This window comes from Psammomys obesus, unplaced genomic scaffold (genome assembly GCF_907164565.1).
Source record: "Psammomys obesus unplaced genomic scaffold, mPsaObe1.curated_primary_1811, whole genome shotgun sequence".
Lineage (NCBI taxonomy): Eukaryota > Metazoa > Chordata > Mammalia > Rodentia > Muridae > Psammomys > Psammomys obesus.
In genome coordinates this window covers 1290668-1358913 of record NW_026596134.1, presented here as the reverse complement: position 1 = coordinate 1358913, position 68246 = coordinate 1290668, and the positions used below count along the sequence as shown (strand labels likewise).

Genomic DNA, 68246 nt, shown 5'->3' with positions numbered 1-68246 from the left:
TCACAGGCCTTGCTCAGCTGCTGGGAGTTCGAGCCAGCTGGTGCGGGCACCTGAGTGGCTGGTCCAAGATCCCCGTGAGATTCATGGCCTGGAAAAAAGACATCTTTCCAGGCTAGGCTCTGCCCTCTGGGGCCTTAAGGAATACGTGGTGAGGCCTGTGGCGGTAGAGCAGGGTTTTAGGCTACAGCTCTCTGCATCCTAAGGGTTGGGATGGGGTGGGGCATGCTCAGCGCTGTGCCCACCTCCAGTGAGACAGTGTGTGTCTTACCCTAGCCACATCAGGTTAGCTGGCCCTGACCCTGCTGGTGGGGAGGGGCCTGAACCAGCAGCAGAACCTTCTGGGCTCAAGGGGCAGTAGGAAGAGTGGGACCTGCATAGGCCTGAGGGAGTTATAGGGAGATAGCCCAGGAAGCCCTCACCCACAGCAGGGGTCCTGCGTTCCTGCCTCCTGTCCTTTGGTCTTTTAATAACAATATATGGAGGGTTTGGGCCATCCATGTCCCCCTGTGCCTACTGTCCTCTAGTAGCCTTTATCCTCCTCTTCCAGAGACTCGAGTCCTTTATTTGTGGAAACAGTTCAACAGGCTGCTTTCATTTGCTGGAAGTGCTACTTGTCACCAGAGTGAAGTCTACAGTGTGGCTGGCCCAGCCCCACTGGCTGGAGGACATCAGAAAGAATGGTGTTAGCCCACACCCTGGCCTTGTCTGGGTCCCAGGCACTCCTGACCCAAGGGCCAGCCCTGAACTAATCCCAGGACTCCGAGGATGGACGCAGAGGTCCTTGACCTCTGGTTGCACTCTCAGAGGACATGTCCTGTCCTGTGCCCAGCCTACCCAGTTACCCAGTGAGGTGCAGTCTAACAGTAAGCATTCCACAGAGGTGGAATGCCTCACAGCAGGGTCCTCCCCAGGCTGGTCACCACCTAGATAAGCCCATAGCCAGAGCCCGGCCACTGAAGCTCAACGCTGTCTCCCCACCTACTGGGTCTGGGTTGACAGTCTCATCAATGTCCAGTCTGACCAGCAGGTGGCAGCACAAGATTGCCCTCTTGGAAGAGGCACTGTGGGGGTGGGGAACAGTAGCTCCAGCCCCTGGTTGATGTGGTCCGTTCTAGGCTTTCAAATGTGGGCCAGATCTTGAGACCCAACCAGAAGTCACCATGAAGATGGCTCTTAGCACAGCTTCTTTTTGTATCCAAGACCCTAACTAAGTCCTGGAGCACCTCCCCTTTGCTCTGTCCACTGATAGGTCACAGCAGAGTCCCCCCAACTCCTGGCCCTTCTCCTGGCTGACGTGGCACAGAAGCTGGATGAGTTGCAGCAGAGGGTTGTGTCCTCCCAACCGCCAGGGCCTGGGGGAGGCCCAGCAGATGAGAAGGCTCTGCTGCTGTCTGGACGGGGCTAGAGCGCTGGGCTGAGGGAGGAGGCAGCTGAGGAGGAAGTAGGGGCTGAAAGGATTATTTTGGAGCTGTAGGAGGTGTTGGAGAGAGGCCTGGAGGGGAGAGGAAGCAAGGAGATAGAACTTTGGGTCTTCAAGCTGCCAGGAAAGCATCAGAAAGGAACTGGGAGTGGGTCAAGTTTCTGACTCCTCCCTGGCTGGAGCTAACTACTAGGCTCCGCCCTGCAAGCGCCAATGTCCTTAGATGCTCAGAGCCTTAGGAGGGCCTCCCTCCCTCTCCGCCCTGTATCTTCTACGGCTAATGTTCCAGCTGCTAGGCCAGCTGACAGAGATGGCCAGGCCATACACACTGTCCCTAGGGAAGGAGAGGCACCACTCAAGAGACATAGGGCAGGCCAAACCCTACTTTATTTCAGTGTCAGCAACAGCTCAGCCATCAGAAAAATAAACTCTACCCGGGGTGACAGAAGTCTCTACGGCGAGGCTAAGGGCTCAGCCGCCAGGCGGCGGACATCAGGGGTGCATGGCGGGCGCTGTCCAGGTAATAAGTTAGGAAGCAGCAGGCTGGCGGCGCGAAGGCCAGGCTTCACTTCTGGGCAGGCATGAGGTCGTCGATGGGCTGGCCCTGCTCCAGCCGCTGCTCCATCTCAATGAGCAGCTTCACGCCGTCCACCACCATCTGCACCAGCTCCACCTCCGAGAAGCCCAGGCGGTCTGCGTTGGAGACGTCGAAGACTCCTCCAACAGCGGCGGTGTCCACGCCACCTGGGGACGGGAGGGCGGAAGGTCGGCGGGGCCGGAGAGCCGCAGCCTCTGTCCCTCTCACCTGCGCGGCCTGCCCTCACCTGTGCCTCGCTTCTGAAGCCGCAGCCGCTTGAGCACCTCCGAGAACTTCTCGTGCTTGCCCAGGTGGGGGAGCTTGATGTGCACGCCCGCCCGCAGCCCGGTGCCCAGGTTGGACGGGCACGTGAGGATGTAGCCCAGGTGAGGGTTCCACATGAACTCGTAGTTCTTAGACTTGAAGAGAGTTTCAATCTGAAGGTGGAGGAGGGGCAGCTCAGAGGGGGAGCCTGGCCGGAAGCCCTAAGCGACCTGCTCTGCCCCCACCCCTCCCCTGGCAGCAGGCCAGACCTGGGTGAGGCCAGTGCAGAACCGGGTGAAGACTTCCTTCATGTTGCCCCCCTTCTGCATGGAGATGACCCGCAGGTGGTCCTCCTCGTTGATCCACACCAGGAAAGTCTTATTGTCATTGTGCCTGGAGGAGGGGGATAGTCAAGCCAAAGTCCCTGCCAGAACATGGCCTTAGGCCACATCCAGACCGTCTCCGTAGGTGGGCGACCTCAGGCGATCCCGAGTCGCAGAGGTGCGTGCTCAGTGCGCGAGTGTGGGCTGTCGCCAGGACTCCGACCCTAGCGACGCTGGAGGGAGGCCGGGGCGCGGGGCACCTCACACACACCTCAACCGCCAGGCCCACGCCGTGTGGCAGGCCGCGGCCCCCAGAGGAAGCACGCCTCCGCCCGCACAGTCCGCAGGGCCAGGTCCCTGCCCGGACGGGTGCGGAGGCTTTTGCGTCACCGGCACCTGGCACAGTCCCGGGGGAACAGGGGCGAGGAGGAGGAGGAGGAGGAGGAGGAGAGAAAACAAGAAGCGCCGGCTCCGGAGGAGGGCGGAGAACAGACGCGGAGGGACGGGCCACCACCCGGAGTCCCTGCAGACGGCGGCCTCCCGCAGCGCAGGGGCCCCGGGCGCCCGCGGGACCGCGGTCACCGGCGGGGAGGGGGCGGAGGGAGGCCTCCTACCAGATGCCGCGAGCGTCGGGCCAGTCGCGGGCCATGCCGGAGGCCAGCAGCAGGGGCGACACGGGCTTGTCGAAGAGGAAGTGGTCGTCTATGAGCTGCTGCTGCTCGGCTTCGGTCATGCCCTTGAGCGCGTAGTACTTCCCCGACAGGTCGCCCTCCAGGCTGGCCAGGGCTGCGGGAGGGCGGAGTTCGAGGCCCGGCTGCGAGGGCGCGCTGGCCGCCCCGCTCCCGGCGGGCGTCCCCGGGCGGGGCTGGGCCCCGGCGCCCGGGAGGAGCCCCCTGCGCGCGCAGCCGGCCCTACCTTCCACCGCCAGCTTCTCGACGGCGCGACGCTCCCCGCGGCTGCAGTGCGGGGGGAGACAGAAGCCGCGGATGCTGCGGCCCGTGCGCACCCGCGAGCTCAGCACGTAGTTGGGGTCCAGGTCATCGCCGCCCTGGGGACGCGAGGTGGTGGCGGGAGTGAGCGCCGAGGCCCCGGGGCCCAGCGCGCCCGGCCCGGCCGCCCCTCACCTGCAGGTTGTCCGGGTTGAGGTCCGTCTTGTGCTCATCGGTGGGCTGGTAGCCGCCGTGCCGGGCCTCGATGATGGGGTCGAAGAGCTCCTTGAACACGTCGTAAGACTCTTCGTCGCCCGCCACCGCACCCACGGTGAGGATGTACGGGTGGCCTGGGGGAGGGGAGCGGCGACAGTGACGTCACCGCCAGCCGGGGCGAGCCGCTCGAGGCCCCTGCGGCGGAGCGCGGGAAGGGGACGGGGGACCCCGGCCCTCCGGAGGTGGAGGGACGAGCAGCGGGCTCCTCGCCCCGGGGGGGTCCTGGGGGGGGACGGAGGCCCGAGCCCGCAGGGCTGTGCGTACCCGGATTGTCTACGCCGGTCTGGATGGCGTCGTCCACCGTGAAGCCGCTCGGCGTGCTCTTGGCGCGGAGGTCGGCGTACAGCTCGGGGGTCAGCACCTTGGCCATGTAGTTGTTGTGGCCGCTCAGGTCGGGGTACTCGTCCTCGGCTGGGAAGCGCAGCTTCTGGGTGTTATGGCTGTTGGAGAAGGGCATGGCGGCGGCGGGCTGCGGGGAGGAGCGGGGTCAGGGGAGCTCTGCGCCCCGGCCCCCAGGGACCAGCGGACGGCTCCGACCCCCCCCCCCCCCGCTGCCCTCCCCCCTCCCCGGCGCCTCCAAGGTCAGCCGGGTCTGCAGAGTCCGGCGCGGGAGCATCCCCAGTTCCAGGCGGGTCCGGGGCGCGCCCGCCTCGCCCGACACCCCTGCGTCGCGCCCCCCGTGGCTGCCCTCGGCCCTTGGGTCCGCTCACCGGGATGCCAGATGGAGCAGGGGCGCAGAGTGCCTGGGCAGCTCCGAGCGCAGCGCAGAAGAACGGCGGCCGCTCGCTGCTCCGGCAGCTCTTAAGGGGCGCGTCGCCAGCCGCCTATTGGTGGCTATTTATAGCCCATTCATTCCATTGGCCAGCGCTTTAGGGTGGTGCCGCTGCTTTGTCCGAGGCGACAGCCCCGGACACCCCTAGGCGCCCACCCCAGCGGTCCCCGAGTCTGGGCTCGGCCGCGCAACTTGGCCATCTCCGCGGCGCTCGCTCAGGACCCTGAAGACGGAGCCCAGGGCCTTAGATACCCTAGAGCTGCTCCACGCGCACTGCTCCGGGGCAGGGGACCGAGTCTGGAAAGCCAGCGCTTGAGGCTCCTGCCTTTCCTGCCTCCGTCTTGTCAGCCGGGCCACAGTGGCCAGAGCGTCCAGGTTTCTAACCTTAGGTACGGCAACCATCCAGGCAGTACAAGATGGCACGGAGCCACTGACCTTCCTCAAGGTGCCCGCGGGCATCTCCTGGGTGTTCTTGGTGCAGCACCAGAGGCGCAGTCTGGCTGTGGTCCCGCCCGGAAGCACCCAGGGTGTTCTGACCTTGGGCAGGCTCTGAGGAACGGAGCCAAGACCCTGCGACCCAGACCCTGAAAGATTCGAGACACTGAGCTCTGAGAGGGTGTTTTTGATTCTCCAACCCCCTCCCCAACCCCTGGCCCTCTCCTCAGGGGACCGGTTTCTACCCCCACCCACCCACCCACAAAGACAGTACCCACGGTTGGCAGGCAAACTCTGGGTGTGGAGGAAGCATCGGAACCAACACATCGGAACAGTCGCTCGCTCTCCCCTGCCCCCGACAGGTATGGGGAGACCTGGAGGGGAGGCCTGGAAGACTGACTGTAGCCCGTGCCGGCTGTGCGCTGGAATGTGTGAGGACAGGCTTTCCCACCCTGCCTGCAGCTGCCAGCCGCTTCATCTTTTCTGGAAAGTAATTTGGCAGTATTTATTAAAATACTTCTAACTCCATGACCTAGCAATTTCACTTCTAGGAATCCACCCTATAGAAAGAACTGTGTCCCCTCTCTGCACATAGATCAGGAAGCACGTGGAGGGAAAGACAAGTTCAGAGTGGACCCGATGCTAGGCCTGCAAGCATGCAGGATGGTGGGTGCCGCAGCTGATTAAAAAAAAAAAACAAAACAAAAAAAAAAAACCCACAGAAGTGAGGCCAGGCGAGGCGCTGCACGACTTTAATAAGAATTCAGGAAGCAGAGGCAGGCCAGTCTCTGTGAATTTGAGGACAGATTAGTTTACAAAGTGAGTCCAGGACAGCCAGGGCTCTTTTACAGAGAGAAACCCTGTCTCAAACACATCCACCCACAGCCCTCTCACGGCTGGACTAATAAAGCAATGAGAGACGCCTTCATCTTTGTGCGTTTGACAGAATTCCTCCAGTCGTTTTGTCTTTGAGACATTCCCTCCATAGCCTTGGCTGGCCATGCTGGTCTCAGACTCGGAGGTCTGCCCGCCTCTGCCAACCGAATACTGGGATTAAAGGTGTTCTCCACCATACCCTGAGAGCCTAGTTTTGGAGAAGTAATAGCAGACTGAGGAAGGGAGGAGCAAGAACACAGTCAGCCCCGGAGAAAGGAGCAAGGGGCATAGGGACCCTGCCTCTCTGCTGGGGGTAGGCAGCACTGAGCAAATGACTGCAGGAGGGATGACAGGAATTCCAGGCTTTGAGAGAATATGCAGAAGGCTCTGGAGCAAAGGACTTGGGGCAGAAGACCTGCCTGCCTGCCTGCCTCTGCCTGGGTGAGCAGGAAAAGCCACCGTTGTTCTGTCCTCAAAGCTACTGCAGAGAACCCACCGTTTTCTTGCTCACCTCAGCCAGCTTCAACCTATTCTAAGACAAGAGCTCATAGACCAGGCTCCTCCTGTCTTGGCCTCCCAAGTTCTGGTGTTCTAGGGTTGAGCCACCAAGCCCAGGTCCAGTCACTATTTTGTAGGCCAATAAAACAAGCCCACATAAGAAGGTATGTGCTGGGCATGATGGTGTCCAACTCCTTTAATTCCAGCACTCAGGAAGTAGAGGCAGCTGGTTTTCTGTGTGTTAAGGCCTGCCTAGTCTACATAGTGAGTTCTGGGACAGCTAGGGTGACATAGACCATGTTCTCAGGGGTGGGGGTTGGGGAAGGCAGCAGGAAGATCAGGAATTCAAGCCAGTCTGGGCACCCATGAGTTCTTGTCTCAAATAAAAACTCTATCCGACGGCTAGACAGCAGGTGCGCCATAAGCCTGTAATTCCTGGATTCTGTGCCCCCTGCAGCCCCTCCCCCACCTCAGAAATATCTGTATCCGCCTGCCTACCCAGTCCCTGCCCCTATCAAGGAAGCTGCTTTTGCCTAAGCCCCAAGTGCTCAAGTTTCTGTTTGTAGAAATAGAGAGGAAGCAAACTTGGTGTCCAGTCTGGGGTGGGGGTAGGGGGCTCAGGGCTTCCTCTTTCTCTCCAGCATTTACAGCTTCTCAGCCCCCCTTCCCCTTCCCCTTCCCATCTCCCTTCCAGGGCTCTAGTAGAGGTGAGATACAGAAAGCAGGACTGCAGGGTCACCCACCCCAGTAGTAAACCACACCCAGCACTGGCACAGGCTCTTGTGATCTTTAGCCTCTGTCCCATTCTACTACAGATACATAAAGGAAGACTGGTTGTTGAGGGAAGTGCTGCCTCGGAGGTCCAGATATCCCCCGACGGCCCTCGGGTGACGAGGCTTCATACAGCAGAGTGGCCAGACAGCTGTAGGCCAGGTGACAGCAGGGTGGGGAGATGAAGGGGCCTTCACAGCCTTCAGACCACAGTATCAATGTGAGGCCCCCGCTGGGCCCATTGCTTGGAAGTCCGGTGGCCCTCAGAGCAAGGGAGCAGTGATGGTCTGCTGCTCAAGCCTGTCCCTGACTGTGGATCCTCTTCTTCCTTCAGACTCAGTAGCTGGTTTGGCAGCTTCTGGGCCAAAAGCTGGATGACATCACCCAGCAGATTTATGGTCCCCTCTCCTTAGAAATCACACCAAGTCATACATTAACCACAGGGCTGGAAGAGGCCTCAAGGGAGTTCCAGGTCTTTCACAGAGCAGGGTCCAGCCCAGCAGAGCAAACGAAGACATAGATAGGGCCAGGCTCCAAGTTCTACACAGAGGCCACCCGTAGTCCGGGCCCAGGGTGCACCGCTTCCTCCCTTTGCCCTTGCTCATGGAATGCAATGGGGATTTTGTCAGGAGAGGGGCAGGGGCTACAGGGCACAGGGCAGCAGGAGGCTGTGCCAATCAAAGGGGACCTGCCAGAGGTGCAGGCTCCCCTCAAGACCTCTTCAGCTTCTCCTCTGGGGCTGCCTCTGCTCTTGCTCCTCCCTTCAAGTGTGCTATCGGTTCTTTAAAACTAGGCTTTGGACTTCGGTCCCTCAGGGCATGGTGGAATACACCTTTAATCCCAGTATTCAGTAGGCAGAGGCAGGCAGATGTCTGAGACCAGCATGGTCTACATAGTTCCAGGCCAGCCAAGGCTACGTAGGGAGATTACATTCTGTCTGAAAGACAAAATGTAATCCTACTTGAACCAGGTTGCCCGTATGATGTTAGAAAAAGGGTTCAATGACATGACAGTTGCACAAAGCATCAATTCTTGTTAGGAGAACCCAGTGTATAAACTGCCATGGGAAATCCCCCTACTCCACCAGCTGGGGTCTCAAGGAGACTGGTTCTGCTTAAAGACTGCAGGCCGAGGCTAGGCATGACAGAAGGCTAGGTCTGAGACTGAGGGTGGACTGGAGAAGGACACAGGAAGGACTGGGAAGCCAGCAGTGGGCAGCTGGGATCAAGGGAAAACCCTGGCTGAGCTCATAGGCTGGGTGGAGACAGTCGGGACTGGTCTCCATGCCGCTGAGAAGCTGGGGGAAGAGGAACCTCCCAGGGGAAGCGGAAAGTCTAACTCTCCAGAGGAGCAATTAGGATGTGCATTGGGCTGTGCAGCAATAAGGGAGTGAAGCAGCCTGCTAGAGCAGGGGTTGTGGAGCCGTGGGTATGGCTGGGATGTCTCGGCTAAAAGCGTGACTCCACAGCACGAGAGACCAAGAAAGGCCCTTATTGCCTGTCCTTCCAGGCCATGGGATCACAGCCAGCCAGGGCGGGGACCTGAGGAGGTCTGAAGTCAGGCCCCTGGCTTTCTAAGGCAAGGACACCACAGGGTGGCCTAGCCTGGGCGCAGAGGATTCCCACAGGCCGGCAGGACTCTAGAAAAGGCAGGCTTGTGGGGGCTATTTTACTAGGCTACAGTAGCGTCCTGCCGGAGAGCGCAGCCTGGAATTGGGCGCTGCGACACTCTGCTATAGCTGGTCTCATCCCCTTCAGCTCTGCCAGCTGAGGTCTACAGGAAGGCTCCCCACTCACGCTCCCTGCCCCACACCGCCTCCCCTCTCCACTGCACACGCTCCACTCCCTTCACGAGGAACCCAGGAGGGCTCCGGATCAGCTCGGCAGAGACAAAACACCACCCCAGCTTCCCCTTTCTGCCCGGCCGCTAGCAGCTCCTCCCCCAGGTCACGTGTGAGCCCAGTTCCTAGTCTCTCAAGATGCCAGGGAATGTAGGAAGGGACTCTAGACTCCCTTTCCCTCAGGCAGGGCCTAGCCTAGGGACAATTTTGCAGAAGACTCCAGACTAACCCTGCTTCTTTCACTCGACCTGGCCCTCGCCAAAGCCTTTGCTCTGGACTCCACTTTTGGGGATTCATCCTGGAGCTCAACCAAGGTGGTTTTGGAGTCGTTTGCAATGACAAAATGTCCTGCAGGGAGGCCCTCGGGTTTGACAGCTGTCAAAAGTGCGCTTTGGGGTCAGGTGTATCCCGCGGGCAGAAGCCTCTTGCAGTGGGCAGCCGTAGGAGGCCGCATGCGGTCGAGCCGCTGGCGAACAGGGGACTTTTATTTTGCATAGGGCTCGGATCTCTTAGGCAACGCGCGAGCGTGCACAGAGGACCGCAGCCCGGAGACGCCGGCCAGAAAACGTCCTCTGGGAGCGCCTAAAGGACAGCGCGGCGGCTCCCAGCAACCACCGCGTGGGCCTTAACGTCATCAAAGAGCGCCGGAAGCGTGGCGGTGATAGCCGAGCCACGTGTGGAACCGAGAGCTGGCGTCAGCTGGGTAAGTTTCCGAGCTGGGATGCGGAGCTCGGGCGGGAGCGGCGCTGCCGGCTTGCTCGCAGGTCCTGTGCTGTTGCGCGGGAAGCCAGCCTTCTCTGCCGTCGGGAGGCCTCCTGGGGACCTTGGGCAAAAGGGTTCCGGAGAGTCCGGGCTCGGAGGTGACTTCGCTCCTCTTGCTGGTGAACGCCTCTCAGAGGCCACCGCCTTCACAGCCTGGGAATGGAGAAAAGACTATGTTCTTGGTCCTTTCTGTGTGGGGATTCTTGGGCCTCTACCATTGTGCACTCTCTTGTTTTCCCCAGATCCAGAAGGGTTCTCCATATGTTAGGCCCAGAGTGCAGCTCTGTTCGGTTGCCCGAGCAAAAAGTCAGCTACTCCCAACCATACTGCTTAGAACCCGGACCCCACAGACCTCTGCCCCGACCACAGAACCTCATCCTGCTTCCTGGTCCTCTGACTTCACACCCACACACTTCCTCAGGTCCCTGACCCTTGGCAGACGCTAACATTATGAGTTTCGTGGCATATGAGGAGCTGATCAAGGAAGGCGACACGGTCATCCTGTCGCTGGGCCATGGCTCGATGGTGGCGGTGCGTGTGCAGCGTGGGGCGCAGACCCAGACCCGGCATGGTGTCCTGCGGCACTCAGTGGACCTCATTGGCCGCCCGTTTGGCTCCAAGGTGATCTGCAGCAGAGGCGGCTGGGTGTACGCGCTGCACCCCACTCCTGAGCTCTGGACAGTGAACCTACCCCATCGCACACAGATCCTCTACTCCACAGACATTGCCTTACTCACCATGATGCTGGAGCTGCGGCCGGGTTCTGTGGTCTGTGAGTCAGGTGAGCTCCCCTGGTGTTTTCACAGCCGAGCACCTTCATGAAAGTGGGAGTCAGACACACAGTTAAGACAGTTTGCAGGTGCAGAGGTGCACGCCTGTGATTCCAGCACTTTGGGAGGCAGAGGCAGGTGGATCGCTGTGAGTTCAACCCCAGCCTGGTCTACAAAGCGAGTCCAGGAGAGCCAAGGCTACACAGAGAAACCCTCTCTCGAAAAACGAAAAACAACAACAGAAATCCCAAACAGCCAAACGAAGTTTGCAAGCCTTCTTGCAGATGTGTGTTGAACTACTTGGATTTCTATTTAGCTTTCACTTAACGATTCCCCTTGCCAGGGAGAGAGTGGCTGTGAGGCATGAAGACAGAAGGCAGAAAAAATTACTAGCTGGTATCATTGAATTGACAACTGGTGGGGACTGACCTGGGTTGGAGAAGGAAGAGAGTCTGTGAGGGTCTTGGCAGTCTCTGGTGGGTGAGGGCTGGGCTTGCTGGGTGCTGGCCAAGGTGCTGACTACTCATTTCTAGGCCCGCTGTTCCTTCCTGGAGAAGGGTTGGTTTACCCCAAGAGCTCACTGTAGAGAGAATTCTGCCCCACACTTATTCACAGCCAGACCCCTTACCTAGCTCCATTGAAGATTAGCACTGTTAGTGATTCAAGGCCAGTGGGTGGATAGAAATGCCAGAGAGTGAGCTCTTCCACATACACAGCTTTAGGTAGTATGGCCTCTGGATGTGCAATCTACGCATGTGCCTCTGCCAAGAATGACTCCAGGATTGGATGTGGCTAGATTGTTGCTAGTGTGTTTCTTCCTGGGTTAGGAAGCTGGGGTCCAGGGTCAAAAGAGTTCACATTCTCCCTGCTGCTAGCTTTCTGGGCCTTTGCACCGCTTTCTCCTGCAGGGAGAATTTGGAGGCAGTTTTAAGCGCTCTCCTCATGTCCCCTGCCTTAGACGGCGTCCTCTCAGGCTCTCACCCCATTTCAGTTGACCTACTCCTGTGGCCCCTTCCCCGTCCTCAAAGAGGGCAGGCAGTGAGCCTGGTGACCCTGGGTGCTATTGACTAAGAAGTGCCTAACACAGGGAAGCTTACTTGAGGGCGATTTAGAGGGGTCCCCAAACTCAGGAAGTCAGGGATCTGGGGAGACCTTTGAGTTAAAAATGATGAGGTACTACTAAAAGCAAAAGAAAAGCTGTACCAATGCCCTGAGGCAGGAGCACAGGCTTGGTGAGGAGGTCAGTGTGGCTGGAGGGGGAAATGAGGGCGATGGAGCGGTAGATGAGGTTGGAAGGGCAGTAGGGTTCCCTTTGGAGGGCTATCAGGAGTCTGGAGTTGCTCTTGAATGGGAAGATAAGCCCTGCCACTGTGAAAAGCATGGGTCTGATTGACAGAAAAAAGAACAGAGGCAGGACTAGAGGCCACAGATAGCTGAGGGCGGGACCTGGCAGGTTAGAGGTAGGGTGGGAGACTAAACAGTCTGGCCCCTGCAGTGGGTCTCCTGGGTCTTAGAGTGATCAGGGTTGGATGGTCCAGCTTTGCTCTTAGGGTTTTATTGGGGGGGGAGGTCTTGTAAGAGCACTGCTACAGTAGGGTCAAGAGGACACATTGCTGGGAGTGGTCACCAAGCACGGGTACTTGGAGCTGTTGAAGGGCCAGTTATGGGCATGAATGCAGGCAGAGCTAGCTCAGAGTGTATGACCTCTGGTGAAGAAGGGCAGCCCTGCCTCCAAGGAAAAGTAGTGGTTTTGTTTGTTTGTTTGTTTGTTTGTTTGTTTGTTTCTCTCTCTGTATAGCCCTACCTGTTCTGAAACTCACTCTGTAGACCCGGCTGGCCTTGAATTCATGAATTCAGAGATCTATCTGCCTCTGCCTCTTGAGTGCTGGGATTAAAGGCATGAACTACCACTGCCTGACTGAGTGGAGAGTTTATTTTTTTATTTTATTTTAGGTTTTTCGAGACAGTATGTAGCCTTGGCTGTTCTGGAACGCACTCTTTTTTCTTTTTTTATAATTTATTTTTATATTAATTACAGTTTATTTATTTTGTGTCCCAGCTGTAGCCCCCTCCCTCATTCCCTCCCAACCCCACCCTCCCTCATCTCCTCCTTGCCCCTCTCTAAATCCACTGATAGGGGAGTTCCTCCTCCCCTTCCATCTGACCCTAGTTTATCAAGTCTCATCAGGACTGGCTGCATTGTCCTCTGTGGCCTAGCTAGGCTGCTCCTCCCATGGGGGGTGGGGAGGTCAAAGTGGAACTCACTCTTTAGACCAGGCTGGCCTCAAACTCACAGAGTTCCAACTGCTTCTGCCTCCTGAGTGCTGGGATTCAAGGCATGCGCCACAGCCACCCAGCAATTGGAGGCTTTTTGACTTTTTTATGGGATGGGTGGAGCAGGTTGGCTTTATGTCAGATGAGTTTGAGCAACAGCAGGAGAGTTGGCCCTGTACTGTGGGGATAGACTTAGCCAGTTTGGGGGTGTGGGAAGGATGAACTGAGTGAGTCAAGGATCTCATGGGAGGAGGTAAAAAAATGGGCAGCAAGGCCTATGGATAACCATCGTGTGGAAGAGGCTAGGTCCCAGGATAGGACAGGCTCTGCTTAGACTCACCCTGTGTCAGCCCCCTGAAACCATGCTTCAGATTCATTCTGTGTGTACACTGGGTGGGGCTGCTCCTTCCCCACATGTGCCTGTACTACATAGCTCTTCAACTTCAGCCTCAACACCCCAAACCCAGGCCAAAGGCTGCCAAGAACAGACAGGTAGCTCGTGGTGTGACATCCACCTCAGACCCTGGCCCAGCTGCCGTCTTATGCCTGCTATGAACTCCTTCCTCCTGGAGAGGATGAAGGTTTATGGGTAGGTGTGGTCCTCAGGTGACCCCGCAATCCCATCTTGTTCCTCCTGCCAGGCACGGGCAGTGGCTCTGTCTCACACGCCATCATCCGCAGTATCGCCCCCACTGGCCACCTGCACACGGTGGAGTTCCACCAGCAGCGGGCGGACAAGGCCCGGGAGGAGTTCCAAGAGCATCGGGTGAGCCAGTGGGTGACCGTGCACACCCAGGATGTGTGCCGCAGCGGCTTCGGCGTGGTCCGCGTGGCTGATGCGGTCTTTCTGGATATCCCATCACCCTGGGAAGCTGTGGGCCATGCCTGGGATGCCCTCAAGGTTGAAGGTGCGTCGGTGGTCAGTGGTGGTGCTAAGGGTGCTTGTAGGGGATTAAGCTTCTGGGTCATCTGGAACCCAGGAAGACCCTGGTTCCTGTAGGCCACTGAGTGGCAACGGCCAGATCATGGCTCCTTTTTTGCCCAAAAGTGAGCCCTAGCTGGAGACCAGGGTTAGGGAAGATGAGTCCCATTCTCCAGCCAAGACAGGAACTCACTGGGGCAACTCCATCCAAGTGCAGGCAGGATCTGCATGACGGGACGGGCCAGGATCCAAGCTGGAGGTCATACGCAGTCCCCTACCCCTGCCATTTCCTGCATTCTCCCTACACCCCGTGCTACTGAGCCAGGCAGCTGGACCCTTTTAGGGAAGATGCTGGGTGTGGAGGTGGAGCGATGGGGAGGCCTGGGGAAGGTCGGCTGCCAGCCAGAGTCTGAGTCCCAGTGATTTTGCCTTTTCTGGAGAAGAAGCAAGCTTGGCAACCAGGGCTGCTCTCCTCCCAGCTCTGTACACAGGGTGGAGGAGCCTCTCAGACAGACCTCAGGTTCTGCCCAGACCTCTCTGCCTGCTGCCTGCTGAGATGCTCTAGAGCTGGGAGTGGGCAGAGGTCCACACCTCACAGTTCTCTGACACGGGGTCTTTGGTCAGTCCAGCCTCAGTGAGGCCTGAGCCAGGCAGGTGAGCCTCCTTGCAGAGTAGTCAGAGGCACCTATGCCTGCTTTTTGGTCTTGTCCCATGTCCCCTTCTGGGCTCTTTCCCCAGATCTTCATGCTCTGGGTCCTTAGGTGCCTTTTTCACAGGCCTGGTGTTTTCTAGCACTGCTTATCTCTGGTGGCCTCTGGCAAGAAGTATTTGGTGTGACAGTGGGCCCCCTATGCTGGCATCAGGCCTCCTCCTACCTGCAGATGTCCAGTGTCAGGGAGCCCTCTGGGTACCAGGCGTAGGGACATTTGTACATTCCCACTGCCTGCCCAGACTTGCTCATGATCTCTACCAGGATAGGGATAGGGCATTTTCACAGTCTCTGGGCCAGCTGAGTGAAGGCTGTGGGCTGCCCCAGTGGGAGGCAGCAGGGAGGAGCTCAGACTGCTCTCTTTAGGCTCCTCCCGTTCCCAAGAGCCAACGACAGCCTCTAATTTTCTGTGACAGCAGCGGCCCACACACCGCCCCATGCTGCCCTATTGTTAGAGCTATTCTTGGGCCTGGCTCTGACAGCCCTGACCCCCAGCCCTCCACTGCCTCCTACAAGAATGGTGATGCCTTCTGGCATCCAGGGAGACCTAGGTATCTTGGTCTAGGGCCTGATTGCTGACCTGGGCTCCTGCCCCAGTGTGGGCCAGCAGGTCAGGTATAATTGTACAGCTTCCTGAGGCCCCTGCATAGCTCCCTGGTCTGAAGGCTTACAGTCTGCAGGATTTTACAGTCTGTAGGATATCCTGAGCTAGCCTCAGGTCCTGGGTGGGTTGCAGGTGCTACTGCCCTGCCCTCAGCCCCCATGTTTTGCTCCTACAGGTGGACGCTTCTGCTCCTTTTCTCCGTGCATTGAGCAGGTGCAGCGAACGTGCCAAGCCCTGGCAGCCCGTGGCTTCACAGAGCTCAGCACCCTGGAGGTGCTGCCACAGGTCTACAATGTGCGCACCGTCAGTCTGCCCTTGCCTGACCTGGGGGCCAACGGCTCAGAGGCCAGCTCTGATGCCAGCCCCTTCCGTAGTGGCACACCCATGAAGGAGACTGTGGGCCACACTGGGTACCTGACTTTTGCCACCAAAACCCCAGGCTAGTGAGCCGGGACAGGAGCATCACAGACAAGCAAGGAGCAGAGGCTGCCTTATATGGTCAGCCACTGCCTGTGGGGCTTGTGTTTAGAAATAGATGGCAGGGTGGGGCAGGGGCCTTCTGGGTGGTTGAGGGGGGTGAGCAGGCTGACCCTGTTCAGGAGGAAGACATTCCTGTCTTCTGAGAGGGATGCTCCACCTCTTCACTGCCCAGCTCAAGCTCTGCTCTTTGTTGTCAATGTGAAGTTTCCTCTCTGGGCACTGCCTGAAGCCTGGGCTGACCTACGGGCAATGGACTGCTGCACCCCTGGCCCTGCCCTCATCCCCTCTGTACTTCACTGAGGCTGCTGGAGGGACCAGGCTGGCCCTGGGGTAAAAAGAAGTGACTCAGTAACTCGAGGGCCGCACAGGCAACAGGTGCTCACAGACCTGTGCCTAGAGTCCCTGATGCGCTGTCGTCTGGAATTAGGCACCATCCTGTGGAGGTGGAGTCCTGCAGGACAGGTGCATGCCTCCGGTGACCTGTCAAGCCCATGCTGGAGCTAGGGACAAAGAGGGAGTCAGAGGAGGCGGTGCATGGACTAGGATCCCTCGCTGTTGACCTGCTGCATGTGTCACCCGGGGCCTGGTGTCCATTCCCGGTGTGTGGCTGCTTCAAGGGAATCTCGGTGCTCAGATCACACTGGTGTGAGGCTGCCCTCCAGCTGCTGCTGATGTATGGAACCAGCCATTGAGAGAATTGCCTGTGTCATGTTGACCTCTAAGGGCACCTGATAGAGCAATAAACATTTTTGTCTTATGCTGACTGTTCTCCTGGCCGCCGGAAGAGCTGTCCTTCAGCTGAGGTCCAAGCCCACTGCTCCACACATGGCTTCCTGACCTCTGTCCTTTCCTCTCGTCCCTGAGTAGGTAGTGTGGGGTCTCCAAGCTCTAGGACAGCAGCACAGGACTCGCCACAAAGGCACAAGTGTGTGGCTACTTCCACGCACTGCAGAAAGGCCCTCTTGTTCCTAGAGGTGAAGTAGAGAGTCTATGGCTTAGGACACAGGCCTCCCTCTATAGCTCTTGTCAGTGTTCCCAGTGGCAGCTTCCCAGGTGTGCACCCTGTGCAGTGTCAGTCCTGAGAGGCCTGGGTGCTGTTGGAGCTGTTCAGGGGCCCTAGATGCCTAGCCTTGCTCCGGGGCTAACCCTTCCTCCAGGACTTCAGACGTAACAGCTAGCCCGAAGGACAGAGGAGAGGTTCCTGGGCCATGTTCAATATAAAGTGGGTGCCTTCGGTGCCAGCTCTGAAAAGGTTGTAAGCTGGAGTAACTGGGCACCCTGTTACCTGGCCTGACCAGCCCAAGCTCTCTGTCCTCGGGGAAGGACTCCTGGCCAGCAGGTAAAGGGTTAAGAGATGGCGTTGCCATGGAGCAGAGCCTGCTCAGTTGTAGACACATAGACCATATAGCCAGTAAGGGCCAGGTTATGTCTTTTTCTTTGTGGGTCTCACCTGCTAGGGGTCCTGCAGAAGGGACCGTGGCCAAGGCCAGAAAAGGCCAATCTACCTGCTGTCCCATGGGATAACCAGATTCTGGCTTTTGTAGTCTCTGGGCCTTGGAAGATCTACCCAACCCCAGTTAACCTGTAAGCCCAGCCTAGGCTGGAGCTCTACTTGGCACTGAGCATCCTATTTTTGTTTTTGAATCAGGGTTTCTCTGTATAGCCCTGGCTGGCCTAGAACTTGCTCTATAAAACAGGCTAGCCTTGAACTCAGAGATCTGCCTGTTTCTGCCTCTTGAGTGCTGGTATGAAAGGTTTGCACTGCTGTGTTGGCTAAATCATCCTTTCTTGGTTGCTTTCCCAGACTGACCTACTCTTAGGCAGAAGCATTCCGGTCAGCCATGCTCTGTGCATGCCCTACAGTGATCTGCTGAGGGCTTCCTCGGCACAGAAGCCCCATGGCAAAGGAGAGGCGGGGTCCTCCCCGGGTCCTACAGACGGAGCCTGACTCCCAGAGGGCCATCCCTGCACCCATGCTTGCTGAGCCCAGTTTGCTGATCCTGAGTGCACCTGACTCAGAGGCTTGGGACTCGTCATGGGGCAAGATCTTGGAAACTTCCCATCCAGCCTGGCCCTTGGGTCTCTGGCTGGTAGTTTCTCCTTAGCTCTTTCCCTGGCTCACAACCTCCTGCAATTTGACCAGGATAGCGTAGCTCCTTGGCAGGGAGCCTGATGTGGGTGCCCACCCCCGGGGGCACCCAGAGGTGCAGACCCTGGTTAACTGTGGGAAGGACTGCTGGGCCAGGATAGTCAGCTTCCTGGGGTGGACCTTCTTCCTGGCCACCTGAAGTTGTACTCGGGCCTCAAAATGTGCTGCCCTGTGCTTGAGGGGTTTGCAGCAAGAGCCCTGGGATCTAGTGTTGGTCTCCGGGTGAGGAGTGAGTGCTGCTGGAGTTGTCAGGGACACCTTTGCCGTTTCCGATCGTCTAGGTCTCCTGGAACCTGCTCTTGGTGCTGTGCGCTCTTTCCTCCTGACCATTGAACAGTCGGTCACCTCTTCCTGCCTCAGCCTAGTCTGCATCCTGGGAACAGGCAGCCTGCCGGGGACTCCACCGCCAGGGAGATGCGCTCCCTGGCCCCTCCCCAGTGCAAATGCTGCACAGGTTGGAGAAAGAAGTCCTCCTACACAACTTGTACACCGAAAGCCATAGGGGGACTTTGGTGAACACCCTGTGGACTTATGGCCATCCCAGGGTGGCCATAAGGGTGCTCGTGCCTGCGCAGTTTAGGGAGGACCCTCCTTCAGGCCTGCACTCAGGTCATAGGAAAGTGCCCAAACTCCCAGCTCTGCGCCCCCACTGGCAGGAACTTTAACAGCTGGCCTGGTTTGAACCAGACACACAGCGTGGAAGACATGAGCACCAGAGAACAGCAGGGGCTCAACCTTATTATACGGGTCATGGTTGGGGAGACCTCCCGAGGAAGGGACCTCGGGTTTATAGGCAACCTTCTGGGCAGAGAGCCTGGGTGGGAACCTGCCCTCGAGTGCAGCAGGAGATGTGCTCAGTCTCTAGACGCTCTGCTCGGGCTGTGGTGAGTCACCTCATTGTGGGCATGAGACAGTGACTGCCTCGTGGCTGAGTGTGTCACGTCAGTGGTTGGGACAGTCAGCTTACAGGGGAGCGATTACTGCTCCCAGAAGCCTTCCTTCTGGTGGGGGTGGAGGGGTATTCGGCTCAGTAGGTAAAGGCAGGCTCTTGCCACCAAACTTGACCCAACTTCAGTCTCTGGGACCCACATGGTGGGCAGAGTGAACCAGCCCCTTCTGACTTCCGCTGTTCACCATGGGACAAATGAGCACCCTTTCCCTCCTTGCAAAAAGAATAAGCAATGGAAATGTGTGCGTGTGAGCACATGTGAAGGAAAGAACGGCCTCAAGGCCATCCTTAGGAGCGCCACCCGCCTCTTCCAAGACAGGGTCTCATTGGTTTGGAGCTTAGAAGACATGCTTTTTAGCAGCTGAGCTCAGCTCCCTTCTGTTTTAAAATCTAGGGGCAGAATTTGGGTTCTATCTCTGGTCCATCTGAGAAGCAGCCTTTGTGCTCTAGGCAGCAGAATAGCCTTTGCAGCCAGTCTGAATGGCATTTGCACTTCAGGTACTCAGAGCTTAGGCACTTCAGGGCCACTTGAGTCATCAGGCTGTGGAAGAGATTTGCAATGTTTTCTAGGAAGCCAGGGCGTCTGCCGTAGTTCCTTGTGGACTAGAACTGACTGGAAGCCCTGCCTGAGCCAGGTATAAGCCAACAGCCCCTTCTGATCTCTGGGGTTCCCCAGGTGGGTGTACTCATTAGCTGCTGCTGGGCAAGAAGGACCCCCAAAGGGTTGAGGACAACAGACCTGCTCTCGCAAGGCTGGGGTAGAGCAGAGTGGATGGCAGCCTGAGCTGCTGGCTGCCACTCCTGCTCCCGGGACACATGCCAGCGTCACAAGCTTAGGTGCAGCGGGTCCCAGCCCAGCTGCGCTGCTGCGGGCAGGCCTTTGGTCTCCCTGTGTCCACAGTTACTACCCGAGTTGCTAGCTGAAGCATATCGAATGCCTGGCCCTGGGTAGAGAGGCAGCCTGGGGAATGGGAGAAGGAGCAGCGGGTCACTAGTTTGGGGAGATGGACGAGTAAGCTGTGGGCAAAGCCGGCACAGCCCGGCTAGCCTGTGGGCTTTGCACAGGGGTCATCAGCATTTAGGGCCCTGTCCATGCAGAGCAGCCCGGCCAGCCTGCTTTGAGTCTGTTGCCAGGACGAGGGCGTTTCAAAGTCAGGCTGCCTCCAAGGCGGGATCTTCAGCGGGAGGGAATAACTTGGCTCCCACCAGGCTGAGAATAGCTCAGAATTGGGTCACGCTCACCCAGCACGCCGGTCACAGCCTCCAGCCTTTGACAATAATCAGCTTTTTCCCCGACATCTGTCCCTTCGGGGGGGGGAGCATGGGCACATTTTTAGAAGGATGTGAGAGGATGGGAGAGAAAGCTGTTTTTGATGGACAGCCTCCCTTATATGCAAACACCGGACACCCGCCCCCTTTGCTGGCCGCTTTAAACCTCCTGCCCATCCTGTTCCTCCATTCTCAAGACCCTCAGACTCCTGTTCAAACCAAAGCAACCTTGGTGCCACACACAGTGAGGATAGGGGTTGTCTGGGAGGCCCCGAGCCTGGACCTGCCTCCCCACCCACTGCTCTGTGGGCAGCCTAGCTTTTTGTATCCCGAGGGTCGGGTGGCACATGCTGTTTTTCTCTTCTGTGGATGAATGAATAGTAGCAGTGTGCTGCTTTTCCTTAAGGCCTTTGGGGGTTTCTCAGGTCCCAGTGACCTTCACTGAGGCAGCCCAACATGAAATTCAGAAATTGTTCACCCAGATTTACCCAACCACATTTCCATAAAACTCCATTAAGTTTGCCTTGGCTGCACCATGGCCCTGGCCCTCCACAGCCTCGCTGACCCACACATCCAGATCCTGGCGCCTCCTGACGTGCCCTGTCCCAGCAAATGGCAGGTACCAGGCTAGCTGGGGGTCCCCAGGACCTTGCCCACTGAGTCCCGAGTGGCTGGAGCCCGGTGTTCTGAGCCTCCTTGATCTGGAGTCCCAGGGACAAAGGTGACCTAGACCTAGAGCAGTATCCTTCACCATCTGGACCGATGCCCTGGAGGCAGGTCTATAGCTTTGAGCTGAGCTCAGTGCTTCTCCTGGCTCTGGCAGTACCGAGGTGTGTCCTTTCCACCAGATCCTAGGCCTGGGCCCGCACCTGCTTGGCTGGCACAGCTTGTGCGTGCAGAGGTTCAGCTTCGAGTTCCCTCTCTCCAGGAACGGCGTGGTGGGCCTGGGCTGCGGCAGTGTCCTTGCCTGTAAGTTGTCCAGTCAGTTTGTTTGTTTTGTGCACTGTGTGTGGTTGTCATGTGTGGAGGTCAAATGATTTGTGGGGATTGGTTCTCTCCTGCTGTGTGGATCTTACGGACTGAATCGGGTTGTCAGGCTTGGTCACAAGTGTCTTTACCTGCTGAGCTACTGGTTTGAGAAATCTTGGTTTAGCTCCTAGGAAACTCAGATCCCATTGGTGCCTATCTAGTGGAAGTGTCTCCTTTCCCACTGATTACTCCACCTGTTCTTTCCTGGCCTTGACCTCCAGAGTAGTCTTTTGTTGTTGTTTTTGTTTTCCAAGACAGGGTTTCTCTGTGTAGCCTTGGCTATCTTGGTCTACTCTCTTTGTAGACCAGGCTGGCTTCGAACTCACAGGGAGCCACCTGCCTCTGCGTCCTGAGTGCTTGGGATTGCAGGCCTGCGCCACCTCGACCAGCTCAGATTAGAGTGGGTAAAGCCACAGGTCTTCGGAAGCCGTGTCCATGCTTCCACTCAGACATGCTGCCACAAACTAGTGCATTCAGGCCCATCTTTGGGAGAACGCTGCCCCGGCAGATGTGTCCCTCCCTCGCAAGGGTTTATGTCAGTGCTCATCACAGGCCACGGGGTGGACCCCCTCATACCAGCCTCAATCACACTGCAGGAAGCATCCACTGAGGTGCTCCCATGTCCCACCCCAGAAACCCTTTGACAGGCCCAGGAGCCCTTCCTCCAACACTGTTGGCCACCAGAAGGCTCAAGTTAAACAGCTTCTGCCGGAAAGACCTGGAATCCCTCAAACTGGCTTTCTTCTTCTGTATTTCTGCAAACCGTAAACACTTTAATTTCCTTCTGGGGTCACTACATGAGAGGCTCATTGCTTCCTGTGGATTGACTCGAGTGTCTAAGACATGACAACTCTCAAGGTGCTTATGGTGCTCATGTGAGGATATATGGTGGCCGAGACTACCTGGAAATAACCTCAGTGCAGGGTGAGGTGGGGCGGGTAGGGACACAGCAAGCCAGGCCTTTTCAGTGATGCTGGGTGGGTCTGGGAGCCAGGAGCGGGCCCTATGCTCTTCTCTCAGCTCTGGCACTTCTGTGGTAAAAGTGACCCCAGTGATGGCTGCTCCAGGCTTCACTCTCATCAGGAATCCCTCAAGTTGGTGAGCCCTGGAGTCCTGCATCCCTGGGACCACAGCAAGGCTTGGGATGGCCAGTAGGGTCATGCAGATGTGAGGAGTGGCCCTGTCTCTAGCACAGGTCACTCTGTACATTCACCCTCTTCTCCAAATGTGGCAGTGAGTCAGGATTGCCCCAAAGCAGCAAAGCAGCCCTGCAGGCTAGAGCAGGAAGAGGGGCCCCAGGCACCCTTCTTCCACACTGGCCTCTTCAGCCCAAGCTGGGGGCCTCCTGTCCTTTCTAGAACCTTTGTAACCCAGCTGCCAACCACAGGTCTGGTCTTTCCCTCCTGAAGAAAAAAAAAGCTATGTGTAGGGTATCTCCATGTAGACTAGACTGGCTGGTAACCCATCGTCTCTCCGTCTGCCTCTGAGTAATAGGATTACATGCAATCCTGCCAGAAGCCCACTTTCCTGCATTTCCTGATTTGTGAGCTGTAGAACTCACCCATCCCCTGCTCTTCTCCAAGCACCCTGACCACCTGTGTACCTGTGACACTAACTTGGCACCTCTCAACCCCACTTTAAGGCATCTATGCAGCCACTTCCTGTCAAATGCGTTGTGTTTGCCCAGAGTGTCAGTGGGGTCTCGGGGAAGCAGGAATGTGATGAGATTTCTGAAGGTTGCGTGTGGCTGTTGCAGGAAGGGAGCCGATCCTTGGTGGTCAGCAGCAGCCTGGCTGCCTGCACCGGCAGTCTCTGTCCCGCAGATCACTGGCCACTCTGAGCTACTGTCCCCAAACGTGGTGCATAAGCACCCTCCCCCAATCTGGCTCCTTCAGGAAGTTAGGCCTGCTGAGGCCCTGGCCTTGCTGAGGAATGCAGGCACCCATTGTGGGTGGTAGGGCCAGCTGTGTGGTGGAGATTGTGGGGGCGACAGAAGCCCGTTGCTAAGTTACAGGGCACCAGGCGAAGAGGAAGGGGACATCTGGGGAGGGCGATGGAGGGCCAGTGTCTCTCGGCCCTGCCTCCCTGGCTCTGCTGTGGATTCTTCCCTTTAGGAGACCAGGCAGCTGGCTGTGGGCACGTCAGCGCTGTGGCCCTTCCTGCACGGGCCCCTGGCTCTTGCAGCCTGTGTAGGGGTGGCCAGTCTGCCCTTCGTCTACCCCTCCTCCTGCCTTTGTCTCTAGCCCCTCTGGCCCTGAGTGTGCACGCCTGGCGTCGGCTCCCGCAGAGCCAGCCCTGAAGGATTCAGGGAGTCCAGGATTTGAGTTGTGGGTGGGCCCATGCCCACTCAGGCTTCCCACAGCGGGTCCCAGTTGTGCATGGCTATCCTTAGAATCAAGCAACTGCTGTACCCTGCACCCTGCAAAATGATTATCCCAGCTGGAATTCTTAACTGTTTACTCATAGGGTGGAGAGAGTCTTGAGACCCTTATCTGAGGAACCATCTGCCTGATTGGCCTCAGGAGTGGCTACAGTATATATAGTGGCTACAGGGAAGACTAGGAGGGCTGGCTCGCCCCTGCTGGGTAAAGGCTTTCCAGGTGTAGCCTGTTGGGAGAGGAGCACCCACATCCCTGTAAGTAACCCCCTGTAGGAAACGGCCCCCCTCCTGAGCCCAGTAGGCCCAGACCACGGCTGTTCCTGGCTCCTGCCTGAGACGGAGGTTTGTCTTACCCTGTTCAGGCTTCACCTCCTCCTTCCACTGAGAGACTGCTAAAGAGATCTGGAGTTTGAGTGCTGCCAGCTATCAGTGTGTGTGTGTGTGGGGGGGGGGGGGGGGGGGGGGGGGGGGGTTGGCGAATGTTACTGTGCTGTGCATCACCCCATCCTGCCCCCATCTGGTTGTCATCCCTGCCTATGACAGTTTCTGACAGTCTGGTCACCAGGCCTTTCTCACCACCGCACACATACACCCTCAGAGCCCTCGCCTTCACCCCACACTCTGTCTCTGGAGGTGCCTGAGTCTCAGCTGACCCTCATGTTCTATCTGGGGCTGGGCATGTAGTCGGCGCCCAGTGGACGTTGCTCATGGCCAGCAGTATCTGTCACAGTGGGCTCTGGGAACACCCCTTGCCTGCTGTACTTGAACCCCTCTCTCTGCTCGTCCCCACTGTTGTTGGCCCCCTGAGCTGGCACCTAGCCAGCCCCAGAGAGTTTTGCTTGTGAATGGCGTAGGAGAAGCAGCGATGTGGAACAGGGCAGTTCCTGGGGTCCTGTCTGCCCTGGGGCATTGGGCAAAGAGCTTCTTCTCAGCCTTAGTCTGCCAGGCCCATGTGGACTGGGGTACGGTCAGGAGCTGTGCACTCCCACCACTCAGACACACACACACACACACACACACACACACACACACACACGCACCCAGCACGTGCACCAGCACCTCTGGCCACAGGACAAGCTGGCCCAGATGGCTCATCTTCTAACCTCCTCTGAGATTTGCCTGCTTGTTGGATTACCTAGACAGATAGCTGCACAAGTCCCTTGACCAGGCCTCTGGCCTAGCCTGGTCTCTGGACGGAGCGACAGCAGCAGGTGCTGTTACTTGATCAGGAGCAGCTGACGAGATGGGGTTGCAGAGCCCCCTCCCCTGCTTGGTAAGCTTTCCAGAGAGGAAGCCTGGGCCCCTCCAGTGCTGAGCGGGGGCCTTGCAGGGTCTCTCCTAGGCCAGGAGCTGAGGACAAAGCGGCAGCTGCCAGTGGGGTGGGGTGGGGGCCCGAAGCCTTTGTGCTTGTGGGGCCCTTCCTGGTGACCTCACCATCCATCAGAGAAGGGCCCTTTCTTCCCAAAGGCAGCCCTTGGGAATCCGCCTGGGGACAAAGCCGCTGCCAAGTGGGGGATCAGCGAGTGGCTGGCCCTCCTCATGGCATAAATTAAGGGGGGCTAAAGGAGGGCAGTTGCAGCTGGCACCTGCGAAGGGCACGCAGCCCCCAACTCACAGTGCAAAGGGCTCCTGCACCCCAGCCTTGTTCATCTAGTCACCCCTGTGCATAGATGGCTGTTGGGCACTGGCCTAGACAGATGGGAGGTACAGTGATGATGGGGGGAGGTGGCTCCCAGATTTAGAGACAACTGGGACTTGTGGGTTACAGCTGTCTCCCAGACTTGAGCAGATTGGGGAGATCCTGTCACGGGGAGCCAAAGTAACTCGGGGCCACACAGGCCTCTGGGGGTTGTGGGAAGTCAGAAAAATATTTGCTTTTCTGTGTATAGCATCCAGTGACACCGCTGTCCTTGACAAGGGGCCAAGGGTTTCCTGTCTCCAGGGTGCTCCACAAAGCTTCCTCACAGCCTGCTGGCTCTCAGCCCTGTCCCACTCAGCTGGAGACCTCGCAGGTGGGGGCGGTACAGGGTGGACGGCACAGAGGACTTGGTGGCTCCCAGAAGTCGACCTATCAGCCCCGGCTGAGCCCAGGTCTGCAGTCTGACCACACTGAGTCAGGATGGAGTGGGTAATCGAGGTGTGAAAGGGCCTGTGCAGTGAGTGGTCAGGAAGCCTCCAGCCTGATGATGTCCTGACTGGGAAGGGGGGGAGCAGACACGTGGCTGCCCTACCCACCCAGGGGATGAGGACTGATAAAGAGCTTTTAAAACCATTATGCCTGATGTCACCCAGGGGCAGGGGCAGGAGCAGGGGCAGTTACAGCGTCCCCACATACTCTTCACCCGCGTTCATGGATAAAGAAAGTGAGGCAGTCTCTCACCAAGGCTTCCAGGGCACTGTGCTCCCAAAGGTCAGGGGCACGGCGTCCCCAGGGGCCCCAGAGGTCCCATGACCCCCGTCCAGCAGATCAAGGAGTGGGGGTGGGGTGTAAGTAGGCCAGCACTTTGTTCTGCGTTGCTATGGTGCCATCGCCTGCCTGTGCAAGCTTCCTTCTGGGCCTGTTCCCAGGCCGCCTCTAGCTGGGCTCAGCTACAGCCCTCCCCAGCCTCTAGCCAGCCCCAGCCTGCCCTTGGTCAGGGCTGCCCACAGGCCCCAAGCCCTTCATTATCACCAGCCTTCCTCCTCCCTGCAAACACACATGTGCTCATACCGACGCATGCATGCCCACATGCACCCAAGAACACATACCACATGTAAGTACACAAGCACACCCCACCATGCATGCTTGCAACTACAGTACCATTTGCATCCTGGCATAAACCCATACGTGTGCGCACACGAGTGTGGGCGTATCACACACAGCCACACCCAGGTTGATCAGTGAAGCCAGGGGAGTACCAGATCCCCAGGGTCTTAGGCTCCTTGGGTGGTCCTACAGATCAGGGCTCCAGCCTCCAGGGACTGCTCAGACCAGAGCAGGGCCTTAGGGAGCTTGGCCAGGCTTCGTTTTAACGTTACCCATCCACTGGCTGAGGTCAGAGGCTATGGCTTAGCTGGGGAGGGAGAGAGGGAGGGAAGAAGCCAGGATGCAAGGACAAGAGGCCTAAATAGGACAGAGGATTGAGGCTTGCAGTAGACCAGGTAGAAGTGCGAGTCTCAAGCCTCAGGATCCTGGGGAAACCTAGCAAGCGGGACCAGCCCCCTCTCTTCTAACTCCTCCCTGCCACCACTTCACCTCTCCCACCACAGGCTCCTTTCTTCCCCCAAGCTTCACTGTCTCTCCTAGCCCTGATCCTCAACATGTTATAGAATCTGCAGTGAGGCAGGTTTCCTGCCCCAAGGACACAATGGAACTGCCTCGCTTCAGTAGGACCTGTCAAATCTTGCAGGCCCAGGGACCTGCTGTTTGGGGAGGCGAGGGGTCCTGAAGGCTTCTTACAGGGAGTGGCATTTATTTTGGGTTATAAACATGACTAAAACCTATGAGGGAGTGGCCTCTCTCTCTCTCTCTCTCTCTCTCTCTCTGTGTGCGCGTGTGTGTGGTGGGGAAGCAGCACAGGCCCTACTTCTCAGTTCTATCACCCTGATGACACTGGGACCACATGGGGGCTGTTGGAGAGTGGGGCAGGCAGGGCCAGGGCTGGAGACCATCTCCCTGCAGTCAGGAGTCTTAGAGTGAGTTAAAAGCTGCCAGATTGGCAGGGCTCTGTGCCAGCCTGCAATTGTTCCTGGTGGGCAGTCACCAGAAGGCCAGCTGGAGCACTATCTACCACTGGGCACAGAGCTGCTGCCCAGGTGGTATCATAGCCACCTGTCCACCATCAGCTGGGACAGGTGCACTCGGTGGGGGAGGCCAGGCCTGACAGCTGCACCTGCAGGCGGGCCCTGACCATTTTTGGTGGCCTGCACTCAGGGGGAAAAAAAATATTTTTATTGGCATTGAGTGCCTCCTGGTGGCCACACAGGAAAGAACAGAGGAGGGCTGAGGAATTCTCAAGAGGTAGACTACGCCCTTGGGAATGCCCCAAGGTCAGTGGCTCTAAGCTCTACACAGGTGAACTGGATGTGGCTAGGGCCATCTGAGTCCCCTCTGCACAGTCTGGCGAGGGGAGGCAGCTCTGCTCTGTGAGCACCTAGCACTGGGGCTTTAGAGGAGGCGGGAGCAGGGGCCGTTGACAGCTGCAGTCCCTCCCTGCCAGAGCTAGGCCTCTTTCACCATCACCTTGGGGCACCCTCTCAGTGACTAGGTGAATGCCCACAACAAAAGGCACCTGACCAGCTGGGCCTGGGGGAACAATCCAGGAAGCTGATGCAAGAGGACCACAAAGTCTGTCAGAGCAGCAGAGTGGGTTCAAGGCCAGGCAAGGCATCTTAGCAAGACTCTGTCTCAAAAAAAAAAAAAAAAATAAAAAAAAAATAGAGTGCGGCTGATATGGCTCAGTGTAGCATGCTGTCTGTCGTAGCACAGGCAAAAGCTAGGTGCACACCTTTAATTCCAGCACTCGGGAGGCAGAGACTGGTGGATCTCTGAGTTCAAGATCAACCTGGTCTATAGATCGAGCTCCAGGACAGCCAAGGCTACACAGAGAAACCCTGTCTTGAAAAACCAAGAAAAGAAAGAAAAAAAAAAAGGAAAAGGAAGAAAGAAAAAGAAACATAGATGGAGAAGAAGGCTGTGTGGAGAAGGAGGCTGTGTGGACGGCATCGTCTATGAACTGAGTCTGGAGTGCTGCCCCTGGCTTCAGGAAGCGAATGCCTTTAATCCCAGCACTCCAGTATCAGTGGCAGGCAGATCTCAGTTCAAGGCCAGCCTGGTCTACAAATCGAAGTTCCTTTATTTTTATGTTAAGTGTATGAGTGTTTTGCCTGTTTATATCTCTGGGCATCACATGAGCCAGTGTCCGTGAAGGACAGAAGAGGGTGGTGGATTCCCTAGAACTAGTTAGAGATGGTGGTCATGTGACTGCTGCCGGTCAAATCTGGGTCCTCTGGAAAAGTAGCCAGTGCTCTTAGCTTCCGTGGCTCCCTGGGAGACCGCCAGTCCAAGCTACAGGCCTGCCCCTTGGCGTGCCCACAGTCTGAAGGCCTCTGGGACCAGCTCTCCAGACTTACCACACCGTGTGGCCAGCTCCAGCACGAAAACCTTCGCACAGGCTGTTCCCAGCGCCTCCATGCTCTTTCCTAGGCCCTCACAAAGTCCTGGCATGCTGGTCCCCTCCGCTGGCCATGCTGATTCTGGGATGGCTGCTTTCCTTTTGAGTGCCTTGGTCAGGAGAGAGAGCCAGAAGACAAGGTTCCGTGAGAAGGTGGGGATTGCGGTATCATCAGAGGGAAGAGGACCATGCCTACAGAGCATAGGGGTCACTGAGGAGCCTGCTGCAGACAGCTTCCGACAGCACCAGGACTGGACTTCAGGCTTCGGAAGAACTGGTGCCTTGCTCCCTAGGCTCATGGTCCACGAGGATGCTTGCACCTTGAATACCAGCTCACCTGGCCATTCAGCAAGGCCCAGCTTATGTAACCTTGCTCCATGACTAACTTCCTGCTGCCAGGCAGGCCAAACACTGGGACTGCGGTTCCATCCCTAGTACTACCTCGAAGTCTTTCTTCTTTCTTCTCTAGCCTCACCCTGCCTCCTCTTTTGGTCCTTTCCCCTGGCCCTCCAGGTGGAGACAATTAACAAAGTCTCCTGACCTAAAATGTCCAAATCATCACAGGGCTCAGCCAGAGTCCACCTCTGAGCTAGGCCCTCCTAGTCCTAGCCTTGTCCCAATCCTGAGATGTCCCAGGCTCTGTGCTGTGGGTCTGGCTCTGAGCTTCCTGTGGGCTGTTCCCATTGGGATACCTCCCTCTCGGGGTTTCTATAAAGGGGGTTCCCCTAAAGTGGCCTTCACAGCCTTTCCTGTAAAAGTAGCCCCTTCCCTTTCTCCTGGTGAATTTGTGGCATCAAGGTTGGGAAGTCAGGACCCAGATCTGCCCTCTCAGAGCACCAACACTCACAGCATCACAGGTTTTTAATAAGCTGGGTCCTAGTGACAAAGGAGAAGAACAAACCATCTTATGTCTGCAGGGTCTGAGGTGACTCACTCAGGCAGGGTGCTGCAACTGGGCTGTCTGGAGGCACTTCCTGTGCTCTTCCGCTTACTCAAGTCGGGAGCCATGTCTCCACGATACCTCAGTGGCTGGAGCCAGTGGCCCCTGTGAGCAAGGGCATCACAGCTGCTCTGGGTCAGGCCTGAGCTGGGAAGAGGATGCATGGAGTCCATTGGGAGCAGATGGCTCTCTGTTATGCTTTCAACCTGCCATCTGGGTCTGGGGCACCTTGTTGGATGGATGGTTGCTGGACATCATCCCTCCCCGAGGCCCGGCCAGGAGGATGAGGAGACACAGAAAACCTCAGTTTAACAAACTTTGCTATGAAGACATACTCTCTTTACATAGGGCTATTTCAGTAGGACTATTACTATAGGGGCTGGGGGTGCAGCTCAGTTGGTAGAGTGATCGATCGTCCAGGTCCAGCACAAAGTCCTGGTCCCGTCCTCGGCACTATGTAAACCGGGCATGGTGCCACAGGCCTGTAACCCCAGCACTGGGGAGGTGGAGGCAGAAGAACCCCGTAAGTTTTGGCCCCGTCTTGAAGGAGGCAGGCGTGAGAGGACTAATGCAGAGAGGTTGTGTTCTGGATTCCCACGGGCCTTGGCAAGTGTGCGGCTACACTCAAGAGCTTTTGTGCACATATACACGATTAAACAAGTTAAAATAACAGCGAGCCATGATGCCCGAGGGTATCATGACCTTGGGCAGATAGTCTAATCCCTTCTCTGAGATCTTCTAGGACTCTCAGAAACAAGACCACAAGCCTTTGTCTACAGTAAAATCGTCAACTTCTCTTCCAAGCCTGCTGCCTAGGCTATTACCATAGCCCCTCCTGTGCGCATCAGGAACCACTCTGATCACACTTAGTGAGAAAAGTGGTTCCTTAGCAACCTCTTGAGATGTAACTAAAGAAGACACTAAAGCTGTGCCTTAAGTGAGTCTCTTGAGACGCCCACACCCACACTTGGGTGCATCTTCTCTATTCCCTGTGGTCCCCCCTGTTAATCCCACAGTTAAAAACTTTGTGAAATTCCCTTTTAAGCCAGGTGCAATGGCACACGCCTGTAATCCCAGCACTCAGAGAGGCAGAGGCAGAGGCAGGTGGATCTCTGTGAGTTATAGTCCAGCCTGGTCTACAAATCTAGTCCAGGACAATTTAGGCTACACAACAAAACCCTGCTTCAGAAAACAAAAACAAAACTGAAACAGATGGACACTGCCTTGCTACTTTATAATGTAAATGCCCATTAGTGATGACCCTGTCTCTACAGGAAACAGGTGCATTGGACATGGAGCCTTTTGTAGGTGCCCCACCTAGGTGGTGGTAGAAGCCAAATGGGGGTGGGCTCCACTGTCGTAGCATGGCAAAGAAGGCAGCCATGCTCTGTTCTCTTATTCAGCCACAGTGAGATACAGACTTCTGCAGTCACCGAAGTCCTGCACCCCCTGGGCAGTTCCCAAAGGGCCCCTCAGCAAGTCAGCTGTGGGCATGTCCCTGAGTGAGGGTGCAGGCACTGGGCCCAGCTGCAGCCTGGATAGTTGAGACATAACCCTGACGACCTACAAGGCCTGCAGTCCTGGACACCAGAGGGAGAAAACCATTCCTGAGCATACCAGAATCACCACAAGGCAGCATGGTGGCACATGCCTTGAATTCCAGCACTTGGCAGGGGGATCTGAGGTGCAGGCCAGCCTGGTCTATATAGCAAGTTCCAGGACAACCTGAGCTACATAGAGAGACCCTGTCTCTGAATACCAAAATGAAAATAGAATCACAAGGAGAAAAGAATGGCTGTCTTGCTGGGCTTGGTGGTCCACACCTATAATCCCGGCACTCAGGAGGCAGAGGCAAGCAAATCTTCCTGTGTTCGAGGCCAGCCTGGTCTACAAAGTTCAGGACAGCCAGGGCTACATAGGGAAGCCCTGTCTTGAAAAAACCAAAACAAACAAACATACACACACAAAAAAAGGTGAGGGCTGGAGAGATGACTCGGGTTAAGAGTGCTGGCTGCTCTTCCAGAGGAATTGAACTCAGGTTCAATTCCCAGCAACCACATGGTGACTCATCTATAATGAGATCTAGTGCCCTCTTCTGGCATTCAGGCAGAACACTGCATATGTAATAAATAAGTAAATCTTAAAAAAAAAAAAAAAAAAAAAAAAGCGAGTGTCTTGTGACTGGGGCTGGTGAGTGCAGAGGTTAGGCTGGAGCAGAGGGCTTCGGAGGGGGTAGCCTCAGGGTCACCGTAGGGACTGGTGCTAACCTGGAAGCTGAGTCTCCCGGAAGCCAGCTCACACTCCCATACTGTCACTCCTCCTCCCCACCTCCAGGAAGCTTCTGGATTAGGCTCCTCCTTCCTAGTGGAGACTCCAGCATCTGGAGTGACAGCCGCCTACATACAGTCCTTCTCCACAAGGCAGCCACAGGGGGTGAGGCTCTCTGCAGCTGCGGGTGGAAGCCGGACTCCTGAGGACAAGAGCCTCCCCCAAGGGCTGGGCTGTCTGCTGCAGCCTGTGGGATGGTGGGGACAGGGAGTAGGCTAGGCAAGCCCAGGAGATAGTCTAGCCTTGCACAGTGTTTGGATATGGTTATGTTCACCTCCCCACTCCTAATAATGCACGTGGCAGCCTAGCTCCGACACCTGCACTTACGGCAAGCACACACACCCGTCCTAACACTGTACCCAGCAAGTTCAGAAACCGCCCCCCTCCCCTGACCTCCTCTGGGCTACATACTATCCCATCTCTGAATAATAATATTTTCCTTCTCCTGGTGACAATGAATTTTAGAGCATTTAGAGTGTGTTTCTAAGGTATTGGAGTATTAATAGTACAAGGCCTGATCCAGCCTGAACTGTTTTTTGTGTGTGTGTGTGTGTGTGTGTGTGGGAGTGTAAGGGGTATATGTACAGTAAGGCAAACTGCCATCAGTGAGCAAGATGGCCCTTTAACCCCAGCCCTGGGAGGCAGGCAAATGAATCTCTGTGAGTTTGAAGCCAGCTTGGTCTATATAATATCTAAGGACAAAATATTTTCAATAAACTTTTAGGGAGAACCCTCTATTTGCCATCTTATACCTGACTGAACATATGATTAAAAGCAGATGCATTATGGGAAGGGACATAAGCAATAGGGGGAGAACACCGGGCACCTGTGCTGTGCATGCTGGCAGGAAGGAGGCCCAGAGTGTGGCCAGGTGGAGACAATCCCCAGATTGGCCTTCACTGGTCACAGGGGCTGGTCCACTCCCACTGCTCTGCTAATAAATGACAGCGCTGGCATCCCATTTCTGGATATGGTGAGGGGGTCAGGACTTTGGTCTTGAAGTCACGGTGGCTCTGGGCTGGCCCTCTCCAGCAGACAGCAAAGTTCACCCAGTGTCCTTGTCGGGGAAACCCTGCATGATTGGAAAGCCCCGAGTTCCGTGGGAAATGGCAGACTCCCTTTGTCAGTAAGGCTTCCTCTTCTCTGCCTGGGGAGCCCATATCCCCACACCCTCTACCTGAGGAATGTCACGTAGTCCTTAGGGAAATTACAGGTCCAACTCCCTTTCTCCCAGAGAGAGCCAATTTAGCCAGCACCTGGGATTCCTGAAATGCCTCTCCATGTAAATGAGGCATCTCTGTACCTTAGCCCTCCAGCCAATGATCTTTACCTACCCTGGATTTCCGAACCCCTCCCCAAAGTTCTATATAACCCTCATTCACCCTGAATAAAATTGATCTGCCTCCCAGAAGCTGATCCCGGAAGGTCATTTCCATCACACTCATAGGCCATCTGAATCCCCAGTTCATTTTGTAGTCCCCAGGGACTGGTGGCCAACGCTCCTCAGGAAACAAGGGAGAGCTACATTCCTTGTCAGTTAACAGCTGTGCTTCTCTTCAGGAAGCCTCCCAGACTTCTCAACCACATATGACCCAGAGTGATGGCCTCACCCAGGGTGCAGGCCCTCGTTCGGGAATCACTTTCGTCCCAGTCTGACATGAACAGTAAGTACCTGGCTTGACAACCGAGTCTTCCCAGAGACTTGGTTGTTCTATGTCCTCTCCCGCACCCTGAGTTCAGTAATTCTGCATCCAAGAACTACAGCCATTTCCTGTCCTTTGGATTCAGTCTGAAGGAGGACAGATTTGAAGCAGCCCCTCCCTGATCACCTTGCCACCTTGCACTGGCCCCCGAACCACCGTGAGTTCAGCAGTGACAAGGCACAGACTTACTTCTTCCGGCTGAGTGTTAGGGGTCATCTGTTCCCATATGTGGCATGTCTGAGGGTCTTCTGCACATCGGGCACTGTGCGCCCCACCAGAGCTCCTGACAGGGACACCAGAACCCTGGCTAAGGGATGGCAGAGGTCACTTGCACCCTGGAAATTCTCTTAAGCCACACAAAGGGTTAATCAAATTTCCTCTCTACCTAGTTACTCAGCAAGCATCTTTTGAGTGCCAGCCACATGCCAAGACACTAAGGAACAGCTCATCCCACAGGCACGCAGGCCTCTTTCCTACCAGGCCCTGGGCTACAAGGTACGGAGGCCAGCTTGAAAGGCAGTCGGCCCGGGACAAGCAAGCCACTGCTAGAATGTGAGAGCAGACACTCCAGACCTGGAGATGGGAAGGGGTAGGGTGGAGCAAAGCAGCGGGGTCCAGGCTTCTGTCCATGACTCTCACCTGCACTCACTCAGGACTACCCAGGTCCATGGCTCAGGAGCCCAGAGAACTGCGCTGAGATAAATGCAAAGCGTGAGGGCCGAGACAGCTAGCAACAATCAGGTAGGAAGTGGGTAGCTTCAGGAAATGCCTAAGTATTCAAAGGCTTTTGGCACACACTGAAAGGAGCCAAGTGCTCCAAGGGCTTGAAGGGTGGAGGGCCTGAGGCCCTGCCGCTCTGGAAAGGTCCATGTATCCTAGTTAGACAGGAACTTCACACTAGTGTAATTTCTGCAGGGTGATTCAGAGCTGGAAGACACTAGCCAGCATGAGAACAGCATTCTCTCCTCTGAAAGGGCCTCATGTTGCTGTTGATCTGACAGCTTGGAGCAAGATTGTTCCACGCATGAATCAGCAGGCCCTTCACCCTTCAGCGTGACACCTACTCATCCTCCAGGAGCCAAGTTTAAGAGGCTCACCAGGAGCTCTGGCTTTGACTGAGGCAGAACTGTGGTGTGAGCCTGCTTACTGGAGTGTTGTCTGACCCTCGACCACCTAGCCAGTGTACTCTCGGTGGGAGCTTTCCCATGGAACCATTCTCTCTCAGGGGACCACACACCAGCTACTGCTCCGCCTTTCCAGGTAAACGTACGGAGACCTGCACTTCACTGTCCTGTCTTCCCACTGGTCATTTAACCTCAGGAAGTTCAGATGACTTGGAATGCATGTGAGAACTGCACCGTGCTTAGCCCATAGGCAGGTAATGGTAGTTTAATAAGTGAAGGATCTAACAGCAAGGGAAGGGCAATAGATGGCTTCAAACATTTCGGACTGGGAAGGGCAGAGCCCAGTGCTGCGTCCAGGCCTGGATGGGGCCATGCACAAGCTCACTTGGATATTGGCCCACTCCACGCATATCCCCCGCCCAGCTGCCCTGTGGGTTGCTGGGCTTCTACCTGACCTGCCAGCTCCCAGGATGGCTGACTCTTGATCTTCTTGATTCTTGATCTTCGAGAAGGTGGCCAAGTGCAGGGTAATGGCAGTGTTTAATCTTAGCATAGTCCTAAATCCCCTACTGTGTATGAGACTTTGGAGAGGTGCCACAGCCCACTTTTCCACTGGTGTGTGTGTGTGTGTGTGTGTGTGTGTGTGTGTGTGTGTGTGTTAACGTGTTTTGGGGGGGGCACAGACAGGCCTCTCAGTAGCCCTGTAACTGAGCCTTCGAGGGTGATCTATCTCAGGAAGATCATCTTTCTAGAACAGATTCTGCAACCGATTCTCATATTTACAAGGTCAACTACTGTCAACAAAGGAGAATAGTGTGCCAGGCCCATCCTAAGCACTCTGGGGTCTGGGGAGCAAGCCAAGGCCATTACCTCCATATAGTCAACTCTGCGCCCATCAAGCATGAAGGGCCCCTCCCGAAAGAAGATGGAATGTGAGGGACAAGGCAGAAGGCTGGTAGAGGTTAGCAGAGAACACGAACTCTGGGCTCATGTCCTTTCTCCACACCAAGCTAAGAGCTTTGTTTTATTTCAGAAATAAGAGGTTTGCTAATGTGTCTATGTCAAGAGAATACTGACTTGTTTTAGACACCCTAATAGTCACATGGTTAATAGTGATGAGGTGGGAACCAGCATACTGGAAATACTTCTGAATTATACATCAAAATCATGGGCAAATGTTTCTGCCATTCTTAAGAGAAAAATCGTAAGGCCTCTGTGGCCAGCCCTTATGGCATACATTGGTAATCTTAGTATTCTCAAAACTCAGACAGAAGGATTACTGTAAGTGTGGAGCCAGCCAGGGCTGCATAGTGAAACTATCTCAAAAGAAAACAAACAAAATCAATCTGCATGTACAGAATCAGCTGAGACTAAAAAAAAAAGAAAAAAGAAAAAGCCCATCCCAAACCAAAAAAACCCAGGGGACTTTGCATTAAAGTAGCAAGAAGCCAAGCATGCCTGTGCACACCTGCCATCCCAGTGCTTGTGGGGTAGAGGCAGGAGGGTCAGGAGTTCAAAGACAGCCTCAAATTAAAAACAGAAAAAAAAAAAAAAAAAAAAAAAAAAGGGAAAGAGAGAGACAGAAACTGGTTGAACTTCATTAAAATTAATATACAGGCATTTTTAGCAAAAGAAAGCATTAAACCGAACTGAATACACTTTCGTTCCATTTATTTTAACAGTGACTTTGTCACAGATTTTCATCTAAGAGGGCAAAGAATGAACTAAAGGCAAAGCTATCTGAATTTTGGGCAAGATAGTGAATATTCCCACTTTCTTTTTTATAGAACCAGACATGACATGTTTAAGGCTGGCAAAGGCCACGATTATCTGGAGAGGTTCTCCTTGCAGCAGTTTCTTCACATATGAAGCCACTACAGTGACAGACTGAGTTTAAGATGTCCACAAATCAGCCCACAGCAATACACAGGGCTCCAGAGGGACAGGAAAGTGCAGTCTGAACCTTGTTTTGTTCTTTGTATCAGACAACTGGGTCCAAAGAAATCTAACCCAAGACACAACCTATCCCCACAGCACACGAGGTCATGTGGCTACTTCCAGAACCAAAGGAAATCTTACTGGCCTGGGGGAGAGCTTCCTGTGCTTAGCAAGGCTCCATCTCAGCAATGTGGGGTACCCTGGCAGGTTACAGCAAAACCAATTCAAAGAGACAAAAATCTGCTTCAACAGGACAACAGTGGACACTTTTGTGAGAGGAAAGGCTGACATGTGACTCTCAAAAATGAAGTTAAAGAATTATGTAACTCTTGAAAGGTACAGCTAAAGTGGCTTCATGTACTGTGATTCCCTGGAGTTCAAGTCAGACTTGAGCATTCTAAGGCCATGCCACAGCACAGCTCCGACCAAACTGAGAATTCCAGGGCTGGCAGTGGGGAGGGCTCACTGCCAGAAGCCCTCAGGACCTATTCTAGAGCATTTCCAGCAGGAAGCTATGGTGGGCTTTTGATGAGATGTGCACAGGAGCTTAGGGCTATATGTTTATGATCAGGCATGTAAAGCTAATGCATGTTTTTTGCTGTTTAAAGAGAATTTCCTTTAAAGTTTCCAAAATATTGTGGAAAAAAAACAAAAACCCACAGCTCACGAAAGTTGGAAAGGTCAGGTCTCACAGGATCATGTCATGACCTGGGAACGGGTCTGTTATAATGCAGGGGCCCACACTATCTAGGCACTGCAGAATTTTGGGGAGCTCCTTTTAGCATTAATAGACAACCATCAAACTGGATACTTAAACAAAAATATGACATCAGCAGGCACCCCACGGCCTCACCCCAAGTGGGTAGAGGTGATATTTAGGTGCCAGCAGCAGCTACTGCCATCTGGCCTCTGCAGAGAGCAGTCCCTCCAGATTACAAGTCTCTGGTGTCATGGTGTAAATGTTATGCTTAAAAGGCTTGTCTAGGCTGGGCAGTGGCGGTGCCCGCCTTTAATCCCAGCACTCTGGAGGCAGTCAGATCTCTGAGTTCGAGGCCAGCCTGGTCTACAGAGCAAGTTCCAGGGCTACACAGAGAAACCCTGTCTCGAAAAACCAAAGGGTGAAGGGAACAGAAAAGAGGCTTTTCTATTTCACAGCTCTGACTGACAGGGAACTCCATTCCATTTATGCTACAGGTAGCTCCTGATCAGCTCAGGAGAGACCCACACTGGACACTGCAAATCCATCCTGCAGTTACAGGCAGACAGCAACTGCTCTTTTCTTCATTTAAATGTTCCCTAGCCTTATTAACTAATAAGGAGAATTTTAAGTTGAGATCTCACAAGCAAAAATAGCTTGAAGGTATCGATTAGCTGATGCTTAAACCCTCAGTGCAGTTTCAAATTTTTAGTTGTCAGGCTTCATTAATTTCATGTGTGTTGTACACAAGATTTCCTCCTCTAAAATGAAAAGCACAGGGGAACAGTTTTTTTTTTTTTTCAAGCAAAAATGTTTATGAAAAAAAACATAGCATCCAAACAAAAACCCTACCCCATAAAATTAGGCAGGACCCATAGGCGTTCCAACTTAAAAAGGCCCAGCTTTGTTTAGCATAATAAAACATCTCTGTACTGTTTTTGTGCGTGGACTTTATTCAGCCCTGGAATTTCCTCCTCCTAATTTAGCTGGAGTTAGGTAAGTTTCTAGACTCTCAAATTCTGCATTTAATGCTCAAACAAACCATTTAAATCAGGAATGCTGCCCTTTTCATGTTCCCATTAAAAACACACAAAATAAACACAAACTACACACTGTAAGGATAATGAGCCAGATGGAAAAGTTAATGTGCTATAATGATATTCGTTTTGCAACATCAAAAGCAGCAGAAATACTGAATAAAATTTGATTAAATCATAAATACTGAGATTGAATATGCACATAGAAATTACATTTAGGCTCCACAAAATGAAAGCTCTTTAAGAGTAGATAAAGTGCGAACCAGCAAGATCAGCTCCTGGTCCATCAGTACTCCCACTCATCAGACTTCAGGTCAAGGTAGCTGAGGATGTTCTGGGCCAGCTTCACAGCCTGTTTCCTGGCAGCCTTACACTTCTCTTCCCCCTGTGGGTCAACAGCATCCAGAGCCAGTAGCTGTTTGGTCAGTAGCTCCTCCAGACGGATGTAGTTCTTATCAGTTCGATTTCCACCAAAAGAGAGGACTTCTCCCTGGATCTCGGACAGATTTCCAAGGACACCCCACACAGCCTTATGCGGCGGGTTTTCCTCACAAGGGGACAGCTTCCTCTTCTCAAGGGCTTCCTTCAGGTCCAGATACGTGATGAGGGTCTGGACTTCAATCACTGCTCGTCTCCTGGCTTCCCGGATGCAGGGGTTCTTCTCAACACTTACTTCATCCAGCTGTCCGATCAAGCCCTGCAGCTCTGTCTTGGAGCTCAGGAACAACTCAGGAGGGCTCTGCGCCTGGAGCAGCTCATTTTTTATTTCTCTCATCCTCTTGAGGACCTTTTCTATTTTTATGATGGAATGGTTCTGTCCCAGGTCAAATGCATGCGCATTGTCAGCTCCCTCTTCTAAATCGAGATATTTCAGTAATGTGTTGATGTCCTCTACCACCTCTCTCCGGTAATTCCTGATCTCTGTCCGCCCGCACACGTCTAGGGCATCTAGATCAGCAATCAGCCCCGACAGCACACATGATAAGTGCCTGCAAGTCTCCGTACTGTCCACGCCCATCAGAAGTGCGATCAAGGTGCCCCTGGCCTTGTTCACCTCACACATCACAGAGTTGATCTTGGAGACAGAAGGATGCACATTCTCAGACAGTGGCAGGGAAGGCTGTTTCTTCATGCAGTCTTCCATAATCTCTTGCACTGCACAGATCTTGGTTAGCGCGTAGTACCTTGCTTTCCGCAAGGAGATCTTCCCTCCAGTTTTAACATGTGTGAGCCTCAGAATGATATCCTGGATGGCTTCCTCAAACTCATCAGTCACAGAGTTGTCCCCACTGTAAAAGGGCACAATCTTTTCTCTCACGAGGGCCTGCGCTTCACTAAAGATGTTCTGGATTTCAAGCCTGTGTGGGTGGTTTGCATTCTGCTCCAACTCTTTGAGAAGGCCTTCTGTCTCCTGTGCTGCCCTCTTCCTAGCCTGCTGAATGTCTCCTTTTCCTTCTGTATCTACAGAGTCTATTTCAAAAAGTTGTTTCGTCAGAATCCTCTCCAGTTTCTTATAATTCTTGTCATCTGACAGGCCACTGAAGCCAACCACTTGTGGCTCTATGTTCTTTACTTCCCGCTGGATCTCCTGGAGCCTGCTAATAGAGGGGTGTTGGTTTCCCATCTCCATACTTCTGTGTTCAGATGCACAAGCACTGAAAGATGGCAAGAATGAGAATGTATTACAGGCTCTGCAGGATGTTTACATCAACCCATTCTAAACTTCTTTTTAAAAGGCACTCTTTTTACAAGGGCTGTGGAGCTAGCACTCAGTCAAGTTCAAGTTGGAGCCAGGGAAGAGGCTGGAGATAGGGCTCAGTGTAAGAGCATTGGATGCTCTGTAGAGAATCTGGGCTTGATTCCCAGCGTCCACATCACAGCTCATGGCCACAATAACTCCAGTTCCAGGGAGCTGATTCCTTTTCTGGCCTCTACATGCACTAGGCACACACGTAGTACACAAATACACGGAGGCAAAACACCAATGCACATAAAATGTAAAAGCCAGGCAACATGGTACTCAGTTACACTACCAGTGCCGGAAAGGCAGAGCTACATGCATCTCTGTGGTTCACTGGCCAGCCAGACTAGCCTACTTGAGGTGCTTCAGAATGAGAAGCCCTGCCTCAAAAAACAAAGCCAAAGGATACCACAGAAATGATGGGGGTGGGGAGGCTGAACCCTGGCACCTGGGCATGCACTAAAACACACAGACAAAAGGTTTGTCAAAGATTTAAAAGACATAGTTGAGGAGAGAGAAGATGTCATTTATATGTCAACTTCCTCTCCTGGAAATAGGGACAAAGCAAGCTGGGTGTGCTGAAACACGCCTACAATCCCAGCATTAGAGAGGCAGAGGGAAGAGAATTATGAGTTCAAGATCAGCCTGGCCTACTTAGTGATACAATGAATCAAAAGCAAAAGGGAAGTAGGGAAATATGGGAGCGATTTTAAGAACAGATGGAAGTTACTCAGGGTCCAGACTGGGGTGGATGTCTGGGCCTGTGAATTCTGTTTTCAACCATGAAAGTGAGCTGCATATACTTCACACGAAGCCAAACCACTAGGTTAGCAGCAACACACTTTCCTGAGATTTCAACATCTTAAACTAGTTTTTTGGAAGCAGCAGGGTACCTCTGTGAAAGTTAACAGTAGCTCTTCCAAACTCAGAGGACCACCATTGTGCCAGGGAGCCAACTATCTACTTTTCAGAAAAGAGGAACCAAGAAACTTGCAAGTCCTCGCTCTCGGTTTCAAATGCCCCCCTCCCCCGCGAAAACGTGACGACTGCGTTGACCGGGTCACTCGCCTCCCCGTAAGCGTGCCTGGAGCATTTCCCACGCTCTCAGGTTTCTACCAAACAGCTCACTTCCGGCGGACAGGCCACAGAACTCAGTCCCTGCGGGAGGGTCCAAGCCCGGCCCTCGCAGCGCTTTTTACCCCGAGAGGTCTGGGTGGCGGCGGTCTTGGCTGCCGCGGACGGCGGCGAGGTGGGAGATCGGCCCGTCACGGGGAGCGGCACCGGAGCGGGACCCCCAGCGACATCCCCCTCGCCCTTCCCGGCTAGGTCTGACCCGGGCAGCCGGTGAAGGGGCCCCCGGCGGAGGCGGCGGCAGCTACTGGCCGCGGCGGCCGCTCCCGGGCGTCTCGGCCGGGCCCGACGCGCCGCCGCCTGACCTCACAACGGGAGCGGGGCGGGCGAGGGCCTGCGCAGCGAGGGCGGAGAAGCGCCCGAGTCGGGGAGAACGGAGCTCGCGTGCCCGCGCTGCGCTCACCTGTGCCGCACGCGCCATCGCGCTCCGCCACCCCCGCTTCCGCCGCGCTGCCGTCGCCCTCGCGGAGCGGGCCACACGGCTCCGGAGCCCGGGGAAAACTGCTCCTCTCCCCGTCCCGTGCCGGCCCCGCCGCCCGACGTTTCTCTCCGGGAATGCGCACGGTCGGCCTCGCCGCGCGACGCCTCCGACTTTGCGACGCTGCCGTAAAGCCGACCTTTCCACTGTCGCGATGCTGCCGTGCGTCGCGAAATCTAGAGCGCGCGGACCATGGCGGCTTTGCCGCCCGGAACCAAAGCCCTTGGACTGCCTCTCTGCCGCTTCTTCTCCGGCGGCGGCGGTCGGCTGGCCCGTGAGCGCGGTTCGGAGCGCAGGGATGCTGCGTCCAGCCGGGTAAGCGGGACGCCGGGGACGCTGGCAGGGAGGAAGGTCGCCGAGCACCTCCCAGGACGACGGCGTCTACCCGGCGGACTGATGATCACTGTAGAGGACCGCTATGGAGAGTGCGGATCTTGCTTATTCCCAAGTTAATGACCGTCTGTATTTACACAGCTCTTGAAGTGTGTACTTTCCATTTTTTGCTTCATTAAGAAGATTAGTGTTCGTCTTAACTCCCTGGCTGACTTCCTCATCGCAGTTTTGTAGACTTCACATTGCTTGTAAATATGCACAATGTCAAAGGTCCATCAGTTGCACTTCTTTGCGAGAGGATGTTTTGTCTAAGGGAGGCCTAGGTTTTGAGTCTATCGGTCAGGCGAAAATGCTGACTAAGGCTGCAGATAAAACATTAAACAGTGCCTACTAACACTTCATTTGCCACCAGGCTAATGACAGAAATTGAAGAACTTGGTTTAAACAATAATTAAAGGAGGACAAAGAGAGAGATAATTAAAAATTGCGAATGTGCCTACTGTGTCTTAGCACACTTTTATTATAATTACGGTTTTGAAGTTTTGTCAACAGTTTAGATTTGTTGCCTATGACCCTGGCTTCCGGCTCAGTTCTCTGGTACAAGAAACAAGCCTTCACTCATGTCTCTAGAAAATAGAGCTTCCACGGCTTTAATCCCAGTGCTCAGGAGGCAGAGGCTGGTGGATTTCTGTGAGTTCAAGGCTAGCCTGGTCTACAGAGCAGGTTCCAGGACAGCCAGGGCTACACAGAGAAAATCCTGTCTCCAAAACAAACAAACAAACAAACAAACAAACAAAGCCAAAAACCCCCAAAAAGGGAAGGCACTCTTGTCCACAGCACAAGTTCCAGGACAGCCAGGTCTACCAAAAACATAGATGGATAGATAGATGGATGGATGCATGCTTTGGGAGGGGGAAAAATGTAACAGCCAAGAGCTTTTCTCGTGGTGAGCTTTTTCCCTAACATTCATTCATTTCCTTATTATTACTCTGTGTGATACTGTGCTGTGGAGTTGAGAGGACAACGTTCTGGAAACCTTTCATTCTTTCCATGGTTGGAATCCATGGTAGGTCCCAGGGATGGAACTCAGGTTTTCACATGAAATGCTTTCACCCTTTGAGCTGTCTTGTCTGACCTTCCTTATCCCTGGTGGTGAACTAATGCTGGAAAAAAGACTGACAGGGAACAGTCTTTGAAGAGTCTTGCTGGAGGCATGCTGGCACAACTAGAAAGGCAAGCTGATCTGCATAACAAGTTCAGGGGGTCAGCGTTAAAAGTGAGGTCCTGTTCTCAAAACAAAAAGTAAGCCTTACCCTGGGTCTGGGTCCTCAGGGTAACACTTCAGCCTTTTGTAGTCCAAGGGGCAAGCCTGTGCAGTGGGGATGATTATGGCTAGAGGAACTGGCTACCAGCCAGAACTTGCCCAATTCTACACTGACTGCTTGTGCTATGTTTTTTAGGATCTAAATGCCCCATTATGGTAAATATTGGGTGGTACAAAAGAAAACAGTTTGCTTCAGGGCTATTTCCTATGTGCTGCTACCTTTCTTGTTTCCTGAGTAATTAAGTGATTGTAAGAAAGATTGTTGCTTTGCAAAGACCCTTTGTAAATATCAAGTCTTAAAAATAACATTGGGGGGGGGGGGGAGGCATGCCTGTAATCCCTGCACATGCAGAGGCGTGCAGATCACTGTGAGTTCGAGGCCAGCCTGGTCTACAAAGCTAGTTCAGGACAGCCAAGGCTACAGAGAAGCCCTGTCTTGAAAAAAAAACAACAAAAAATTAACATTACAGCTGGGAATGGTGGCACATGCCAGTTAATCCCAGTCCTCCCCGGTAGAGGCAGGCAGATCTCTGAGTTAGAGGTCAGCCTGGTCTGCCTACACAGAAAAACCCTAACTTGAAAAACCAAAAACAAACAAATAACTAAAAGAATTTAAAAGAACATTGCAAACATTTTCTTCAATAAAATAAATTCTATACTAGCCTGCTCTGCGTATTTTTTTCTTTAGCTATCTGGCTTTAAGGAGACCTACTTTTAGTATCTACATACCTTCATTTCTGATCTCTTTGTACTAGTTGCTTTGTACTTTTTATTTTTGTCTTTGACAGTCTTATGTACCCTAGGTTAGCCTCAGACTTTCTTGTAGCTGATGATAACCTTGAATCCTCTGCCTGCATTCCACCAGCAGGCCAGGCTGGCACCCAGCAGCAGGCCAGGCTAGCACCCAGGAATGAATCTCAACAACCCTGGGTTGTTTGCTTTTTTTGTTTGTTTGTTTGTTTGGTTTGGTTTGAGACAGAGTTTCTCTGTGTAGTCCTGGCTGTCTTAGAACTCATTCTGTAGACCAGGCTGGCCTTGAACTCTCAGAGATCTGCCTGCCTCTGCCTCTTGAGTGCTGGGATTACAGGCGTGGATCCCCCACCGAGGCTATATGAAATTTTTTAGATTTTTATGTGTATTATAGGTGTTTTACCTATGGGGATATTTGTACATGCAGTGCCTGCAGAGGCTAAGAATGGTGTGTTGGGTCCTCTGGAACTGGAGTTATAGATGGTTGTCAGCTCCCGTATGGGTGCTGGAAATTGAACTTGGGTCTTCTGGAAGAGCAGCTGATGCTCTTAATCACCATCTCCAGCTCAAGGAGTAAAAGTTTAAATGATATACAAGATGTTTACATCCTCATCATTAACAAAAGAAAAAACCCTGAAAACTTGTACACTGAACAGGCCTGTTGTCCACCACTGGAACCATGGCCTCCTGACATGGCATGTCATTACTTCTCTGGCATTCATCAGAAATGTCAGGTATAGTGCCTCATGCCCACGATCCTGTCACTTGGGATGCTCCAGTGAAAGAATTAGAATTCAAAGCTATCCTCAGTGACAGAGAATTCTGAGGACAACCTGGGCTACATAATTTTGGAGAAAATGCTTTCTCAAAAAAAAAAAAAAAAGTCACTGTTAACTTCATAAAATGTTGCCAGGCAGTAATGTCACTCGCTTGCCTTCATTCAACCAGCACCTGGGAGGCAGAGACAGGCTGATCTCTGAGTTCGATTTAGCAGCATCATTGTATTTGTTGTGAATTCCGAAGTGATGGCAACTAGGCTTTGAAGTATCCTTTTGTAAATAGTCAGTGATTGTTATCTGAGGTACTTGAAGTTGTCTTCCTGAAGCATTCACAGAGCCTTTGCATAACTTAGACATACCTGACAAACCAGGAAGCCTGGCAGAGAACTTCAGACAACCCCTAGATCAGATGAGAGGTTTGGTATCAGAAACTGACTTGCTGAAAGTACCTTTTGTAACAATACAGAGGCTTCTTGTAAGGTGGCTTCATTCCTCACAGGCTGATCAACCCTCAGAAGCCTGAATTCATCCTGTGTGTCTCTTTCTCTGATCAATACAGAATGAGTTCTAGGACAGCCAGGACTACACAGAGAAACAATGGTACAAAAAACAAAAAACAAAACAAAACAAAAAAAAAACATGCTTTTTTGTAATGGAAGTTTTGGTTTCTTTGTAAACTCAGTTATGTAAATATGTTTTTGTTTTAATCCCAAGTGTGAGATTTTAGTCGGGCTATAGTTTTCTCCACAACTGTTGTCTCCTGAGGGGCCTGGCTTTTGCCAGCCAGTACCAGCCTTCCAAGCGAGGGTAATGGTCTAGGACTCTGAGGGTACCAATTTGAGAGCCCAGAAAGAAAAGGGGTGGCTAGGGTGTTGGCCTGTGTTGTGTAGCAGTTTAAACAGACCAGAGACTGGTGGTTTGGAGCTTCTGGGACGCAGCGGCATGGAAGCCACTTTTGCTGTTGATGGAGATTGGTATATCACCCAAAGACCCATTGACCCTAAACAGCCGGGAGAAGTAAAGGGGTCTCTTTGTTCCATCTCCCGACTAACCTTCTTTCTCTCCTACTTAGGGCTGGGGGGTTTGGTGGAGGGAAGTAAAGGCCTAAACATCCCAAATAAACTAGCGTTTTAACAATGAGTACAACACTTTTCCTGTTCTGGGGATTATTTATTTTGGTTTAAACTTTTCAGCAACTAGGAGAACCTTCTGGACCTTTGGGCCTGAGTTTTAAAAGAACAGGCCATTTTGATATTTTTTAGAGAGAGCAAAGGGCAACTGGAAATACTACATACAAGCTGGATTTAGTGGGCACGCCTGTATTCCCAGCGGAGGGAGGCAGAGGTAGGCTGAACTGAGTTCAGGGCCAGCCTGCTCCACGGAATGAGTTCCAGGGCAGCTACACAGAGAAACCCTGTTTCAAACAGCCAAAAGAGAAAGAAAGAAAGAAAGAAAGAAAGAAAGAAAGAAAGAAAGAAAGAAAGAAAGAAAGAAAGAAAGAAAGAAAGAAAGAAAGAAGAAAGAAAGAAAAGAGAAAAGAAAGAAAGAAAAGAGGAAAGAAAGAATAAAGAAATACTGGTACTGATAGTTTTATGTCAACTTGACACAAGCTAAAGTCATCTGAGAGGAGGGGACCCCAATTAAGAAAATGTCGCCAGCCAGGAGGCAGAGGCAGGCCTCTGAGTTTGAGTCCAGGACAGTTCTACAGAGTTCCCGGAGAGTCAGGGCTACACAGAGAAATCCTGTTTTGCAAAAAATGTCTCAGTCAGATCTGGTTGTATGTTGCAAGCCCCATTTTCGTAGGTAGTGATTGATGTGGGATGGCGCAGCCCGTTGTGGGTGGTGCCATTCCTGGGCTAGTGGCCCTGGATTCCCTAGGAAGGCAGGCTGGGTGAGAGAAGCCCAGTTGAGCAAGGCAGTAAGCATCCCTCTGTGCTCTCTGCATCAGCTCCAGGTTCTTGCCCTGTGTGAGCACCTGACCTCACTCGTATATGGAACTGTGAGTGAAGTAAACCCTTTCCTCCCCAAGTTGCTTTAAAAAAAAAAAACAAATTATGTATTCAGTATTCTGCCTGCATATATGTCTGCATGCCAAAAGAGGACATCTGTTCTCATTATAGATGGTTGTGAGCCACCATGTGGTTGCTGGGAATTGAACTCAGGACCTTTGGAAGAGCAGCTATCTCTCCACCCCCACCCCAGTTGCTTTAGGTCATGGTGTTTTATCACAGCAGTAGTCACCCTGACTAAGACAGCACTGCAGGGCCCATCTGTGAAGTGGGCCTTGGATCCGGAGCTGTTAGGAAAGACAAAGATAATAAAGCAGCAAATGTGGAGGGGGGCCCAGGCAGGAAGCCCCTGCTGCGGTCAGTTCTGTGTGCTCTCCTTTGTATTTGACACTGAAGATAGCAGATTCTGCGACTTGCTTTTTCTAGTGTTAAACCTTTGCAGGCCTGGAGGGATAGCATCTTGCTTCACTGGTTTATGTAACCGCTTTATGCAGTAGGGCCTGGGGCCCTAACTCCGGCCGCCTCTGGCAAGCATGCACACTCCCTGCTGTCTTGCTCCCGCTGTGGTTCTGCGCTGTGCAGCACTGCCTGCAAGGAGACACCACAGCCCGGCTTGCCTCTCAGGCATGTTGGATTCTTGTCTGAGACCCTGCAGGGTGCATGGCCCACAGGGAGGCTCCCTTCCCACGCACAGCCCTCCTGGCCACACTTCAGGAAGCCAGGCATTGTGTTCGCACAGTGTAAGAGCTAAATCACAGTAATTATTCACTCTACAAAGGGAGGCCTTTTTAAATTTGTATTTTATTTTTTTACAAAAGGGCTTTCTTTTCCCCTCCCCCAAGCCTCTTGCTTTCTTTCCTAATAGCACCTACTTGGTAAACACAGTATTTTCATGTAGGGAAAGTAGAGGCATTAACCCATCATAGTCAAAGATAAATCTTGTTCAAGTTATGAAAAACAGAATGAGCGAAGATGTGTGGGGGCTGCCCTGTGGAAGCAGGCGGGCTGCCACCAGCAGATCTGTGTGAAGAAGCCATGCGCTCCTGGCTCTCTGTGCTGTGCAGTCAGCAGTCAGCCGTGCTGGGCAACCTGTTATTAAATTTTGTGGCAGGGTCACATTGTGCACCCTTAGCTAGCCTGGCACTATGTAGATCGGGCCGGCCTGGAATGTCCTTGCCTCTCCCTCCTGAGTACTGTCATTAAAGGTGCATGTGGGGTGGATCTTTTAACATTTCTTCTTTTTGTTGTTTTGGTTTCAGTGTTTTGAGACAGGGTTTCTTTGTGTGGTCTTTGCCGTCTTGGTTTTATAGACCAGGCTGGCCTCGAACTCACAGAGATCCACCTGCCTCTGCCTCCCTGAGTGCTAGGTTACAGGCATGTAAAGCCACTGCACCTGGCTTTAACATTTCTTCCTGGAGATGGAGACTGTAAGAAGAAAAGAGTGGGCTGGACCTGGTGGCGCACACCTTTGATCCCGGGGAGGCAGAGGCAGGCAGATCTTGGTGAGTTCAAAGCCAGCCAAAGCCAGCGAGTTGGGAGGCTAGAGACATGGCTTATATGGTCAAGTATGTGCCACACAATCAGGAAGACTTACTTTGGATCCCTAGTACCCATGTAAAAATCCAGTGTGCTATAATCCTAGTGGTGGGTGTGGACATGGAAACAGGCTGATCCCTGAAGCTTATCGGCTGGCCAGCAACTTAGCCAGTTAGGCGAGTTTCAGGTTTGGAGAGAGGACCCATTTCAAATAATAACGGTGTGGGAAGTGATCAAGGAAGACACCTGCCATTGGCGTCTGACTTGCTCTTTAAACGTCTGAATATGTTGGTGCTCCCCTATCCAAACTTGCCATGTGTGATGGAATGGTTGAGCCTGGGTTGGGGAGATAGCTCTGTGGCATAGTCACTGGTGCTCACACCTTCAACCCTAACAAATAAACACACACACACACACACACACACACACACACACACACACACACACGTAAGCCACTGAGGACACTGGGACTGTCTGTAGCTCAGTCATAGCTTGAATGGGTAGGGTCCAGAGTTTGATACAGCACCACAAGAAAAGATAACAAATTTTAAAAAATATTATGGCTGACAAGGTGTCTCAATGGTTGAGAGCACTGCCTGTTCTTACAGAGGGTCCAGATTCAATTCTCAGCACCTATATAGTTCACAATGGACTATAAATCTATTTCCAGAGGATCTGACACCCTCTTGTGGCCTTTACAGGTACTGAGCATACATGCAGGCAAAACACCTGTACACATAAAAATAAACTTTAAAAAATTAAAATGTGCCAGGCGCAGTGGCACATGCCTGTAATCCCAGCACCCAGGGAGGCAGAGGCAGCAGGATCTCTGGGAGTTTGAGGACAGCCAAGAGTACACAGAGAAACCCTGTTTGGGGTGGGCGGGTATTAAAATGGTTTTAGTTAGGTGTGTGTACAAGTGTGGGTATATGTACCAGCAGCGCAGGCACGCACAAAGTCTAGACGTGTCTGTCAGAGCCGCCTGGGCCTGGAAAGACAGGCAGTTTTGAGCTGCCTGACATGAGTACTAGGAACTGTTCTTGGGGTCTGTGAAAGAGACCAAGTGCTGTTAACCACTGGGCCATCTCCAGCCTTGCCGAGGGCATTTCGGTTTTCTTTCCTTTCTTTTGTGAGTAACCCTGGCTGTCCTAGAAGTCACTCTGTGTAGACCAGGCTGGCTTTGAACTCAGAGATCGGCCTGCCTCTGCTTCCTGAGGGGTGGGATTACAGGTACACAATGCCGCAGACACTGCCACCCCACCACCACCCCACCACCCCACCCCAGCCAGGGTTTTCAAAGAAAGCACTTAGACATTGCTTTGGCTGCAGCCTGGAGTAGTATGGGCAGAAGTGCAGAAGATCAAGGGTGGGGCCAGTGTGGAGGAACTGGTTCCCACGGTAATGGTGTTTATAGAGGGCCAAAATAAGTTTGTGCCTCAGCCTCCTAAGTGCTGGAATTGCAGACACAGCCCCTCTGCTGAGATCATTTCTTTTTTCTGAATAGCAAAACATGAGGTCTGGTTTCAGTCTTTATTTACAACTATAGAATGTAATAAGTAGAAGCTTCAGAGGCTGGAGGTGTGGCTCCTTGTGCCAGAGCTCTTGCCAACAAACCTGAAACACTTTAATTGAGCTGCATCCCAGCCCATCTTTCCAGACTTGATTTTGAATAACAGTACTCACAGGAAGAGCCTCTGTTTTAAGATGGTGTTAGGGCTGGAGAGGGCATTCAGTTAGGAGCACTGGCTGCTCTTCCAGAGGACCCGGGTTCAATTCCCAGCACCCACATGGCAGCTCACAACTGTAACTCCAGTCCCAAAGGATCTAACACCCTCACACAGACAAAACAACAATGCCCAAAAATAAAATCTTTGTAAATATAAAAAAAGGTGATTGATATGGTAAACATACAAATTAGACCCAACAACAAGCATATACTTAGAATATTGGATTTTTCTAAATATTTATTTTAAGGGATTTATTTTTATTTATGATTGTGTAAATCTGTGTGATGTGTGTTTGCTGAGGCCTGAGGAGGGTGTTAGACGCCCTTGAAGTTGGAGTTACAGGTACCTGTGAACCACAAAAGAAGAGGGCTGCTGGATCCATCCGCTAAGAGAGCGGCACGTACTTTCTGATAAAAATAAAATGAAATGAGCTAATGGAGAAGTTATATAAATGCAGGTTTATTGGAAGCGGCAGGAAGGGGAGAGAAGGGAGAAGTGTGAACAGAGGAGGAGGAGGGGAGAAGAGGAGAGACGGGGGGGGGGGAGAAAGGGAAGGGGAGGGAACAAAATGTCTGTCTGGATTATGTAGTGAAGAGCCTCTGGTAGAGGGGAAGCTCTGCCCTGGGCTGGGGAATTTAAGGTACAGGGCAGGATCTGCCAGCCCAGCTACGGCTACAGGGCAAAGGGACCAGGAGATGTTTGGAACCAAACGTTTTTAATCACTGAGCCACAACTCCCCCCCCGCCCACCTCCGTTTATTTTTATTTTATTTTTTTGACAGGATCTCACTATGTAACCCTGGATAATCTGGATATGTAGGTCAGACTTACATATCTATCTGCCTGTCTCCCAAGCACTAGAACTAAAGGTGTGCGCTACCACCAACTGGCCTCAGTAGTATCTTCACAAGAGCACAGTACACACACACACACACACACACACACACACACACACACACACGATACATTCGAATTCCACAATGAATCCGACTTTATTGCCACCTACTGTATCTTACAATATTAACTGTATGCTCACCGTTTCTTGCATTAATTCACAGGGTAAGCTGATAAGGGCCTTGAATAAATGCAGGTTGCTAATTTTATAACACCAGGGTCTGGTTTAGTTGCATGTTAATTCCATTCATTTTATTAAAGGTCTCAAGATTCTGCCCTCCAAGACAGTCTTGCCATGACTGGATAGGACCCCCAGATCAATACTCAAACCTTCGTCCTGTTCATTTTCACGTCCCTGAAGACGAGTCCCCCTTGGAACAAAGGCTTAGAGAATTGAGGCAAGAAACACAAGAATGGAACCAGCAGTTCTGGGCCAACCAGAATTTGTCTTTCAATAAGGTAAATGTGGGGTTCAGCTCCATGAGGAATAATACTCTCAGCCACTTGGGGGCACTAAATCTTTAGCGTTTACATTGTAGCCTTTCTGTTTGGGGTTTGTGTGAGTATGTAGAATATTTTGTCTTAAATAGTGTGTTTAGGAGCCAGGTGTGGTGATGCATTCCTTTATTCCTAGCACTTGGCCTTCAAAGGCAGGATGATCTCCAGTTCAAGGCCAGTTTTCCACCCTAGTGAGCTCCAGACTAGCCAGAGATACATAGTAATATCCTGTAAAAAAAAAAAAAAAAAAAAAAAAAAAAAAAGGCTTTAGGAGATAAAGAGATTGTATTAAAGCAGCATGTAACTGTATGGAAGACAAGGCCAGTCTCTACTATGTAGCAAGTTTAAGTCCATCCTGGGCTACATGAGAAAAGTCCTGTGTCAAGCATAAAACTAACCAGGCTCAGATGGCTTCACACCCACTCTGATGGCAGCTGGAGCATCTCTCAATGGTTAGAGCACTGGCTGATCTTTCAGAAGACCACTTTCAATTCCTAGCACCCGCATTGCAGTTAACAAGTGTCTCACCCTGTTCCAGGGGGTCCAGTGACCTCTTCTGGCCTCTTCAAGCACTGTGCATGCATGTTGTACACAGACACGCATGCAGACTCTCATATATACACACGAAACAAATCTTAAAAACCAGGCTTTACAAGTGTCATGCTTCTCAGGAAATGTACCCCAAACTTCTCAGCATTGTGCTCAAGCTGAGAGTAGTAGAAAGCAAGAGAAAAAATTCGTCTCTCTCCTCTTGTTTTAGTGCCTGGAATTAATCCTAGGGCTTTGCACTAGGCTTTGCACTTTAAACAGGTACTCTGCCCTGTTTAATCTTTATCTTAAGATCAAGGCCTATTAAGTTGTCCATGATGCTTTGAACTCACACCTGCCCCAGCCTCCTGAGGAGCTAAGCTTACAGGCATGCACCACCTCTCCTGCCTAAGAACACAGTTGTTTGGGTTTTAATATTTTTTAAATTAATTTTGATTTTGTGGGACAGGGTCTCATATAACCCAGGGTGGGCTCAAACTTGTAGCTGAGAATGACCTTGACCTCCTGATACTCCTGTCTCCACTTCCCAAGTTCAGGGAGTATGGGTGTGTACTAAACACCTGGCTAAGAGAGTTTTGATGTCGCCTTTCAGGAAAAAGAAGAATTCATTTACTCAAGACTCCAAGCTAAAGGCTTAGGCCTTCGAACCAAGTCAGGTTAGTAGCTGGCGCCGTGTTGGTGTTGTGAGAGAGGGGATGCACAGGGGCAGAGAGCCTGTGTCCTCACTTCTCATCTCACCGGCCTGCAGACTTGTGTTCCTGTGTGTATGTGTGCCATCGGGTTCCCACAAGCTCCTGGCCCCCTCTCCTCTTTCCTTCTGCAGCCTCTCGGGGGTTAGCTCTTCCTTTTTCCTTTGCCTTTCTTTTCCTCGTATGGTCCTGGGGTGTGGGGAGCAGGGCCTCAGCAGTGGCTGTCCTCAGACAGGAGGACAGAGCCACCCTAGGGCTTCTTCCTTTGTTCTTAAGATCCTCTCCTGCCCTATCTTGCCCCTCTCTTGCTTTACACAATCTGGCCCTCCGCCTGCCTCCCTGTTTATTTCTCTGTCCAGTGATGCCAACCCCAGGCCAGCTTCCAGCCATGCTGGGCCCTGGATTAGCAGACAGAGATGGGGTTGTGTTGAATTAGCCTGGCTGCTGCCATGGGAACGCAGGATGAAGGAGGCCCAGAGGGATGGCCAGACAAAGGGGTCAGTGTCCAGAAAACACACACAGTTCGTCTTGAGTAGCAGATGGGTGGTGTTTGTAGCCAAGATGACATAGACCATCTGGACTTTTAAACAGGCTGCAACAAATTTGTCTTAATAACAACACCTGTGGACTGACTGCTCGAGGAGGAAGCTTTAAACAAACAGGACAAACAGAGCAGCAAGGCGTCAGTCTGCTTTCTGAATTTATAGGGAAGTTTTCATCGACACTTAGTCCTGGTGGAGTTGCTTTGGTGGCTGATGGCAGGCTGAAATCCCTAGCCCTTTTCTAGAAAAAAGCAAGCAATGTCCATGACCATCTCTAAGACGCCCTAATGGGACAGTGAGTTCAGCAAGTTTTCCTTACAGGCTGTCTTTAACTGCAAAGTGGCGATGTCTGGATGCCCAGTGATTGCAGACTAGATGGAGCAGTTGGCCACCTGCTGGCTGAATGTTCTGCAAATTCTGCTGCAGTGTGGGAAGTTCACTGACTGACTTCAAGTGCAGAAAGCAGGCAGCCCTAATGTCATCTGTGGACAGCGGTGGCAGGAGGGAGTCTTCCCTGCCCTTTTTTTGACTGCACCAGTGTTTGTGCATCCAGAAAAGAGGGAGCCATGGAGACAGATCCTCCTCAGATGGCGTTTGTGAGACACCCACATGTTTTCAGTAACGATGTAATAAATTGAGTTTTCCCTCTCCCTTCCTCCTCCTCCCTTCCTGTTCCAGCCCTTCTCTTTACCCTGTTCCCTGCTCCAGTTTGCTTTATATTCAGTAACAAGAGGCAGAGATGCTGATGTGGAGGAAGAATGGCTTGGCCAGCATTGGTGGGGTTCCTGTGGGGGGACCCTAGGCCCGTCTGAGAGCTTCTTGGGGACTCATCAGGGGTGTGCAGCTCTGCCTGCCTCCACCCTTCCCTGTGCACACTGACTGCAGCAATGGCAAGCCTACCTGGAGCCTCCTCTCCCCACTCCAACTACTGTCAAGTATCAGAGAAGCTTTTGTGAGGCTGTGCTGTGCTGATCATTTACTAGATGAAGAAGTAGGCGTAGGGAGGACACAGTGTGAGTCTCCGAGGCCAACAGGGAGGAGCCTGTCCCTCCAGTGAAACAGCCAGTGCTGCTGTTGCCAGGGGAACAGCTTGCTGTTTTGACAGTCCCTCCCTTGTAATGAAAGGCTCAGAGGTGCTGCTGGAGCAAAGGGAACTCCCTTCTCTGAGGATCAGCTAAGACTGCCACCCGGGAAGCATGTCCCCACTGGGCTCCATCCTGGTGCCCCCAGTCTGCTCCTATTTTCCCCACCTGCCTGTGTCTTTCCTTTGAGACCAGCTTACCCATCACCTTCCCTGGGAGCCTTTGGCGTTCCTTACCTCTCGGTGGTAGGCACTCCTCACTTCATCTGAGTAGCATCTGTGTTCATAGAGGCATCCATTGGCCACTGGGATGGGGTGGGTAGAGCAGAACTGTGGGGCTGACAAGCCAACAGAGCAGGGGCAGCACACAGGTGGGTTCAAACTGCACTTCTCGCATGTGGACCCTTGGACAGAACTAGCAGGGAATTAGGGAGGTGAGTGGGCACCTGACAGTGTCCTGTGTGTGTGTGTGTTTCCTCAGGAGAGTCCTCTAGGCAGAGGGGACAGCAGGAAGGCTGAGTCAGAAACAAACACATCTCAAGAAAAAAGTGCTGTGTGGTCAGCACAGTGGAGAACACTGCTGAGCTCGTGACAAGGGCTTGATTCTTCCACGCGCTCTGTGCATTAGCAGGCGTGCATGGCACACGTGCTGTTTGTCTGCACCATGGAGTAAACTGAGGCACAGAGGATGGCAGATCACGACACCCTCCTAATAGGAGGCAGGCCGAGGCTGGACACGGAAGTGCAGCTGTGGAGCTGAACCAGTCTTCCCACTCGGTGTTGACATTCTGGCCATGCGTGTCCAGGTGGGGGTGAGGGGCGGTGGCTCCCACAGGTGCACTGTGCAGCAGTGCTCTCCGTGAGGCATCGCATCGCACCCACGCCTGGAGGAGAAGCGCGTGGCCTCTGCCTTGCCCTCCGCGCAGTTCAGGAGGTGGTTGGTGTTTGGCTTTCAGCTTCCGTGTCAGGGTACCCCATCCCTCATTCACCCTCCGCTACCTCGGAGTCTCATTCCTTTGCCGTCGCCCTGAGCCTGGCCTCTGCGCCAGTGCCCACCCCAGGACCGTTTGGGTTTTCATGAGTAGGTTAGTCCTGAGAGTGGGTGCAGCCACAGGTGGGGCATCCGAGAGCGTCACCTGTCCCCGCTACAGCTGTCGTCGGTGCCTGGGTGTGTGTGCTGGCTCAGGGCACACAATTGCTTCCCCCAGTGCGGACTGGCTGTAGCTGCCCACTGTGCTCAGGTTCATCCCTGGGCCCATGCTCTGCCGGTTGACCCGTGCCCGCCTGGCTGCGACAGTGCTGCGCGGCCCGCCGCTGCAGCTCCATACGAGTTCTGGAGTTGGGACATGTGAGCTTTGTCTCTTTCTTTTGTTTGTTTTAGTTTTTGAGACAAGGTTTTTCTATGTAATCTTGCCTGGCCTGGACTCACTGTGTAGTCCAGGTTGGCCTTGAACTCATGGAAATCACTTGCCCCTACCTTCTGATTGCTAGGATAAAAGGCTAACGTTGTCCTGTTCTCTCGCCCCCATTGTTTTGACTGTTAAATTCTTTGACTTTCCATTTGAATTATAAGATGGTTGGGTTTTTGTTGTTGCTGTTTTTTCGAGGCAGGGTTTCTCTGTGTAGCCCTGGCTTGCTTTGTAGACCAGGCTGGGCTTGAACTCAGACATCCTCCTACGTCTGCCTCTAGAGTGCTTACATTAAAGGCATGCACCACCACTGCCATTCGAGGTGGCGAATGCCTTTAGTCCCAGCACTCCACAGGCAGAGGCAGGAGGATTATGTGAGTTTGCATCCAGGCTTGTTTATAGCATGAGTTCCAGGATGACCAGGGCTACACAGAGAAACCCTGTCTCAAAAAAAAAGAGAGAATCTTTATGTGTGTCGGGGTTGGTGGTGATGGTGTTCTTTTTTTTTTTTTTTTTTTAAAGATTTATTTATTATTTATACAACATTCTGCCTGCACACCAGATCTTACTATAGATGGTTATGAGCCACCATGTGATTGCTGGGGATTGAACTCAGGACCTTTGGAAGAGCAGCCAGTGTTCTTAACCTCTGAGCCATCTCTCCAGCCCGGTGATGGTGTTCTTAACACAATCTCAATAGTTCGATTTTCCCCAATAAAGACTCGAGTCCGTGCTGGTGCGAAGAGTGGCAGAGAGGCAGCTGGCCTTCCTGCTCAGCATACGCCCCAGAAGAGAAAACAGCCTTCTTCCCCAGCATGTCTCCAGAAAACCTCAGACTGCGTGTCCCCCCTTCTTCCTATGCACCCGTCTCTCCATCCTCCTGACTCCCTCTTACGCCATTGTTTATTTCTCTCTTCACTCCTTGTCAGCTGGTTGCTTGCTCCTCCTCTTTTCTGTAGTTGACTTTATTTAATCCTGTGCAAGCAGAAAGCTCTTGGATTAAAGGTGTATGTGAGGGCTGGCCACACCACAACTAGAAACAGGCTTTTCCAGAAAACAGCACAATCTCAGGGTTCACAGTGTGACCAGATATCCTGCAGCAGGGTGGTTCAGCCTTGGCATGCTTGTGGAGGTCAGAGCACAGTTAGTGGGAGTTGATTCTCTCCTTTTACGTTCTGGGTCCCAGGGAATCAGCTCAGGTCTTTAGACTCGGCACCACGTGCCCTGACCCATAGCAGGATCTCCTTGTAAGCAAGGCTGGCCTCCACCTCCCGAGCCCCCTCTCTCCACCAGCAGTTCTAGGGTGATGAGTGTGCGCCAGCACTGCCAGCTTCTCCCCGTGTCCTGTCGCATTTAAGTTGAAATTTACTTCTAGGTCAGAGAGCAACGCTGGATGCGGAGGAGATGGCTGACTTTTATAAGGAGTTTCTGAGTAAGAATTTCCAGAAGCACATGTGCTATAACCGGTAAGCGTTCCCGTCTTCCCTGAGGGTCACCTAGCGCATCCTCATCTGGGTGTTTCTTGCCTTAGTCTAACAGCTTTGCTGTTTTCAGTAGAGGTGGGGGCTCCGTGACTTTGTGGTTCCCTCTGCAGTTTTAACTAAACCGTCAGCCTCAGTGTGTGCATGGCACCCACAGCGCTTCTGAAGTGTCCGGAAGACGCTCCCTAAGTGTCTTTCCTTGGACTTGTCGGGTCAGTCAGGACATGGCCTGGGTGGGAGCAAGGAGGTCAGTAGAGATCCAGGGCCACAGGAGAGCCATGCAGGGCCCGCACAGAAGCTGCACCCCAGTGAGTCAGCCTCCCACAATGCTGCATGTACAGGGTACAGAATGGCACTGTACACGCGTGTCTGTGCTGATACTCACAGAATGGTCCTAACTCCTCCTGGCCACACGTGGAAAAGCTTGCCTGCCCCTGTGCCAGTAGTAGTTAAAGGTAACCACATTTTAAACACATTTATGGACACTCATGTAGCTGGACTTTTGACTGCTTTATTGGATCTCCCTATGTCACCCCTATCCCTGCCAGCCCCTCAACATAAGGTAGGAGAGAAAGAAGGTGAGAGGAGAAAGTGGGCGGGGATATCATTAGACTACTTCCTGCTGATTAGGGGTTCCCTGGGGAGGGTTTGATCAGGATATCTCCAACCAGCAATCAGGCCGGCAGCAAGCAGCAACAGCAGCAGAAGCAAACAGCAGCAGGAGATCAGCAGCCACTCCAGGCCCCTCAGGGCTCTCCGATTTATACCCTCTGAAGAGTTCCCGGAATTCCAGACGTAAGCTATCTGGAACCACAGCCCTGCCAGAGCACAAGACAAATCAGAGTTAGCTACTGTGGTCAGTCAGAAGCAGCCCATATCCCACCCCTGGGATTAAAACAAAAACATATTCACATAGTATTTCTGTTTTTATTTAGGGTTCGTTGTTTTTTGTTTTTGTTTTTTTTAAAGATTTATTCATTTTATATGTATACGGTGTTCTGTCCGCATGTATACCTGCACGCCATCTCTCCAGCCCACATTTCTGTTTTTAAAGAAACCAAAATTTGGGCTGGAGAGATGGCTTGGAGGTTAAGAGCACTGGCTGCTCTTCCTAAGGTTCAATTCCCAGCAACCACATGGTGGCTCACAACCATCTATAGTGAGATCTGGTGCCCTCTTCTGGCATGTGGGTGTACACCAGGCAGAACACTGTATACATAATAAATAAATAAATCTTTAAAAAAAAAGGAAAAGAAAAAACACAATCAAAATTCTTACTGCACACTCAGGCAGGCTGGTCAGTGGTGGCACACACCTTTAATCCTCTCACTTAGGAGGCAGAGGCAGGTGGATCTCTGTGAGTTTGAAGCCAGGTTAGTCTACAGAGTGAGTCCCAGAACAGTCGGGGCTACACAGAGAAACCCTGTCTTGGGGGGGAGGGGAAGAACACACTATGAGTGATTATTTTCCTGTTGGTAGAGAGATCTAGATGCCTGTCATCCCTGGCTGCTGAAACTACCTGGGGATGACAGATCAGGAGGGAGCACAGCCCAGGCCTGAAAGGTGTTCTCATGAGAGGTGGGGTTGTAGTGTGTCTGGGATTCTAAATCTAATACAGACCGTAGGCAAACAGCAAAGGGGTGTGCATATGTGGGGTGTGTGCCGAAGACATTTGGGAGCCCAGCACAGCGGCCATGAGTTAGACGATCATCTGTCAGTTCGTGGTCTTTTTTATTTATTTACTTATGTTTGAGACAAGGTCTCATCTACAGGCCTGACCCGCTGGAAACTTGCTCAGCAGACCAGGCCTCTGCCGTAGGAGTGCTAGAATTAACAAGCAGGTGACACCGGGTTTGGCTTGTTTTTGTTACTGTTGTTATTTGGTTGGTTGGTTGGTTGGTTGGTTTGGTTTTTTTGAGAAAGTGTCTCACTGTGTAGTTCTGGCTGTTCTGGAACTCACTATGTAGATCTGGCTGGCCTCAAACTCACAGAGATTCTGCCTACACTCACTTCCCAAGTGCTGAGAGATTAAAAGTGTGGGCCACCATGGTTGGCCTGATATATCTGATTTTTTTTTTTTTTTAAGAAGATTTTAGTTGTTTGTTATATCTGGTAAAGCAGTTAAAATGCAACTTGAGATTTGCTTTAAAATACAGCAGTGGCAGGGCTGGGTGTGGCCAGAGTGCAAGGTCTCAGAGAGCATGGGCGGCAGTGGGGGTGATGAGGGCAGAAGGCAGGGCTGGCGGTCAGGCCTGGAGTCGGTGTCTGTGGGGCAGTACCTGACCGAGCCGGTCACCCGGCCTCCTGAGCGTGAGGACACAGAGCCCTGCTGCCCCCTACAGGCTCAGTGAAAGCTGCTCTCAGGAGGCCGCCTCAGAACACAAACAGGAAGGCTCAGCTGGCTTGTCCCCAGAGATCACATCAGATCATGTGCTTTGCCAGAGCCACGTGGCTCTGCTTGGCCTGAGGCGCATGGAGTGGCGGCTTGCACTCCCACAGCCTTTCCCGGGTGCTTGGGTGCTGCTTGGTAGTGGACTTGCTTCAGCTGCTGAGTAGTGAGCTTCTCATGTGGACTTTGGGGACTCAGACTGGCTGGCGAGCACTGCCACCTCCCTAGGGCTTCCGTTCCTCTCCTGCCTTCTGTCCTGAGAGCCAAGTGGCTCCAGCCCTGGCAGAAGCGGCTCAGGGCCTGGCACTGCTGCTGCTGGCGGCCTTGGGGCGGCAGGGGCTTGTGCCCAGGGTCTGAGATGCATCTGTCCTCCTGCAGTAAGCTCTTCAGACTTCACCGGTAGGCTCGGTGCTGCCACCAGTGGTGGGCCTCCACTGAATGACTTGCAGGCAGCAGCCATGGTTTTTTTTTTTTTTTTTTTTTTTTTGGTTTTGGTTTTTCAAGACAGGGTTTCTCTGTGTAGCCCCGGCTGTCCTTGACTAGCTTTGTAGAGCAGGTTGGCCTGGCCTCAAACTCACAGAGATCCACCTGCCTCTGTCCCTGAGTGCTGGGATTTCAGGCGTGAGCCACTGTACCCAGCCTGTGTATTTTCTTTGTACAAATTCCACCAGGGTGTGTATGAGAGGATCAGAAACCTGTCATCCAGGAGAAAGGGGATTTAGAGGAAGACAATTCGGTGTCCTACTGTGGAGCTCTTTGGCTGTGTACTTTTCATACAAACTAGACCAAAGCAGGACCTCCCTACCCCAGGACCCTAGAAAGCCTGATAGGTTATGTTCCTGTTATCACTGCCTGTCTAGGAATGCTGCTGGCTTCAGAGGGGATCTTAGGAACCTTCAGTGAAGGCCAGAGGACAGTCAGAGCCTTCCATACAGAGGGGAGCTGGCCGGCTGGAGTGGGGAGTCAATCGAGCACACATCCAGGGCCCGGTGCCTGCAGTTGACCAGTGCCTCTTTCTCCGTAGAGACTGGTACAAGCGGAATTTTGCCATCACTTTCTTCATGGGGAAAGTGGCACTGGAGAGGCTGTGGAGCAAGCTGACACAGAAGCCAAAGAAGATGAGCAGTTAGGAGCCCACCTGGACGTGACCCCCAGTACCCAGGTTCCTTTATGAGGGCCCTGGAGACTAAGTGAGCACGAGTCCCTTGGCCTGTGTTCAGACCCTTCCTGACTGCATCCTAGCTGGCTTGTTCTCATCGATACATTGTATATTTATCGTCTGTGTTTTGAATTGTACCAATTCAGAACGTAACAATGTAAAAATGTGAATAAAGTTTCACTGCAGGAATTTAAACCTGTTGAAGTTAGGCGTGAACCTTCACCTGGCTGTGGTGGTGTGGTGGGGATCCTCAGATCTAAGCCCCAAAGACGGCGAAGTCAAACACAGAAGGTGCAGTGTCTCTGTGAAAGGCTGGTTATCACAGAGGGGTGCCATCATTGTGCCGTGAGGCCACGGCCTCGGCTTCCAAAGGCACTGCATAGCAGCCATCACCGCATGGGTAAGGGCGCCTCAGAAAAGAGGACACGGAACTGTGTGTGGTTGATGTGGGCTGACGCCACCATTACGGTTCAGATCTGACCATCTCCACAGGCTCAGCTGCAGAAGGCTTAGTTCCCAGCTGGTGGCACCATGGGGAGGTGGAGCCTAGCTGGAGGTAGTAGGTCGGAGGGCATACCCTCAAAGGGGCCAGCAGGAGTCCAGCCCCATCTCTCTCTCTCTGCAACCTCCTCTGCCACATGCTTTCTGACGGGAGGTGGCACCTCACCAGCAGCCCAAAGGCAGGGGGCAGAGTGAGCTGGACTGGAGCCTCCGGAGCTGAGACGGCGACCTTTCCTCCTCTACAGTGACGTCTTCAGGAGCTCATCAGTAATGAGAGGCCGATGCTGTCGCCATGCATGCTGCTACCTAAGGACCTTGCCAAACCTGTGCGGGTACCACATCACCAGTGTTCTCCTCACTTGTCCCAGAGTTGTCACGCTATTTCAGGGAGATCGCCATTGTTGAACAGACCAGCTCTGCTCCTCAGCTAGTGGCTTGGTGACCTGTCCAAGTGTATCCATTGTATGGGCCGCCACTGGTCCTCAGGGCTCCGGGAACCAAGCTTGTTTCAGGGAAAGAGCCTGGAGTGCACTTTAGTTAGGGAGGGGCAGGTGGCATGAGAGCCAGGGACATGGGAAACACTCCCCAGGCCCCACAGCTGAAGGCCAGGGACTGTGCCCGAGTTCCAGGTCAGCGGCTGCCTCTGCAGAAGTAGGGGCAGGGCCTTGTCAGGTCCTCATTTGGTGGAAGTGACTACAAGTAGGTGACAGGGACTTGAGACTCTCATTACCCTGCCCCTCAGGTTGAAGGCCAAAGCTGCTGTCTCCTTTTTATAGTTGTTTATTGGTGGGTGTGTGTGTGTGTGTGCGCGTGCGCGCGCAGACAGCTCTCAGGAGTTGCTCCCTTTTACCATGCTGGTTCCAGAGATTGAACTCAGGCCAGCAGGTTAGAGGGGAGAACCTTCACCCTCTGAAGAGCCATCGCCCTGGCCCCAAGGGTGCTGTCTTTGAGGAGTGGCTTCACAATAGCTGTTAGGACTGTCTGAAGCTGGACAGGAAGTCTGAGATAATCTGCAGAGTCGCCACGGCTGGCGGATGGCCTCTGGATGGCCCCAAACTTAGAAACAGCTGCTTCTCACCAAGGACCAAGGCTGGTGGGAAGCGTGGGTCTCAGCCTTGGTCTTGGGATCTGATCTCAGAACAGGGAGCAGATCCTAGCCCCCAGCCGCTGGCACTCTTTTGGGAGGTTCTGGAAACTTCGGGAGATGAGCCCGGGAAATGGGTCACGGAGGAGGGGTGATTGTTTCTGACAACTGCTTCCTGTCTCTCTTTGCTTCCTGGTCTCCGTGATGCGAACTGCCCTGCAGTGCCATGGCCTCCCCATGATGGACTGAACCCTCTGAAAGCTTGAACCAGAATAAATCTTTCCTTGATGAAGCGGCTTCCGTTTCCTCACAGTCATGTAAGAGAAGGAATACGGGAGCAGAGCAGAAGCAATCGCGTGCTCTTCCTCAGGACAAGGCCCGGCCCTGTGAAGAAGGTTGTCAGCAGGAAGGCAGCGCCAGGTCCTGTGGCTCAGGGGTGTGTGTGAAGGGTGCACACTGTCTCTGGTCTGTACGCCCCTGGGGGTCTGGCCTCCTGAGGTGTCCTGTGGGCCCTGTGGCCGCTCCCGGATTAATAGGCCAGAGTTCTAGCGACTGAAAGGTCTGTGTGAGTTTTGTCTCCGTAGCCTGTGGCCCTGTGCTAGTTCAGACCCAGAAGTTCAACTTGATCCTGCCAAGTGCACTTGAATAGCGTGATATGAACTGACACTTTTTAAAGACAGTGTCTCACTGTGTAGCCCAGGCTGGCCTCTGGTTCACAGAGATCCCTCCTTTTTCTCCTGACTGCTGGGATTAAAGGTGTGCACCACCACACCTGGATTTATTGGACTTTTTAAGTGTGTGTGTGTGTGTGTGTGTGTGTGTGTGTGTGTGCGCGCGCGCGTGCGCTGGGGATTGAACCCAGGGTTTTGTACTTCTGGACCAAGTGTTCTGCCAGATTGACATACTGGAACCTGGATTCTTTTGTTTTGTTTTGTTTTTTGTTTTTTGAGGCAGGGTTTCTCTGTGTAGCCTTGGGTGTCCTGAAACTCACTTTGTAGTCCAGGCTGGCCTCAAACTCACAGAGATCCACCTGCCTCTGCTCCCATGTGCTGGGGTTAAAGGCATGTGCCACCATGCCTGTCCCTGGGCCTGAATTCTTAAAATCTAGTAAATGTTATGTTAGATCACAGATATGTAAGTAGATTTGTAATAAGTTGTAATTGCAGTTATTTTGACCATAAAATTTGTTTTGTTTTTATAGCCTCATTCGAATAAAATATTACTGTAGACATTCTGGTGTTTAGGGTGGGGCTGCTCAGTTTTCCAATGTGTTTTGTGTGTGTGTGATGTGTAGGTCTCTCTCGCTTCTACACTGTGTTGCACACTGCACTCGATGCTGCCAGCTGACCCTCCTATTTCTGTCTCCTGTCTTGCTGTCCGAGTCATGGGCCACAGTGTTCCCTGCTGCATCCAGAGCGAGTTACCTGCCAGGCCTTCTCCCTAGACCTAAGCATTAGCTCTTTGACACAAGTCTTTCTGTGTAGCTCCAGTGGCAGTGTAGCCCAGGCTGTCTCCAGGTTGTGGCTCTCTGTCACCTCTGTCTCCAGAATGTTGGGATTGCAGGCATGTGCCACCATGCCGCCAGTGGGTGGACTTTCACCTATCTGTAACATAAAGGCTGCCCCCGGGACATGCTTCACACTCTGACTTCCCTGCAGAGTGCTTCCTTGATGAATCTCAGTTGGTTTTGTTTTGTTGTTTTTGAGATAGGGTTTCTCGGTGTAGCCCTGGCTATCCTGAACTCACTTTGTAGACCAGGCTGGCCTCCAGCTCACAGAAATCTGCTTCCTCCCTGAGTGCTGGGATTACGGGCATGTGCCACCACTCCCAGCTTCAGTCTTTTTTATATTTATATTGTTTGGTTGTCTTAAAAAGTCTCAGAAGGAGGCTGGAGAGACGACCCTGCAGTTAGGAACACTGGCTGTTCTTCCTGAGGACCTGGGCTCGTTTCTCAGCATGCAGATGGCCCCTCACAGCCATCTCTAGCTCTGGTCCAGGGAACCTTCAGCCCTCTTGACCAACAAGGACAGCAGGCTCACACGTGGTGCACACATGCACACGCAGACAATACACTTAGCTACTTACGACAACAGGCTCAGAAACATCGCGCTGTCTGCTCTGCTGGGTTGTGCTTCAAGACCCTGCTCCTAGTCACCCAGGAGGACAACTGGAGTGGTCCCGAAACTGGAGCCCTGGGCTGGCTTGCCTCGGACATAACAGGAAATCTGGGCAAGGGCCTTCACTCAGTCCTGACAGGAAGCCTGGTCAACCTTTAGGCCTCAGCACCTTTGGCTAGAACAGTATCGGCAGAACCTCCGGTGGCCTCGGGGTAGCTCTAGTTTCAGTGTCTAACAAGACCCAGGTTCTTCCAGAGTGCTGAAACTTCAGTGACTGACTAATAGTGATATCTTCCAAAAAGACCACTGCAGGCTGGAAGGCCTGAGAGGCTGGAGGATTTTAAGCAGCTGTCTGGGGAGTGACAGGTCTCTGGCAGGCCCTTCAGGGACACTCCCAGTCCTGTGACCAGTTGAAGAGAAGCCTTGCACCCAGGCTTTTCTCCTTCTCCTGAAGCCTAACAACGTGTCCCCGAGATCAAGGCTGTGAGCCCACCAGCCCTGAAAGCCAAGAGCCCTGTGAGAAGTGCCTGGTTCTAAGACTTGATGCCCGACACCGAAGCTTCCAGCCCAGAGGCGAGCAGCCAGGCACAGCCCCGTCTGCCCTCCTTGATGGCTCCTATAAACTTAGGACAGATATCTCAGACGTCCTGCTAATGAGGAAGTCACGTGGGAAGTGGTATGACCAAGTTTGGTGTTTGCTGATCTATTTTGCTCCCAGCTTTGCTTTTTGAAACAGGAATATAAAACACCCTCACCTCCTGCTGACAATTTCTAAGACACATTTTCACATGTTCAGCTTAGGAAGCCGAGATAGCACAGGAAGGAGCCGCCAGGAAGGAACAGCTTGTCTCATGAAGAGGATGAATTTTCCAAGTAGAAGCAGGGAATCAGCTTATATGTTTTGTTTTGGTTTTTGGTTTTTTGGGACAGGGTTTCTCTGTGTAGCCCTGGCTGTCCTGGACTCACTTTGTAGACCAGGCTGGCCTCTAAGTCAGAGATCCTTCTGCCTCTGCCTCCCTGAGTGCTGGGATGGCAGGCGTGTGCCACCGCGTCTGGCCAAGCCAGCTTCTATGTCGCCCGCCCTTTCCCTCAGTGGTATCCAAGTCCTTTCAGTTTCCTATTAATGCCTGGCATGTTTTTTAGTATCTGAAAACTGTTTGTGATGCTCTGATCTGTTAGAGAGGCTCTCGCTTGGCTCAGGTTGACCTTGTGCTTCTGGTCGGTCTCCTGCCTCCAGCTCCCCAGTGCTGAGGCTGCAGTGTGCACCCCACGCTTCCTTATGTCGTGCTGGGGTCAGACCAGGCCAGGCAGGCGTGCCACCGGCTGAGCTGGGTCTCCAGCCCCGGCGCGCCCTGACCTCTCCAGTCTTTTCTTGGCGGCACCCATGTTAGGTCATGATCAGCTTCATCATGGCCAGCTGTTGTCGGGTTCCAGCTGTGTGCTCCTGCCTGTGGCTGCCCTGCTTCTCCCTCCACCCCACACAGCACACAGCATTTGAGGGGAGCAGGATAGCTAGAAAGCTGCACCCTTGGGTTCACCCAGCCAGCACCCGGGTACACAGGGCACACCTTGTCACTTTATTGTCGTTCCTCTACGCTCTCATAGACCAGCAGGGTTTGGGATACAGAAAGATAATGTTGCAGCGTGAACCCACCAGAATCATTGCAGAATCAGCTGGTGCGGTCTCCAGTTTACATCCCCCGTTAATTGTAGGTATGTGTGTTCTCCTCACACGTTCGTGTGAAGGCTGAAGACCAGCACTGGACGTTGGCTGTCAGGACCTAGTTTTCTTTTGTTTTTGTTTTTTGAGACAGGGTTTCTCTGTGTAACCCTGGCTGTTCTGGACTCACTTTGTAGACCAGGCTGACCTCAAACTCACAGAGATCCACCTGCGTCTGCCTCCCTGAGTGCTGGGATTCCAGACATGTGTCATTGTATCCTGCTTATCTAGTTCTCTTTTTTCTTTTAACTAGTCAGTTTTTTTTAATTTTATGTGCATTGGTGTTTTGCCTGCATGTATGTCTGGGTGAGAGTATTGGATCTCCTGGAACTAGAGTTACAGTTGTGAACTGTCATGTGCGTGCTGGGAATTGAACTCAGGTCCTCTAGAGCAGCCAGTGTTCTTAACTGCTGTGCCCTGTCTCCAGCCCTAGCATCTTGTTTCCTGAGCCCAGGCCTCTCACCGGACACTCTCCAGTTAGGCCAGGCTAGCTGGCGGTAAGCCCCAGAGACCCTCCTGTCTCAGCACCCACAGTGCTGGGAATAGGAGCATGGACCGCCACACCCTGCTGTGTACCTGAGTGAGGGGGCCAGACTCACGTCCTGGCTTTTATGACAAACACCACTGACTGAACTATTGCCAAGCATAATAGTAGATTTCCATATATTTCTTTCTATCTGTTTTTGTTTTGTTTTGTTTTTTTTTGAGACAGAGTCTTGTGTAACACAGGCTTACCTCAAGTTTGCATTCCTGGCCTTAACCTCCCTTGTGCTAGGATTACATATGTGTATCATCATGCCTGGAAGTTAACCATAGTCCTTGTGGTTTAATTTAGTCTGTGTCTATATGTGTGCCTGTGTGAATCTGTAGGCACCATGTAGGTGCAAGAACAGTAAGCAGCTGGGCAATGGTGGTGCACGCCTCTAATCCCAGCACTCTGGAAACAGACACAGGTGAATCTCTGTGAGTTCAAGGCCAGCCTGCTCTACAAAGGGAGTCCAGGGTAACCAACACTACACAGAGAAACCCTGTCTTGGGAAAAAAAAAAAAAGGCTGAAGAGGTGGCTCAGAGGTTAAGGGCACCGCTTGCTCTTCCAGAGGTCCTAAAGTCCCAGCACCCACAAGGTGGCTTCCATCTACAATGAGATCTGGTGCCCTCTTCCGGCCTGCAGGCACACATGCAGACAGAACACTGCACATAATAAATAAATCTTAAAAAAGAAAAAAGAACAACCAGCACTCCTAACCACTGAGTCATCTCTCTAGCCCTATTTTTTTTTTTTTTGAGCAAGAGGGGAGGTTGAGGCATGCTTTCCTCTGTAAACTGAAGCTCCCTCAAAAGACCAGGCTGGCTTCAAACTTAGCGATCCACCTGCCTCTGCCTCCCAAGTGCTGGGATTAAAGGCATGAGTCACCATCACCAGGCTTATTTTTTGTTAGTTTTTTTGAGGCAGGGTCTTACTCTTAGCCCACTATAGCCTGGAGCTCACCAGCAAGGCTGACCTCAGTCCTAACAACTTTCTCGACTCAGTCTAGCCATGTTCTGTGACGACATGCGTAAGCCATTTTGTGCAGGTTGCTTAACTATTCAACTCAGAATCGTCTGGACTCAAATTGTACAGCAATTATATCTAAGTGCTAGTTACTAAAAATACATTCTCAAACAAATTAAAGGCCGCATTAAAATTTTTTAAAATGTTGAAGCTGATTATTTTTAAGTATGTGTTTGCCTATACATATGTTTATGCACACGTATATGCCTGGTCCCCTTGGAGGTAAGAAGAGGGCATTGAGTCCCCTCAGACTGGGATTACAGGTGGTTGTGAGTCACCATCTGGGTTCTGGGAATTGAATCCCTTGGTTCTCTGGAAGGGCAGCCAGTGCTCTTCACCACCGCATCATCTCTCCAGCCCCGCAAATTTTAAAGCATAAAGTTTGAGGTAGAGTGAGACACGTACAGTGTAGGCCCAGCTGGGACCTTGCCACTGTTCACCATTAACAGTGCTTCAGGACACGGTTTCTCTGTGTAGCCTGGCTGTCCTGGACTCGCTTTGTAGACCAGGCTGGCCTCAAACTCACACAGCTGCACCTCCGCCTCCCAAGTGCTTGGATCACAGCTGTGTGTCAC

General features: G+C 52.9%; 4 protein-coding genes across 10 annotated transcripts; 2 read left to right on the top strand and 2 right to left on the bottom strand.

The window, feature by feature from the left end:
* Positions 1-1775: 1775 nt before the first annotated feature.
* On the bottom strand, positions 1776-4585 carry Ckb (creatine kinase B). The gene is made up of 8 exons (XM_055593220.1): positions 4500-4585; positions 4054-4258; positions 3709-3863; positions 3500-3632; positions 3199-3370; positions 2531-2654; positions 2245-2434; positions 1776-2164 (listed from the first exon to the last, which is right to left on the bottom strand). The coding sequence occupies exons 2-8, from the start codon at positions 4244-4246 to the stop codon at positions 1986-1988; spliced, it is 1146 nt and encodes a 381-aa protein (XP_055449195.1). The 5' UTR covers positions 4247-4258; positions 4500-4585; the 3' UTR covers positions 1776-1985.
* A 4896-nt stretch (positions 4586-9481) lies between these two features.
* Positions 9482-16259, top strand: Trmt61a (tRNA methyltransferase 61A). Its single transcript, XM_055593238.1, has 4 exons — positions 9482-9684; positions 10165-10524; positions 13429-13695; positions 15198-16259. The coding sequence occupies exons 2-4, from the start codon at positions 10194-10196 to the stop codon at positions 15464-15466; spliced, it is 867 nt and encodes a 288-aa protein (XP_055449213.1). The 5' UTR covers positions 9482-9684; positions 10165-10193; the 3' UTR covers positions 15467-16259.
* A 19921-nt stretch (positions 16260-36180) lies between these two features.
* On the bottom strand, positions 36181-41715 carry Bag5 (BAG cochaperone 5). 2 transcript variants are annotated; one of them, XM_055592800.1, is made up of 2 exons: positions 41474-41715; positions 36181-39853 (listed from the first exon to the last, which is right to left on the bottom strand). In XM_055592800.1, exon 2 carries the CDS (start codon positions 39826-39828, stop codon positions 38485-38487), a length of 1344 nt encoding a protein of 447 aa, XP_055448775.1. In that variant the 5' UTR covers positions 39829-39853; positions 41474-41715; the 3' UTR covers positions 36181-38484. The 2 variants fall into 2 exon arrangements, with proteins under 2 accessions (XP_055448775.1, XP_055448776.1); XM_055592801.1 differs by lacking the exon at positions 41474-41715 and adding an exon at positions 41139-41310.
* On the top strand, positions 41669-63522 carry LOC129665896 (cytochrome c oxidase assembly factor 8). Of its 6 annotated transcripts, none has more exons than XM_055592804.1 (6): positions 41670-41863; positions 51161-51358; positions 52539-52602; positions 57043-57133; positions 61443-61529; positions 62504-63522. In XM_055592804.1, the coding sequence occupies exons 1-6, from the start codon at positions 41741-41743 to the stop codon at positions 62520-62522; spliced, it is 582 nt and encodes a 193-aa protein (XP_055448779.1). In that variant the 5' UTR covers positions 41670-41740; the 3' UTR covers positions 62523-63522. The 6 variants fall into 6 exon arrangements, with proteins under 6 accessions (XP_055448777.1, XP_055448779.1, XP_055448780.1 ...); XM_055592805.1 differs by lacking the exons at positions 61443-61529; positions 62504-63522 and adding exons at positions 57820-57943; positions 60562-60584; XM_055592802.1 differs by lacking the exon at positions 62504-63522 and having other exon boundaries at positions 41669-41863; positions 61443-62496.
* The last annotated feature ends 4724 nt before the right edge of the window (positions 63523-68246 follow it).

Coding starts and splice junctions, on each gene's coding strand:
- Ckb (XM_055593220.1), bottom strand. CDS start 4,246: ATGCCCTTCTCCAACAGCCATAACACCCAGAAGCTGCGCTTCCCAGCC. Junction 3,864..4,053: donor GACCGGCGTAGACAATCCGG/GTACGCACAGCC, acceptor CCCCTCCCCCAG/GCCACCCGTACATCCTCACC. Junction 3,371..3,499: donor CGAGAAGCTGGCGGTGGAAG/GTAGGGCCGGCT, acceptor GCCCTCCCGCAG/CCCTGGCCAGCCTGGAGGGC.
- Trmt61a (XM_055593238.1), top strand. CDS start 10,194: ATGAGTTTCGTGGCATATGAGGAGCTGATCAAGGAAGGCGACACGGTC. Junction 10,525..13,428: donor TTCTGTGGTCTGTGAGTCAG/GTGAGCTCCCCT, acceptor TCCTCCTGCCAG/GCACGGGCAGTGGCTCTGTC. Junction 13,696..15,197: donor GGATGCCCTCAAGGTTGAAG/GTGCGTCGGTGG, acceptor TTGCTCCTACAG/GTGGACGCTTCTGCTCCTTT.
- Bag5 (XM_055592800.1), bottom strand. CDS start 39,828: ATGGAGATGGGAAACCAACACCCCTCTATTAGCAGGCTCCAGGAGATC.
- LOC129665896 (XM_055592802.1), top strand. CDS start 41,741: ATGGCGGCTTTGCCGCCCGGAACCAAAGCCCTTGGACTGCCTCTCTGC. Junction 51,359..52,538: donor AGAATTTGTCTTTCAATAAG/GTAAATGTGGGG, acceptor GTCGCCTTTCAG/GAAAAAGAAGAATTCATTTA. Junction 52,603..57,042: donor AGGCCTTCGAACCAAGTCAG/GTTAGTAGCTGG, acceptor ATTTACTTCTAG/GTCAGAGAGCAACGCTGGAT.